The 65,247-nt window shown below is 47.3% G+C and overlaps 4 protein-coding genes across 8 annotated transcripts; 3 read left to right on the forward strand and 1 right to left on the reverse strand.

Annotated features, from left to right (window-relative positions):
• Positions 1–12,352: 12,352 nt before the first annotated feature.
• LOC122373828 (keratin-associated protein 19-2-like) lies at positions 12,353–19,662 on the forward strand. 2 transcript variants are annotated; one of them, XM_043352201.1, is made up of 3 exons: positions 12,353–12,405; positions 18,696–18,870; positions 19,089–19,662. In XM_043352201.1, exons 2-3 carry the CDS (start codon positions 18,722–18,724, stop codon positions 19,420–19,422), a joined length of 483 nt encoding a protein of 160 aa, XP_043208136.1. In that variant the 5' UTR covers positions 12,353–12,405; positions 18,696–18,721; the 3' UTR covers positions 19,423–19,662. The 2 variants fall into 2 exon arrangements, with proteins under 2 accessions (XP_043208136.1, XP_043208135.1); XM_043352200.1 differs by lacking the exon at positions 12,353–12,405 and having other exon boundaries at positions 18,438–18,870.
• A 2,585-nt stretch (positions 19,663–22,247) lies between these two features.
• Positions 22,248–27,069, reverse strand: LOC122373831 (keratin-associated protein 19-2-like). Of its 2 annotated transcripts, none has more exons than XR_006255116.1 (2): positions 26,919–27,069; positions 22,248–22,981 (listed from the first exon to the last, which is right to left on the reverse strand). XR_006255116.1 is itself a non-coding variant. In XM_043352206.1 (2 exons), the coding sequence occupies exons 1-2, from the start codon at positions 23,281–23,283 to the stop codon at positions 22,651–22,653; spliced, it is 480 nt and encodes a 159-aa protein (XP_043208141.1). In that variant the 5' UTR covers positions 23,284–23,329; the 3' UTR covers positions 22,248–22,650. The 2 variants fall into 2 exon arrangements, 1 of the variants encoding a protein (XP_043208141.1); XM_043352206.1 differs by lacking the exon at positions 26,919–27,069 and adding an exon at positions 23,135–23,329.
• Positions 24,165–25,870, forward strand: LOC122373830 (TATA-binding protein-associated factor 2N-like). The gene is made up of 3 exons (XM_043352205.1): positions 24,165–24,387; positions 24,997–25,173; positions 25,332–25,870. Exons 1-3 carry the CDS (start codon positions 24,377–24,379, stop codon positions 25,663–25,665), a joined length of 522 nt encoding a protein of 173 aa, XP_043208140.1. The 5' UTR covers positions 24,165–24,376; the 3' UTR covers positions 25,666–25,870.
• LOC122373829 lies at positions 25,963–50,695 on the forward strand. Of its 3 annotated transcripts, none has more exons than XM_043352203.1 (8): positions 25,963–26,443; positions 44,675–44,925; positions 45,251–45,398; positions 45,700–45,858; positions 46,361–46,463; positions 48,096–48,259; positions 48,619–48,706; positions 49,472–50,695. In XM_043352203.1, exons 2-8 carry the CDS (start codon positions 44,688–44,690, stop codon positions 49,646–49,648), a joined length of 1,077 nt encoding a protein of 358 aa, XP_043208138.1. In that variant the 5' UTR covers positions 25,963–26,443; positions 44,675–44,687; the 3' UTR covers positions 49,649–50,695. The 3 variants fall into 3 exon arrangements, with proteins under 3 accessions (XP_043208138.1, XP_043208139.1, XP_043208137.1); XM_043352204.1 differs by having other exon boundaries at positions 26,279–26,439; XM_043352202.1 differs by lacking the exon at positions 25,963–26,443 and adding an exon at positions 38,993–39,290.
• The last annotated feature ends 14,552 nt before the right edge of the window (positions 50,696–65,247 follow it).

Consider the following 65,247-nt stretch of genomic DNA (forward strand, 5'->3'; position numbering starts at 1 on the left):
CGATGCCGGCCTCTAAGGGTCGGCATCGGCTTCTGAGGGCCCATATTGGCCTTTGAGGGCCTTCTGTTGGCCTCTGGAGACCAACGCCGGCCCATGCCGATCTTTTAGGGCCCCACACTGACTTCTGAGGGCCCGTGCTGTCATGTAAGGACCCACCTTAGCCTCTGAGGGCCCCGCACGGGCTTCTGAAGACCTGATGCCGGCCTTTAAGGGCCCGCATCGGCCTCTGAGGGCCCATCTTGGCCTTTGAGGGCCCTCTACTAGCCTCTGGGGTCCAACGCCGGCCCATGTCGATCTTTTGTGGCCCCACGCTAACCTCTGAGGGCTCCATGCTGGCCTGTAAAGACCCACATTAGATTAGCCTTTGAGTGCCCAATTCGGTCTCTGATGGTCTCAAACTGCCCTTTGGAGGCCCTGTACTGGTCTCTGAGGGCCCTAAAAACTGGCCCCTAAGGACCCAAACCAGCCTCTAAAGGTCCCACACCGGCCTCTGATGGTCCCATTTCTGTCTCTGGGACCCAAACTGACCCTTATGTGCCTCTGAGGGCCCCGTACTGGCTTCTGAAGGATCGATGCCGGTTTCTGAGGACCCATAACGGTCTTTAAGTGCCTCATACCGACACCTGAGGCCCCACACTAGCCTCTGAGGGGGCCCAAAACTGGCCTATGAGGTCTCTACACCGGCCACTGATGGCCCTACTATGTTCTCTGGGGGCTCAAGCCTTACCTTTGGACGTCACGCACTTGCCTTTGAAGGCCCACATCAGCCTCTGGGGCCCTACCTGGGGCCTTTGAGGCCCTTCGCTGACCCTTGGATCCAACGCCGGCCTCTGGGGGTCTGACACCGTACTGTAAGGGCCCCATTGCAGCCTCTAGGCGATAGGTATCGCTGAAGCGCTATCGATGGGCCGAAGTAAGTGTATGAACCATGGGTGCAGTGGGCGCAGTTGCACCAACAATAATTCTGCATAGGGTGCAGACAATGTATTCTGCATCCACAATAATCTGGAACAACCCCCTTTTCTCAGCAACACTACTTTCCATGCAGCACGACAAATTTAGGATATTTTGCCCACTATCCATCTTTCGAAGCATTTGCTACTGTTGTAATGGTCTTCAAAACTTACATTTGTGCTCAAGTAGGGGAGAGTGGGGTAAGATGCCCAGGGTGGGAAAGACGCCCCAACCCCTCTAGCGGCGAAACAAAGAATCGAGCCTGAAAATTAATGTTCTTAGCGTAAAGCGGAAGCCTGCCTTGTTAACTGCACAAAAATTTGCGAAGCTCAGCTGGGCAACGGCTTGCTGGTGATTGCATGTTTTTTATTTGCTGCTTTCAAAAAAAAATATTTTGGTGTCAAAACATTGTAAATATCAAAGAAGGCAGATAATTTTTGCGTCCCTTGCTATGTCGTGATACATTAACATGCGTGTACTGTGTCCCAAACAGTTTGTTTCAGGGTGTAGTTTTATGGCTAACAAATTGTACTGATTTAATGTTACTTCGGTATCTTGGGGTAAGATGCCCCCTGTCCTGATGGGGAAAGACGCCCCCCTAAATCCGTAGGCTGTCCTTCAAGCAGCCCGTCAAATCTTGTATTACATACTTGTGATGAGAGGCAAAAGCCGATCTGGGACTATTGAGAGTCCAGTACGGCCGGGTGCTCCCCATGCCGGTCTCTCGGCCCACACAGCGACTTTTTGGGCGGCATCTGACTCTGAGAGCCCTCACGACGGCCTTTGTGGGCCCCATTATTGGCTCCAGGGCCCCTCACGACATCCTTTGAGGGCTCCCACGTTGGCTCCACAGGCCGAGCTGGCATCTGAGGTCCCCACGATTGGCTCGAGGGCCCTCAAGCATCATGAAGACCTATAAGGGCCCCACAGTGGTCTCCGAACGCCACCACGGAGGCTTGTTTGGCCGCGCTGGACTATGATGGCCCTAACGATGACCTCTGAAGCCCCTTATGACTACTTTTGAGGGCCCTTACGATCATGGGTGGAGAATGTTTGAAAAAGTTACCCCGGCCGACGACCAATAGTTGGGAAGACAATATGCTCACATTGTTGTCAACGGTCATCATAAGCAAACCGCTTACGCAGCCTTTTTCAATGTTGGGCAGCTCAACCTCCTATAAAACAAACAGGGAGTCGATCCAGGAATATCGACCGGTCCCGGTCTCGCAGCTCAGTCGGTAGAGCGTTGGACTCCGCGTGGCAAGAGTACGCGTCCCGGTTACAACAGTCCGATTTCGAAGCGTGCAACGGACGCTCGGTGTTTATGAGCATCCTGACGACTACGCTTATAAACAGGTATGGTTGCGGTCTTTGGCACTGGCAGGCCAGTCAAAGGCAGCGAGGTCAAGCATTGTTTCAGAATTGTTTTGCATTGCAGAATTGTCAAGCATTGTTTGTCAAGCATTGTGCGCCGAAAACTCGCCAAATTTTCGAAACTGAACCCGATTTGAGAGCAGCATTGGCGACCACACGCGGGTCCTGGGGTTGGAGATTATGGTATGTTAAGCAAATAGTTACCTGATTTGCAATATTACGCCCATCGGCCCATGGCAGTGAACATTTGAAGAACGAGTTTTCTTTTCTCGTTTGGAGACAGCTTCTAGGATTTACAAGAGTGGAAAAGTTACCCCGGCCGCGCCGGGGTAGGCTGAAAGTTACCCCGGCCACGGCCGGGGTGGCCGGGGCAGGTTCTCCACCCATGCTTACGATGACGTTTGGTGTCTACTGCAGGCTCGAAGGGACTACTGATTCGTTCAGGCGATTCACGTGCCCATCTATGTCACTTATAGTGCAGGGGGCATCTTCCCCAACGCCAGGGGGCGTCTTTCCCACCCTGTGGGGTAAGATGCCCCCTTTCACTTTTTCAGGAAAATGTTTAATAGCAAAAAAGTTATCATATTTCAGGCACGAAAGTGTGATATTTTTGGAGAAAAATGATGTCGGATTCCGTTGCAACTCCAAGTTTTTGCTTTCCGATCGTCATTTTCGAATAATATATGACATAGCAAAACCCTGGGCATCTTTCCCCACTCTCTACCTAAAAAACAAAAATGAAACGGAACACGTGTGATTGAACAGTGAACAGATACCGATGACCCCCTGTCAAAAGTTTTAGCACGATGATCTCAGAAAATGGCAAAGTTAGCCGTCTTTACTTTTGCGGTAGTCCATTCACATTTGCGTGAGTTATTGGCATTATCAATGCTTTAAAATGCACTTATCGGTACCTTTTCGACATGGAACATCCTCAAAGCTCGCAATGAGCCTCCGCTCGGGTGCCGCTCCCTACCCCCCCCCCCCCCCCGCTTCACCGGCCATGGCCTGGATTTCTGCACCCGTGCACTACGCCCGTGGGCCCCTTCTAGCACCGGGCCCCCCGGGTCAGCGCAGGGGCCCCTTTGCCAAGTTGGCCCCCCCCCCCAAACTCCAAGTCTGCGACCGCCCCTGTACAGGCTTACAGTTTAAGGCTCGACATTGTGTTTAGAGCACTTCATGGGCCGGATAAATCCGTTATCCACGGATAAATCCGCGGACCGGATAGGATTGGATTCTAAATTTGTTAAAAAAGAACGGATATGGGCGGGCCGGATTTGGGAATTGAAGGTTGAACCCGGATCAAAACGGATCAAAATTTTAACATTCAACATTGAAGTTAAAAATTAACCTAATGTGTTAAGCGGCAGCAGAGGTTTGATTAAAGTAATAGGCATCATTTTATGACACTCACTTGTCACAAGACTTGTATGGCTGTCTGGTCCCTTAGATTGAATTTGTTAGTCCAGTTTTGGGTGAAACCAGTTATTGGTGAAACGGATTATTACGGATATTTTTTGGAAGTTTGGCTGCAATACGGGCCATGGGTGGGCCGGATTCTGATATTCAAAGAAAGGCGGATAATGGGCGGATCTGGATATGACTTGCCGGATATGGGCCGGGCCGGATCCTAAAAAGCCTATCCGTGAAGTGCTCTAATTGTGTTGTCTACGATTAGACAGCTGATAACTCATTCCCGTACGTCGTAACTCTATAATGACCTTTGCTTATTGTCACATGTGCGCCGCACTCGCGATTGTTGCCGACGCCTGTTTGCAGGTCAGCCCACTACAGTTGTTATACATATCGAAAAACCGATAAACTTTTAGGCGAAAAAGGCACTTTTCCAGGCCCATTTTTGATTTTTTTTGCGAAATTAGGTAAAAACAGAAGCTTCTTATCCTAGGAAAAATGAAATGGGAAATCTTTCAAAGGTGGCACACTACCTTTAAAAGGAGATGGCAACAATCCATGACGATTCGAAATGAAGCCGAAGGTGGAATATTGCCAGGAGTCCCACGTCAGTATCCCGCCTCAAACCTCTGTCCTCCCTTTTGAGTGACGAGGTTCCAGTGCACCGAATTGCTGGTGGGCGGTGCTGAGTTATTAGTGGCAGTGGCGCGTCAAAGTCACCTCGGCTATTAAGTATTACCGGACCAACTTTTCACAGGAATTATGTCGTTTGTCTTCTTTGTACTGACACACGCTGAGTATTCTCTTTTGGATGCTAATCCTGGCGCTAATTTCCTTTTCATTCGCTTCCGCTGTTCATATGCATGGGAAACATTCTAACAGTGTAGGCGTGGTACGTGCAGTCGGTCAGAGGTGTCGCTTTAGTGGTCTCATATTCCCACCGGCCCCAGATTTAATTTCACCTTCTGCATTATACGCATCACACGATAAAATTATCACCACCGCAAACGGACTACTGTTTCGGCAGACGGTGCGCCAGCCGTCTGGTCCTGTAGGTTTCAAAACGGCCCCGCCCTGCCGTGACACCCAAACCGCCGTGACCTTGGCCCCTGCTGACGTGGGGCCGTGTCACCTGCGCGGTAGACACTACCAATGGCCCACAGACATGCGCGTCCCACAGTAAATAATAATGACATGACCCGGCAATGCCTTTTATGGACTTGGGAGCTGTGGTTCAACAGTCGGCAATCCTCAAGTGCCGCATATGATCTCGTTTGGTGACCATGGTGAACACGCAACGAGCAAAAGACGCTTTTTGAGGAGGTAACGTCACCTATACGACATGAAGCGTACTGTGTACTGTGAAGAACTGTTCTGTTATGCTGCTTATGCTCCCCGATTCCACACTCTTTAATTATTAGATTAATTAGAGTCTTAGATCACAGTCTTTAGCTAAGATATTCATAAAACATTCCGTTGAGACTAGAGTCGACTGAACTGACTATCGGAATCTAACGAAATCGTCGAAGCTCGCGACCGCGTTATTGAATAATTTTTGCGGAGAAACTTACCAATACGTATCGATCCCAAATTGTGTATTATTCCAGTTGCATTGCACACAGGCTGCTAATGCTTACGCTGACACCTTAATTAATTTTTAACCGCTCCATGCGGCGGTGCCGCGCCGAACAAATTACATCGAGACTGGAGGTGGGTGGTCGGCGGTCGCTCTCACCCTCCCTCCTATTCGGTTCTATGGGACAGTGGTGGCGGAACACCTTCAATCAAGTTCCGTCTTACACACTGCCGACTTTTGGTCCCATTCTTTCCATGCAACGCTCATAGTGCTAATTTTAAAATGGCAAATCAAAAGGGGGCACGGTGCCCCGGTGCCCCCCCCCCCCCCGTTCCGCCGCCTATGCCTTGGGATGCACGCGACAAACGAACGGCGCCCGGAATGGCGAAATGTAAAAAATCCCTAGACAGTATTTCGGTCAGCAATGTCAAAAGGTCAGATAAAGATTAATCCTAGGTGAGATCTTCACTTGTCACATTTTTGGACGAATAAACTAAATAATTAAGATTTAAGTGCTTAACCCTATTCCTGGCGGGCTCCGCCGGGACAAGAAACTGGCGGGGGGGGGGGGCCGATTCGGCCCCCCTTCAGATCTCAAAAACTACACATCGCAGCGACAAACGGTAAACGGCATCGGATACGCACGGTCAAGATCTACAATTTTTACTAAGGTCATTTTCAGGTCAGGTCAAAGATGACGTCACAGGGGTCGAAAAAGTCAAAATGGCGGCGCTAGATATGGAGAGAGTTTTTGTCGAATAACTTTCGAATTAGTCAAGATAGGAACAAACTAAGGGCATCATCATGATCCTCTCGTCAATCCGCATCGAATGATGTATATGTTGACCTCGAAAGGTCAAGGTCAAAGGTTGACCTCAGGTCACGTGACCTCGAGGTCATCATGTATATCATTCGATGCGTCTTGACGAGCTGAACACAATGAGACCATCCACGCGTCTGTATCTTGTTCCTGTACGGAGTTATTGGCCAAAAACCTTTGGTGACCTTTGATGACGTCACATGACCTCACAGCTGCCCAACAGCAAAACAGACCTCAAGGTAGTGAAGGTTGATCGTATATGAAGTCATGTATGGTATATGGGGCCATTCCGACCCGTTTTAGTGGTAAAAACAGGGAGTTGATTTTTCCCCCATTGACTTATAATGGGGAGGTCGCGAAACTGACCTGACCTTAGGTCACCGATATCAAAATTCCGAGATATACAAATTGCACATACTGGTACCCTAACTAAAGCCTGAAGAGAAGAAATTGATCGGTCAAAAACTCTAGCTCTGGCTGATTGCAAACTTTTCTGAGGTAGGGTCACCAAACCGCCTCTGGTGACCTGACCTGAGGTCAGATCAACTCAAAATTTTCAGACATGTTGCGTAGAAGCCTTTTAGGAAAAGTCAGAAAATTTGAGCTTCCTAGCTCAACGCGTTTGGGAGAAATAACCAAAAAACCTCAGGTGGGGGGGGGGGGCTCCTGAGGCCCCCCCCCCGCCAGGAATAGGGTTAACACGTGCAGTGGAAGGGGGGAGAATTTCGCCCACCTCTCCTATTCTTCGCAAATAACTCACTCCGTAAACATTCTATTTAGGTGTCAAATTTTCAGTACCTTCCTAAAATTGAATTGCACATTGTGCCGTGAAAGCTATACCTACCTATGCAAATCGGTCCCTAGCTTTTCTCGTAAGTCGTAACAGGGGTGTAGTCAACCATCCCGCAGGAGCGGCGGCCGGCGCCGGCCGATAGGCACTCGCCGCCTGACTGGTAGACTGTGCCGGCGCTGGACGGTTCCGTCTTTACGCTGCGCTGCTTACTGCTGCTAATGATCGATTTAGGGTAAGTACATACGTCAAAATCTCTGTAAAGACAAAAAAAAAATTACTGGAAATCTGAGGGTCAAAGAAATACGAAACTTCGCCAATGACAATTTGAGTTACGAGGTTGTAAAACATGTGACTGAAACACTTTTCGTGTCTGCTGATCCCTGCACCTCACCCGGACGACATCTTATTCTTAGCAAAGTTCTAATTTTCATTCTATGGTTGGATTAATTAGAGATTCTAAAAATATGCTCAAAATATATGTGACGTCATGTAGTGAAAGAGATAAGCAAATCGTCCGGTAATTTTTTGGGTTATGAGGGTGTAAACACAAAATAGTTCCTCATGTGGCAAATTTGACACCGTTTGACCTCATTTGACCTTGAAGACATTGACCTTAAGTCATTAATAGTCGTTTTCACGACGGGCGATCTGGCGAATGCACCTAATTCTCACCAAATCTGCACTGAAAAAACTTACTCCCCATTTTCTAATTTTAGAATGCCAAAAAGCACTCCTGCAATCGAATAATTTTATGACCTGGCATAAGCGCCTAATATGGGGAGTTTTGGGGAATAAAACTAGCGTATAGAATATATTTAGTATCCGAACGCTTATATTATTCGTGCTAGGGAGTAATTTTATGACGGAGGATAAAAGTATGCTATCTTTGGATAAAATTACAGCAGATGATAATTTTATTAACTTAATACTAAAATTACTCCCATTCGGGGAATAATATTGCCATGCCAAAAAGCACTCCTTTTTTCGATAATTTTACCCCGGAGTAACTCCCCGGTAAAATCAAGCCCCGGTGTAAAAGTACCACCCCTGATAATGCGGGGTGATGTGATAATATTATGACCCAGTGTAAAATAAGGAATGCATTTAAACAATGTATTGAAACACCAACAATTGATTAACGAATGGTACCTGAGCATCAGCAGGCACATCTTAATTTGGACGCACTTCCAGTGATGGCGCATTGCGGCCGACAGGGACGTAATTTTGCTTCCTAGTTGAGAAGCGGCGTCTCAACTGGGAGGCAAAACTTCGTCTCTGCCGGCCGCAATGCGAAATCACTGGAAGGACGTTCAAGGTCACAACTCACAAGGGCGTTATGGTTAACACTGAGGCTAACGAATAACATCTGCGCACAGAACCACCGCCACGGATGGCAGATAAAACGAGCGTGTATGGTTAACACTGAGGCTAACGAATAACATCTGCGCACAGAACCACCGCCACGGATGGCAGATAAAACGAGCGTGTATGGTTAACACTGAGGCTAACGAATAACATCTGCGCACAGAACCACCGCCACGGATGGCATATAAAACGAGCGTGATCTGGGCTATGAAAGACGTACTGAGACGCATTGGCGTACTGAGACCGCCGCAGCTGAATTAGTCATAATACAGAGGCTCCAGTAGTGTGAGCCACACGTTGCGAGTCACTTGAGCCACAGGTGAGCCACAAGTCACGAGTCACTTGAACCACAGGTGAGCCACAGGTCGCCAGTCATTCGAAGTGGGCATCTCCGATGCTGGTTCTACACTACCTGGGTAACCTCCCACACCTTCTGTGATAAGCCAGATAGGTTTACTTTACATCGAATCCCACACTCCGGTAAAGAATCTCGAACAGTGCCCTGCAGGGCCCCGTGAACTTTGTGTAGAAGACAGCGTGGGCGGCCGTCATTAGGGCCACGGTCTCCAACCTGGTGGCCGGCAGTTGGCGGACCACCACACCGTCCACCGATAGTTCCTCACCTGCCTGACGAACCCCGTTTCTCGGATCCGCCAAGGTGCCAATGGTTGTTCCACAACCATAGGTAAGTAGAGCTAGCAGCTCGTCGTCTGCCGTGAAAAAGAATATTGCAGTCAGTTGGCATCAATGCATATCGTACAAATAAACGTAAAGGAAACCTAGGAGAGAAACAAGGAACCGCGTTCGTACAGTAGCTGGCTATGCCATCTACAGTATCTGCCGCAGGGCCTCGGCTAACATGTTAACTGGTGGGCCAAGTGGCCCACCAGTGACCCGAAATGGCCCACCAGCCTCAAAGATTTGGCCCACCAGTAATTTTCCGAAAAATCAAAGTTTCACATTTTTCACATTTCAAATTGAATTAGCAGATCTTATCGTACATTTTCAGGCTGTAAAGTACCCATAGGTGAAACATATTCTTGTGAAAAAAAAAAAAATCAACCTATTGTTTGCAATATCCTCTTGGGGTAAAAAGTGAACTATAGTGGACTAAGTGGACTAAGCCTCGGTCACACTTCACCGGATTGGACCAATGGACGAGAAACGGACGGCGTCCGGTGATGTCCGGGGGATGTCCGTTCGTTTCCGTTGGACGTCCGTTTCTCATCCGTTCATATCCGTTCCATGTCCGGTGGTGTCCGGTGTGCTCAACCGGACACCACCGGACATGGAACGGATATTAACGGATGACAAACGGACGTCCAACGGAAACAAACGGACATCACCGGACGCTGACAGTTCTCGTCCGTTTCTCGTCCGTTGGTCCAATCCGGTGAAGTGTGACCGATGCTTTAAATTTTATGCAATAATCGCGAAAGACGTCTGCCTCTGTCAATTACAGATAGTGTCTGCGGCTTCCAGCCGATCGAGGTCTGCGAGAGTTCTTGCAAGCTTTCCGATCGATCGAGTGGTTGCAGTCACATAAGCATCTGCCGCAGACCAGTCGGTTACAAGAAAAACTACGAATAAAGAACAGACCAGTTCAGACGGTCGGGGATAAGCCTGCGAGCGATCTCAGACGGCTCGCCGATAGACACGATATAAGCCAGAGTCAAACTAGAGGTAGTGTCGGCGACTTCCAGCCGATTGAAGTCTGCAAGCGATATTATGCGTCTTTACGACCGGTATGATGCTTGCAGTCACACATCTGACCAGTTGGACGAATTTCGAACCGTTCACAGTCAGCGTTCCAAAAATTTCTCATTTGGGCTGAAGATGACACTCAAGAATAAGAATGGATAATTTTCCACTCTCACATTTTGGAGGCTCGAACTTTCCACTCAGACACCCCAGAGAAATCTGAAGTTTGGGAAACTGTTCACCAGAAGTGAACGTGTACATAACTTAGTTTTTTTTAAAAGAAAATATCAGGGTTGCGCTCCGCAGTGCGCTTGGGCTTTTGAGTCAATTATTTTCCATGCGACACCAATAGGCTAAATGATCATTTTCAGAGATGTTGGGGTTGCTGCTACAACCCCCTTTTGGGGTTCCTGCTACAACCCACTTTATATATAAAGTTGCACTCGTGCTGTTCACAATTCCTCCCGATCCATGCCCAACAACGCCCGATCCCGTCCGACCGCTTCCGAATCTCCGACTAGTCGGCGAGCGATCCACTCACGGCCGTAAGTTATCGTCCAAAGTTTTATAATCTGCGTCAATATTGTGTGCATACTTGTGCCACGGAATATATAGTCTACGACATGTCGATATGTCGATATGTACTACGATATGTCGTAGACTATATATCCCGTGCTTGTGCGATTTTATGTGCACCGCGGGAGTATCACCACTGAGAGGGTTGTGGGTCCCTACTCTCTCCTCTCTCTTTCTCTCTGAAGATTCGGGGGGGGGGTCGAGCCCCGTTTTTATACATTTTTTGAATGCCATCCTGACGTTTTTTGCAGAATAAAGTGGCCGAAATCTGGGGAGAAATCGAAAATTGGGGGGGGGCTATGGCTACGAAGGTCAGTCCATGTCGCTGCCCAAGTGGCCCACCAGTCAAAATTCCTTAGCCGAGGCCCTACTATCTGGAGACGATTCTTCGCTTCTTCCTGATTTCTTTTCACTCTCAAAATCGTAGCACGATGCGTAGTACGTTTGCGTAGTGCGATACACTCTTACAACTAAACGTGGTGCATAATTACAAAATAATTATACGTCGTTAAAATATTTCAGTGAAATAAGAAATTAGTACCGTAAAGTGGGGCTATTTGAGACAGTGGGGCTATTTGAGACAGTATTTAACATCGCTATAAAATGAAGAGCGTTTGATTTTTGTGTGATATTTTTGCTCAGGAAGGTGTGAAATCGAGCGGTCAATCGCCTGAGCAGAAATTAAGCATAAATTTCAAACGGTTTTTATTTTATAACAATTTTAAATACTGTCTCAAATAGCCCCACTGTCTCAAATAGCCCCACCTTACGGTACCCGATGTTCCGCTGTCATGGTTAACACGCGCAGTGGAAGGGTTGCGAGTACTACGCCCAGTGGAAGGGGGGGGGGCGGATGTCGCCCCCCCCTAAGATCTCAGCTGCCACTGGAGCTAGAAAGACGAAATTTGGAGGGTAGGTGGGGGCCATGGGGAACTCTGTTGTGTGTGAATTTCATGACCCTAGGTCAATATCTTCAAGGTCAAATGAGGTCAAATGTGGTCAAATCTGCCATATTAGCGACTTTTTTGCGTTTACACGCCGATAACTCAAAAAGTTACCGGCCGATTTTTTTAAATCTTTCACTATACGAAAGAGCAAACATTTGTGAGTATGTATGGTGAATTTCTAGATAATCCAACAATAAATATGGCAGTTAGAAGCCTGCGAAGGGTAAGATGTCGCCGGCTGAAGCGGCACCGGCCGACGCGGGAAACGCGGCAATCCCAATTTTGTGTTTACACACTCATAACTCAAGTTTTTACCGGCCGATTTTCAAAATTCTTTGACCATATGATTGCCTGTACAATTCTCAGTCTTCTTGCCGAATTTGACGCGAATCTAATATAATCAGCGGTAAGGAGCGCGATGTAAAGACGGAACCGTCCCGCCCCGGCACAGTCTACAATTCAGGCGGCGCGTAACGGCTAGCGCCGGCCGCCGCGCCGCCGCGCCGCCGCGGCGGCAGGATGTTTGACTTTACACCGCTATTACTAGAAAAGTTGTGAACCGATTTTCTTACTTCTTGCACGAGAAGATCCGCAGTTCAATTCTGGACAGGTAGCCGAAATTTCACATTGATATTATGCTTGCGGCGCGAGTTATTGGCGAAAAACAGGAGGGGTGGGCGAAATCCGCCCCCCCTTCCACTGCGCGTGTTAAGTATGGAGTGCAATAGGTATCAAACTGCATGTAACTGTGGTATATTTGGAGACAATAAAGACAACCATGAATGGAGACAGCCTGAATGGAGACAACCATGACTTTTCAATATCACTAGAGTTAAACAACACTTTTTGACTAATAGCAAAACCAACGACGATTGGCTGTCCAAAGGTGAGGTACAACATGTTGTCCCGCCCGTCGTTAAATTGCCACCTTTTACGGTTTTCGGTTTAACCCTATTAGTGGCAGGGGGGGGGGGGGTTGTTTTTATCCACCCCTCAGGTTTTTCGGGAATATCTCCGAAACCGCTGTAGCTACGATGCTGAAATTTTCTGACTTTTCCTAAAACTAAATTGGGCACATTCCCTGGAAATTTCAAGTTCATAACTTTACCAGGGGCGGCTCCAGAGCACTAGGAATTGGGGGGTCCTATTCGTGAAGCGAGTCATTTGGGCGAAGATCACGATGCTGCACCAGTTTTACGAACAGTGAATGAAAGGTATCATGTGATAACATATACAAAGTTATTGTGCATCCTCTTTTGACACGTTTTTGCTATAATAGGCGGATCCAGGCGTCCAAAAAGGGGGGTTATGTTTTACCTCCCAACATAGGTGCCCTGACACCGCCTATGCATGACCAATACAATTTTAGTCGTTCTCTCATAAGACAATTGTAACATAACAAGACCATTGCCACCCTTTTTAGAAACAGTACCAACAAAAACCTTATTTACTATACTTTTTGTGTACCCCCAATCTCAATGATCTGTATCTGCCTATGATTTTTGAAAATGCATATTTTTAGGATCCCTGTGAATTCCTGGTTCATTCTCTATCGATCGGCAAAAGTTGCGTTAAGATTGGTTCAGAAACCTGGCCGTGATAAACAGTCTAAAATGTATCTGCAATTTGCCCGTTTTTACCCCCCTCTACCCCCCCAATTGACATTTTTTTATTTTATTTTTTTTAGAAATGTAGATCTCGTTGAGCGAAATCGAATGCCGTTTGAATTTTGAAAATCGGCCCGTTAGATCTCAAGATATCAAGGGGGGGTCGTAAACAGCCCCCCCCCCCCTGCCACTAATAGGGGGTAGCCAGGAGCCTGCCACTAATAGGGTTAAAACGGTTTTCAGTAGACCTGACCCACCTATGACCTACCCTGAAGTTCGTTTCCCGAAATTCGTCCTAGTTTTCGAGATATCCGCATTCGAACTTCACATTGATGCCATCACAAAAAGTGTGGGAGATGGGATTTTAACATGGTAATGTTGCATTCCCATATTCCACACATTTGTGATGACTTTAATCTGAAGTCCAATCGCGAATATCTTGAAAACTAGGCCGAATTTCGGGAAACAGACTTCAGGGTAGGTCATAGGTGGGTTAGGTCTAGTGAAAACCGTTTTGTGTAAAAAAGGTGGCAGTCTTCCTTTAAGCCAAAAAAAATCATCAAGAAAATAAACAGTTGTCCTGCCCTCTGCTATTAATGTATTACGCCATTGGGATATGTGAAACGTCATTTCTCCATCGTGCAGGAAGAAGCATGCGTGGGAAATACCTTCCTACACTTGGCCTTGGCTAATGTTTTGGCCTGACCTCGTATTTATCGAAAATACCTCGGGCCTAACTTTACATTCGCTAAAAAAATCAGTCAGATCTAAACATTATTCCAGCCCTGGCCAGGAATATATTGTCTACGATGATCGGCTCGAGCCCAGTTATATAGAAGAAGAGTATCCCCCCCCCCCCGGCACGATGTGTTGCTAGCGGAACACCTCATCCGAAAAGGTGTGCTTGTGATCGTTCAAAACTCACCGTCTTTGTCGGCCGACTCCACGTTTATCATCGTCTGGGCATACGAGTACTTCTTCGCGGTATGTCTGATTTTGTGCACGACATGCTCCTTCACGTCCTCCTCGAGCCCCATGATCATTCCCAAGTCAGTCCACACCTGGAAACATCGCAAAATCACATTGATGAATGGAATTAACATCAAGCAGCATCAAGTGAACATTATATCATTGTGGAAGGTCAGGTCAGGTAAGGTCAGGTCAGGTCAGACAAGGGAGCCCAGTTCTGACTCTCGGGCGGGCGCAGACTCAGAGCCGACTGCAGCGCGTGGGGTAACCGGTCAGATGACCCCGCGGGCGGCGACGGCGGCGACGGCAGGAGGCAGAAAGTTGCGCTATCATGCCATACCTAGGTATTTGGAGCATTTCCATACAGTGTCCCTGAGTGAGGTGCTTATATTGTTGCTTACACTGTGAGTTGCATGGTTTAAAAAATATCACAAAATCTATAACTTATTAGCTCTACATAACAATCTTGATCAAAACTTGACCTAAATCAGGGTAATTGACATGGCTATTTCCCCTGGTTTCAATGGCCTTGAGCATGTCATGGGTGACAATTTGTCTTCCAGAATTTCATCATCGCGGAAATCTTCGTCCGCAAATCTACGTCAACGCATTTCTTGGATTGTATGGTCATACTACGGATTACTGTAAAGTCATACTAACAAAACACAAAGTATACAGTAATTTCAGCTTACCTTCGAGGACTGGGACGCTTGCTCGGTTCTCTGACAGAAGGTCTTGGTTCTGACGACTTGAGCACAATGGCGGTCGCGAATGGTCGCGAACTGCAGAGACATTCCGAAAATATTATTCTTGGAATAATACTGTGCTGGACGAATAGATTAATCACTTTTAGATTAGTTATGTCACAACGGAATAGGATTATCAAGAAAGTGATACAGTATTGCTTGAAATACGCTCCCGAATACTCCCGAAGAATAATGTTAGTAATGCTACCACATAATATTACTCCATGGTTATAAAATTATTGTCCGGACATGATAGTTTTATCACGAAGGACGTAATTTTTACACCTACATGAGAATAGTTTTATTCTGTCGCGTCAATTTATCAGCCGTAAAGGAGTATAAAAATTACCCGAAATACTCCACAGCGGTTTATTTTTATGCAGTTTTGATAAAAGTACACTAGCTGTCAATTTTATTACCATCTAATGGGAGTTCAGCACAAATATATTCCAATGACCTTGTTTATCACTGTGAAATAAGCTAAAATTACCCCATGCCTCTTTGAGACTGATATAAATTTATAACCCGAAAGAATAAAAAGGACACGTGATAAAATTAGAAGATAAAATTAGCACTTGCTAAAACACAAAAGAGATGATCATAGTACCAGGTTTAAGAATAACTTTCAAAAACGCCCTTAATGCAATGCAGAGAGTAAGAATACGCTACAAAACATAATCATTATATGCCATTGGTGCGTGATTATTCGCCAAACTGGAGTGGAAAAACTCCAAAAATAACTCTCTAGGTGTAAGTTTTTTTCAGTGTGCACCTAATCTCTTTGATAACAAATATTTTGATACAATGAATTTATTTCAGTGTTATAATCGATGATAATGTCTGATGATATGACAAGGCAGGTAGTATAAGCAATTAGTGAAACCCTAGCTGCGAACATTTTTTTCTTATTTCGACATTAACCCGGTTTACATAGCATATTTGACGAGGTTCTAGCTCGTTAATTTGGCGATAATTTCGATGCAGTGGTCTTCAAATATTTAGAGGGGATCATTTTGTAAATTGTTCAGCACCATTGGCATCTTTTGCAACATCACGGACGGAGATATAAGCTTGCAACAAACCCTATGTAAACGCATCTATTGTAGACAAAGCGGCTCTTAGGCCGTGAACTAAAACTAAATCTAACTAAAAATTAACTAAAACTTAAACATAACTAACATTAAACTACACAACTAATGGAACTAAAACATCACAGAACACATATTGAAACTCGAAAATTTTTATGCTCAAGCACAATTGTTCTAATCTAAACGATTCGACTAAATTATATGCTGGGTCAGCGTCTTTGACGCGCGTTATACCTATCTAAAAAAGACGTTATGGCAGCAAGGAGGAAAGCGCTTTAACCCTCGCCGGCTGAGGGGGGCGGCGGGTGCCGCCCCCCCATAGGGTTTTTTCGCGATAGCTCCGAACACGCTGGCGATAGAGAGCTGAAACTTGGCATACCTGACCTTTGATCCAAGCCGGATCTTTTGACACCAACCGCATTTTTGGGTCAGGTCAGGTCACTGACCTATGACGTCATAAGTGAACCTCTGCACGGTCTTCAGATGTCGCAACTTCGCAACGCCCTCACTGCCAGAGGAGATGTCACAGGGAAATGAAACTTGCAGGATCTAGTATCCATTATGAGTCCCACAACTTGTATATCTCGGATTTTTTCTAAAGGTCATATGAGGTCAGGTCATTTTCGTGACCTCACCATTAGTCAGTCAATGGGGAAAAATGAAAACTGCTATTCTGGCGCCGGGAACGATCTCCAACTATCTCAAGCACACAGAATCGTGATTTGATGCACTCCTTGCAAGGTTAGATGCGTCACTTTTGCAATGTTGACCTTGCGTGACGTCATTTATGACGTCATCAAGGTCATATTAGTTTTTCGTCAATAACTCTTGATCAAATTGAGCTAGCGAGTCGGGAAAGCCACCAATGGACTCAGGAAGACCTGCCGAATCGAATGATATGCGACATGACCTCTTTCGACCAACTTCGAGACCTGGGGGTGCTGACCTGACCTTGACCTGAGGTCAACACCCAAAGTTGACCTGACCCGGGCAAAAAGTATATCATTCGACGCGCCTGAGCGAGACGAACACGATGCTGCCAAAATCGGCGCTCTGCGGCCGTTTTTTGCGAAGTTATTCACCAAAAACTGAACCGTACCTTGGGGCACTTGACCTGACCTCAGAGGTCACCGGTTGACCTAGGACCTTAAAATCGGGTACCAATCTCTGCGTCTCGTAACGGCGCACACGCTCGTTTTTTCCGCGACGCGCTAGCTCCACCAGGGGCGAAACGGCGAGGGGGGTCGTACCCGCCCCCCCCCCCTCGGCCGGCGCGTATGTAGAAAACCAATAGGTCCGGCGAGGGTTAACCCACGCCCCAGTGGCGGTCTTCGCCAACTTCGCCCTAGTGAGGGGGGGGCATATGTTACCACCCACCTCTAACTCAAAAACTAAGAGGGCTAGAAAGACGCGGTGAAAAGCAGTCGATAGCTCTTGATGCGTACGTTTGAAAGTATTTCGGTCATTTTTCATCTTAGAGCAATATTGGGGTCACCAGAGGTCATCAAAGGTCAAAATTTGCGAATTGTCATTATATTTTTCAGAAAACATGCCATTATCTCAGGAACTATGATAGCTAGAAAAACGCTGGGAAAAGCAATCGATAGCTTTTGAACTCTTCTTTTGATAATGTCATCATCAAAAATGACCTCAGGTCAACGGTTTAGCCTCCAGAGGGCAAAAACTCCAAAAATATTTATTTTTAAGAAGTGTTTTTCGACAATAACTTTTGACTAAAAAAAGCTAGGTCATTTCTAATGCCAGAATCGTGTTCCTCTCGCCGAGACGCGTCGAATGAACTATAAGTTGACCTTGAAAGGTCAACTTCAAAATTTGACCTCAGGTCAAGGTCATGACCTGACCGAAAAAGGTCATGTTGCATATCAGTCGATGCGTCTCGGCAAGACAAACACAATGAGGCCAACCCCAGCGTTCTATCTCTTTCCAATCGAGAGTTATTGGCAAAAAACTGTTTGTAGCCTCAAATGACCTCGGATGACCTTTCAAGAGGCTATCAGCAAAAAAGACACCTTGGTCGTCACGGGTGGTCCAAATCATTGTTATCCTGAAATATTTGGACTGTTCCTATGCATACACACGGATCTAGAGGCATTTTCGTTTTTCTCCATTGACTTATAATGGAAAGGTCACGCCACTGACCTGACCTTAGGTCACGCATATAAAAAATCCGAGATGTACAAATTGTAGGCACCCATAACATCATGTAATCCACCAAGTTTGAAACCTCTCTGACAAACACTGCAGGCTGGACATGATTGCAAACGTTTTTTAGGCTTGGTCAGTTAACTTGACCATAGTGACCTGACCTGACATGACCTGGGGTTAAAAATTTCACACATTGTCCAAAATTGATGTACCAAAAGCTACCCCAAGCGGCGCGGCGCTACGCGCCGCGGTTTTTTATTTATATGAAAAAAACGCGACAGGGTGGTAACATTTGCCCCCCCCCCCCACTGGGGCGAAGGTTAACGTACCTATATGTATAGTGTACTCGTATACCTACATATGCGCCTACATACCCTCCTTCAGCATTAATTCCTAATTGCGCAATGCGCGTCCTTCTCAGGCAATTAACTCACACGCAAGACGCTTCGGGCTCTGCGTAGTTACAGTTCCATGTCTACTGAAAACTAAATGTGCTCGTAATTACCAGGTCAAAGCTCAGTCTGCGGTTAGGCTGCGCCCACCTCCTTGGGGTATAAGAGCCGCCGATCAGCACAGAGTGGCATCAGTATCTCTTCCCAGTTCCGAGCTACCTGCAGCAGAGAACCATGAGGCTGATTGTGGTTCTGGCTGTGACGCTGGCCCTGGCGGCTGCCGCTGAGGACAAGGAGGACCACGACACCGCTCCATTGGCAGTCAGTGGGGACCAGGATACAGAGGCCAACAGATACTATTCACAGGGAGCCAGCTTCGGACGGTGAGTTGATGTGCACTTTGTCTCGACTTTCATGTCTTTTTTATTTTTGTTTGCACTTTCGGAGGCGAAATGAACGCATGTAATATCGTAATTTTCTGATAACATTCGGTCATTGGCTATGAAAGCTGGAATCTCGATATCGTAGCTTGTAGCCAATGATTTGGCTAAAATTGAAAATGGTATTGTAACATCAAATAACTATATCGCTTTTATTGCAGTGGTTATCCGGGCCAGTACGGTGGACGTCGAGGTTACTATGGCAACAGCCGTGGCGGCCGTGGCTTCGGGTACGGTCTGAACGGGTACAACGACTATGGCTTCGGTAACGGCGCCTACCGCGGCTACGGAAACCGTGGGATGTACGGCGGCTACGACCGGTCTCCCTACGGCTACGGCAGCCGCGGCTACGGCAGCCGCGGCTACGGCGGTCTCGGCAGGCGCGGTGGAGCCTACGGCGGCTACGGCGGCTACGGCCGGCAGTACGGCGGATTTGATGGTTTTGGAGCACGGGGAGGGAGATACGGCGGCAGATATAACGGCGGATACTTCTGAGCTATCCCACAGCGAACGTCAGAAGATCATGAGATGTGTTCACTTCATAGCACAGTGTCATACAGCAACAAATGTCTTTGTCTTTAGTTTTACGCGTTTATAACTTGACGGACGCTTTATCCTTTTGGCGACTAATGATTTCGTGTCTCATATTTGTGTGTTGTCATTTCTCTTTGTTTTTGTGCTGATAGGATGTTTGAAGAATGTCTCTTGACATAAATATACCAACATACAACAATGGCATATTATAAATCTCCCTAACCTATACAGTCTTCCTTGAGCAGCTTTAAACTTCGGACATGCGTGACGACACGGAGCCTACGGAGCATTTCGAAGTCATATACAGAAGACTACGGAGCAGGCATTTTTCTTTCAATATAATGGCAAACAACATAAATAATTAGGAACTTTGAACAAATGCTTGGAATAAAAACTTTAAACTATATAACCTCTTACACGGCCTTGACTATAACAGGACTAATTTTATTTTGCGGTGTCTTGCTCTCAATATAACCGTTTTCACGACGAAGTACGAACTGTATCTAGCAAAAGTACTGAATTTGGCCAATTTTATCCAAAGCTCTTTTAACCCGCGCCCCGTTGGGCTCTGCCGAGCAACGCGCCCGGTTGGGGGGGGCCATTTTGGCCCCCCCCCTAAAATCTCGAGAACCACGCAACATAGCGACAAGCGGTAAACGGCGTTGGATAGCCCCAACGGGGAACTACCTTGTGACCCAATTTTATTGACCTAGGTCAAACCGATGACGTCACAGGTCAGGTCAAAGGTCCAATTTTCACCGTTTACAGGCACTTCAAGAAATGCATTGTAAAATAGAGTAAAATGCATTTCATTGAAAATCATCGATGGGGAAATGTTCTTCAAACACATATTTTGCTATTTGAGGTCACTGATACCAGGTCAGGTCACAGAGGTCAGGTCACGGGGGGGGGTCACAATATGAAAGTGTCGTGTGATACATGTTTTATGGTCCATTTTACATGACAAATGCGATTATATGGGTCAGGCAGCCTTTGGGGCCAGCTTAGATCACGTTTTGGTCAAGGTCAGGTCAAGGTCAGGTCAAGGTCAGGTCAAATTAGGTCAAATTTCAAAATTAATATTTTTGCATAAAATGGGTATCGAATCGATGCAGCTCGTCACGGGGAGTTCAATGGTGGTCTTTGTTTTGCCGTACGTGGTCTAGAATCGCTAAAAATCGAGTTCAAAAATTTGACGTCATCATTTTTGAACAGTTTTTTTCGCTATAACTTGGCCAAAAAACGAGATATCGATCTGAAATTTGGTATGTATATAGAAGAGCGCTGGGACTATCACATATATTCCGGTTTTTTTCGAAATTCGGAAAAATTTTGGATTTTTTCAAAGTTTTTCTAAAAAATCAATTTTTTGATTTTTTTTTTGGTCCAAAACCAAAAATTTTGAAAATCCGAGATAGCAGTTTTGTAGCGCCGCTTTTTGTCTACTAAACCATATAAAGAACTTTGAAATTGCTTGATAACTGTAGATTTGGTGAGCGTTTCAAGATTGCATGTTTTTTGCTCATTTTTGCTCGAACATGACCTCAGTTTGACCTCAATAACTCCTGACCTAAGGTGACCTAAGACTTGAAATTTGGTGTGAAGGTGTCAAATTGATGCCCGGGAAGGTACTGAAAATTTGGCGGCGCTGCGCGCTGCCGTTTTCTTGCTATTCAGGAAAAACCACAGGGGGGCCAAAATGGCCCCCCCAACGGGGCGAGGGTTAAAGCAAATATTTTCAATAAATTCATGCATGAATTTATTCCAATGTTTCAATAGGTATATGAGGACCGTATGGGTTAGCGGGCAATAGTACAAAATATTGCCCGATTTGACGTCACGTAGCCCGAGGGTGACGACCGAAACATGCCTTATTGCCAAAGGCGTGACCGAGGACAATGCTGCTTGTCGAGGTCTTCACCCGAACTAGCGCAACCCAAGCTGAAAACTACTAAGAATCAATTATGGACCCAACTTCATTAAATCTCACCAAATGTGACCGAATGTGAGCCACATCATTTTCGTGAGAAGAGCTGATGTCGTCCTTTTTAGCTTAAATAATGTCCTCAAAGATGTTAACCCAATTTAGGCTGTTGGTATGATAAAATTGTTAATGATAAATTACGTTGCGCATTTTGAAGGGGCGTATATGCTAAAATACACATAAAAGTACCTACTTATGGCATGCAGCAGCGAGCCGAACTTTCATTTTTGACTTCATGTGCACATTTTAAGTCGTGAGCCAATACGTTAATACCATAAGTAACATTTACCGGTTGTGGATAACAGCACTTCATTTGTATAAATTATATAATAAATGTGGAGATTTCTGCAACTTTTTAGTATCACGTGGAAAAGACAAAGGACACAAAATATTGGGATCAACCACCAATAAATGACCTCTGAATTCTGAAATGGTTGCGTTAGCGGTGACTGCATGCTTTCCAGAGATTCGCACACAAAATGGTAGCGGTGTTTCTCGGAAAGCGTCATGTACCTGGGTTACAGGAGCAAGTAAATACGTATCAGGAGCGGATTTTCCTATTCACTGACCACTGTAGACCGTTTGTAATAGAGGTACGTACACATTTACTCAGCCCATATAATCCCGGTCATGGTCGCGTCACGCGCCTCGGCTGTGCTAAAAATATGAGTAAAAACATCTTGATAGTCTCGACTAACATTTTTTCAAAGCTTTAAAAATGTATAGTCACCATTCTTATGTTACCACCACTCTCAGTCGAATAATCGGTCACTCTAAATATTTAACAAAAAACATTCCGGTTCACCAGCTACGGATTAGCTACTGGTGTTACCATGGGCATTGGGCAGCCTGAGCCTTGAGCCTAGTCTCTCACGGGGCACTGCATGGTCACTCAGGAACTGATGCCCTTGGAAACGGGGTATATCATTCGCAGATGCTTGATAGTCGTATGAAATTCTTATTATATAAGTTTGTCACAGCATATATTCATACGGTGTGAGAAACACAGTTAGCGATAGACACCAAGATACACACAAATGGCGCATCATTCTACACCTCGCGATAGTCGCAGGACGCTTTTGCCCAAATGACCCAACAGAGGTAAAAAAATAAATTTCAAGCATATCCATCAGCGTGTGATTCCATTGTGACACGGTCAGTAGTCAGAAGAGCCAAAACATTCAAGAAATCGCAGCATGCGTATTTCAATAGTATCCACCACTGTAGCCGTCGCCGTACGCCCCAGCACGTCCCCCGAACGCACCCATCCCGCCGTACTGCCGACCGTAGCCGCCGTAGCCGCCGTAGGCTCCACCGCGCCTGCCGAACCCGCCGTAGCCGCGGCTGCCGTAGCCGCGACTGCCGTAGCCGTAGGGAGACCGGTCGTAGCCGCCGTACATTCCACGGTTTCCGTAGCCGCGGTAGGCGCCGTTACCGAAGCCATAGTCGTTGTATCCGTTCATACTGCGTCCGTAGCCTCGGCTGCCCCGACCGTTGCCATAGTAACCACGACGACTGCCGTACTGGCCAGAACCACTGAAAAAGTAGATACACAGATAATAATTATATGTATAGGCACTTTTCTCACAAGCAGTGTATTTTTGTCATAAACGGTTATGCCGATATAATATAAGAAAATAATCTGAAATGTGCCTGAAAAAAGCGCCTAATTTGTGCGGAACAACTCACCGTCCGAAGCCTGCTCCCTGTGAATAGTATCGGTTGGCCTCTGTATCCTGGTCCCCACTGACTGACGATGGAACGGTGTCGTGGTCCTCCTTGTCCTCAGCGGCAGCCGCCATGGCCAGCGTCACAGCCAGAACCACAATCAGCCTCATGGTTCTCTGCTGCAGGTAGCTCGGGACTGAGAGAAGAGATACTGATGCCACTCTGTGCTGATCGGCGGTTCTTATACTCCAAGAACGGTAACCACAGCCTGAGCTTTGAACCGACAGCCGCGAAATGGATGAACTTTATCATCATAATAAAGATGTAACTATGTTGATGTGAAGTTATCTACTGTTTGAGCTAATTGACCGTGCCTGGAAGGAGGATGCATAGGTGTAAACAAGCTTAGGAATGCGTATTCTGCCTACAAAAGTACATAGGTCTCTCATTAATTCGTTTGACGATATGTGTTTTTAGTTGTGAAATGGTTCTACTGTTATCTATGGATCAGTCAATTGAGCTCATCATATTTCCATCAGGAAAGCTTAGTCTCCGGTAACATATACAATAATCTATTGCATATTAACGATGTTTCCAGGAAAACTGCAAAGTATACGGTAACATAAGCACGAGACTGCACAGCTCACTACGGCAATGCGCTTGCAGTCGTTATTGGAAATTTCAATGATGACCTTCACAAACAGAAAGTTACTGCAACTAGCCCTGGAGTGCCTCAACTCCCGGAATGAGCACACTACACGAACAAACGAAGACACGCACGACCGGAGTGCATTTGCCATCGATTTTATTACACCGTTCCAATAACATTCGCAAAAATTGGATTGGTAATTACATTTAAACTGCTGTTGATGGAGTAATTGTGAGTTAATCACCGATATTAACTTAGCAGTTTGACTCTCTGCCAGGGTTGTTAGCAGGCTGTATGAGTCTTGACAAAGGCGGGGAAGCTACATGTGTCGTCTATTTACCCATGGGTAAATAGACGGGTAAATAGAATGCATTCTAACATGAAACACCGACCATATTCAAGGTTAAACGATATTCGTAGTCACCCGCTTCTGGAGTAATGTTTTCTAACTCTCAACATCTTGCTTGGTTTCCTTAAATACACAAGAAGACCTGTCGCGTAAAAGGTTCGAGTCAAATGAAGTGTTCAGAATACACAACAGATCACTCAAGTTCAAGAAAAAAATCAAAAGTCCGTGCCGACGCGCTGACGCATCAAATATTCGACTCTAAACTATGCCAGGAAGGTACTAACTACTAATCCAGACGTTCCCAATAGGATGAAAAATGAAGAAGGCCCGGTCCCTTGCAAAATGCCCTATTTAGGTATAGTCGACTACAGAATAATGTTCTTCTCCTCAGAAGCTATCAGTTGACCGGAGCGCTAAGTTGTGCCGTTTATCACGCAATTAAGCGTGTCGATTGTGGGCGTTGGGACAAAGCTATAATTTGTGAACTCAGCCCGTGTGATGCGGCACAGCCTACCACTCCAGGCAAATAATTGCATGTGAAAAGTGAAACATCATTCTGTGGTCGACTATACATAGTCTTTGACTCCGGGAAGCTCCTTATATAAAACATTCAAGCCAAAAATCAAAATTAGAGTGAAACAAAGACAGCAACGTAGGTAACCATCTTACAGCAGACAAGATCACCTTTTGGGGTCTGATCCTTTCCCAGATGATAAAGTCGGAGACGAGACACTTCAACCCTCCCATAGTTATAATTTCATGTATGTAGACCGGGAACATAGGATACATTTCGCGGCTGTCGGTTCAAAGCTCAGGCTGTGGTCACCGTTCTTGGAGTATAAGAACCGCCGATCAGCACAGAGTGGCATCAGTGTCTCTTCCCAGTCCCGAGCTATACCTGCAGCAGAGAACCATGAGGCTGATTGTGGTTCTGGCTGTGACGCTGGCCCTGGCGGCTGCCGCTGAGGACAAGGAGGACCACGACACCGCCCCATCGTCAGTCAGTGGGGACCAGGATACAGAGGCCAACAGATACTATTCGCAGGGAGCCGGCTTCGGACGGTGAGTTTTTTTCGCCCAAATTAGGTGCCTTTTTCTTTTTTTCAAGCACATGTCAGAATAATCATCAATGGTATTAGCCATTAGGCAGGTACTTTCATTTATAACAAAATGCACATTCTATAAAAATGCGTGTATGACAATGTATCCACTTTTTTCAGTGGTTATCCTGGCCAGTACGGCGGACGTCGTGGTTACTATGGCAACGGCCGTGGCAGCCGAGGATACGGACGCAGTATGAACGGATACAACGACTATGGCTTCGGTAACGGCGCCTACCGCGGCTACGGAAACCGTGGAATGTACGGCGGCTACGACCGGTCTCCCTACGGCTACGGCAACCGCGGCTACGGCAGCCGTGGCTACGGCGCGTTCGGCAGGCGCGGTGGAGCTTACGGCGGCTACGGCGGCTACGGCGGGCAGTACGGCGGGATGGGTGCGTTTGGGGGACGTGCTGGGGCGTACGGCGGCGGCTACAGTGGTGGATACTATTGAGGTTCCCATGTCTACAGCACGAATCACACGAACTACATCTTGAAAGGCATTGTTTAAGTCTATCCTGTTCTACCATTGGTTATCTCTTTGTGACAGCGTCATTGGCTGCACTTGCGTACGAAAGTGCAAACACGACTTAATGCCATTGCATGATTCGCGTTAGCATGATGCAAGTACGTATGGAAATACATTTCTAATGCACGAATGGTGGTGTAATGCAGACGGGATAATCAAAGACTGTGTCAGCTTGTTGCCTGTTGTCACAATCAAGGTCTTCTTTTGCGCTTCTTCATAAACAAGCAAAGTACGTTCGCTGTCCCTCTTAGCCTCTTTTCACATGCAACATATTCTTCAAAGTTTCTATCTTTTCTGCAATTTGTAGTGCACCTAATCATTTTTTCATAACCTATTCTCGGTCTTCTGTTCTTCCTGTCTACCGCCCCGCATGTTCCATCCCTTTAACAGCTCATGTTCGGGCCATCCCAGCCGTGCAAACTGCCATTATACCATACCACCCTACCCTACCGTCGCGGCGCCTCCGCAGCCCGCCGCTCTCCCTCGCTCCCCTCCTCTCTCCCAGCTCGCTCGCTCTCCTGTCGTTCCAGCCGTCAGTAGCCGACCTGACCCAGTGGTGAAGTGTGGTGCCAGCCGGCTCTCACGAGAGCTCCGTTCAGTGCAGTGAGGCGCGGGTCACAGCGGTCGGTCGGAGCCGCCAGCGAACTAGCCGAGCACGGGTCGCTAGATTTGCTACGCAAAGGATAAAACAGAAAACAGGCAGGTATGTTGACAGGGCATATGAGTACCCATGGATCCCCTCCCCCCCCCTGTTCATTTTCAATTTCAAACGAACATAAAAATTTGCATTTATACGAAGGGTAATCCTGCAGCCGAAGCAAGACTTCCTTGCTATTATGACCTGACATGACCGAGGATGTGACATTGGCTGCCGACCATCATTCAATTGCTGCATTCTTCACATTCACAATAGGCGTTTTCACGGTGGCCATCTAGTAAGCACGCATTTGGTGCAGATTAGGTGAAGATTCGGTGCAGATTTGGTCAACTTATGTTCAGTGTGTTTCTTAGAAGCTATGAAGCTGGGCTGCACCGATGCTTATATGCCTCATTTTTCACATTATCAGACATCATTTTCCATAATACACTTAAATAAATTCATGATACGAAGATATCTATTGTAAAAAAGATTTACTGTTAACGCCAGACCCCTTGAGACCCTAATTTTTCGCGATTACTTTTAAATGCGTGAAGGAATTTCAACCAAGCTCAGGACATGGCCGTTTCAAGACAGGCCGAAACTTTTACAATTTAGATATTTTATCGCCATTTCAATATTTCAGGCACTTGTCATTGACTCGTAATGTTAACTGTTTTTCCATCCTGGATAGAGGCTTTCTACGTCATATCAGTCCCACGCACAAGGGGGAAAAGCTCAAATTATTGAGCGCTCAAAATATTGAGCGTGTGACGTCAGAGGCTCCCATAGGCGTAATGCTGAGGGCTCAAAAAATTGAGCCGTTTCAGGAACACGTTTTGCAAAAGCAACTCGCAACACCTAGGGAGAAATGGCAACACCCTAGGAGAATCACTAATGATGCAAAACAGATTAGGCTTTCATATTTTTCACTGCTCAAGCTTCAATGATTGGGGGAACACCAATTTCTAGGTCGAAATCTTACGGCATACCAGGATGCCTTAAAAACAGGCCAATATTTATGTCGAAATAAAAGTTATTTTTTGTCCATTCACGTTTTTTACTAGGGTTCTGTTGGAAAGAGCATTTTTCATACTACCCAAAATGATTGCGACTCAATTTCACATCACCCATATCGGAGAATATTTTTCATTTGGCGGCGCCGTTTGTTTATTTCGTCGCGACGTCTCCGGTCGCGTGGTTGTTGTCGTCCTTGTGTTGAAGGTAAGTTTTTATCGTTTTAGTTATACTTAGATGTTAAAAGGTACACTGAAAAGTTTGAATATGCTGTGATTTTAAATTTGGAAACACGTAAACGTCAATCAACTCACGTTTTCCTCGATTTGCGTGCAGATAAGTAACTGTCGACGAAAGTGGCGCCATCCGATATGATGTTTTGAGGGAAAGAGACACAACATATTTACGTGAAAATTTTTGTTTTTTAGTGGTCTAAGTGCTTCAAAGAGGCTGTGAATGTTTTCTTCACACAATTTTTCATTAGGTATGATGAAGTAAAAGGTAGTTTCAGTCTTAACTTTAATATAATTGACATTAAAACATATGATAGTCCACTGCTATCAGTGATTGAGTACCTTGATATTTGGCATTTCTTATTAATTTGAATGTATTCTCTATCCATATGTCCTGATAGTAAGTGACAATACTCTGCCAATATGTTTCCATAGTTTTCACATTCATTTTCCAGTCCTCAACATAACATCACAATTTATAATCAACAAAACTCAACTCCTTCGTTACTTCGCAACACTGACAGCATGACAGACTGACAGTCAACTATTGTGTGTGTGAATGCTGAAACAGGATAGCCACTTTGCTGACTGGCTCATTTGAAATAAGATAAAAATGATCCTTTATATCATTTCCATCTGGAGGATCGGAGTCAACGGAAAAGGAAGGCCACTTTCAAGCCTGAAGGTCTAGGCTGCCAGACGCCAGTTGGCAGTCACCACCAAATTTATAATAGATTAATTCATTATTATACTTTGAGACCCTTAGGTCACTGGATCGACATCACATTTTCAGTTTCAATATAGTAAAGGTTTTTATTTGTATGATGTGAAATATTTTCCTGAATCAGAATTTAATTATCCCTAGGTACCTGGTAGAGGTTTCGGATTTAATGCTCATTGTTGGTGTGCAGTCAGGATTTTTTGACAGGTCCAGATAGGGAATCCTGAGCAATTTTATAGTAAAGTGGTCTCCTTATAATCACCACACATTTTATCAAAAGCATTTGTAGAATTCATTCAAGGAAGAATTTTATCAATGTTGCACCCATTTCTTAGACGACCTAGGCTGCATCTTTTTTTAGTTCCTGTTGTATGACATATTTTCCATTTTGTTCCACTGCATAAAGAAAAAAAATCGTTTGAGATCACCAAACAGCTTTTCTTTTTCTGGCAGGTCTGCACAACCAAGTGGTCGCTGGCGAGGACGTCGGCCGTCCCTGTGGGTAAGGTCATCTGCTCAGCCTTTGTGGAGATCAGCAAGACGTCACCAAGATGAAGACTTCGCTGGAGCAGAAGCCGCTGACCCGTGTCCGATCGGGCAGGTCATGCTCGACGGCACGAGCCACAACTTGAACGACTCGGTGACATCAACAACATGGTGGAGCAGGTGAATGAGTTTGGCGACGTGTTGTGCGACTGCAAGAAGGGTTGTCTGCGTGTTCTGGCCGGCGGAGCGGCGACGCTGCGCAGTCTGTGCTGGTGGTGAGCAGCTGGCCGTGGTGACCGCGCGCGCCCACATGCGCCGACAACCTGTGCGGCTTCGACGGCCCCGGGACAGCCCGATGCCGCCCACTATGCGACGCCGACCGCGCACTGTCCGCACGGCCACATGGAGGTGTGCCCGCGCCTTTTGCCCGCACGCCGCTACCTCGCAGCTGGTCTGCAACCACGCCGTCGCCGCCTGTAGCCCGATAACAAAACGGCTGTCTGATAATGCCGCGTGTTCTTTGTGATGTTGCTACTGTGATGGCTGCTACTGCTGGTCTGAGACTCGATGTTTCCATTCGTCTTTTACATGTTAAGGATTTGATAATGATAAGCTTAGTCCGAGCTTAGGTCGTTTATATAATTTGTTGTATAGCATATCTTGGATCAAAGCAGTACGACACTGCCTCCTGCTTTTGTGATGTATGCTGGCAAGACGCAGGTTCCGGTCGCAGGTCACCCGGTTCCAATGTGGTCGGGCTGGCATGCGATAATGTGATGTTGTTTTGCTCGTCTCTGTGTTCCACACTTGATGATGTTTGTGAATATAACCCACATTGTATAGTATTTTTGTTTGTTTGCGGCCGATGGCCTTGTAAGTTGTAACCGTGGCAATACAGTTTTTCCTGTGTAATTCTCCAATATTCAAGCGTGGGTGGATATCTTTCTGTAATCACGTATTCCCTTCTCCCAGTACAGTCAGAAAATATCAATACAGTATTCATACGGATTATTCAAGCCCTGTATGACTATTTGAGGTGTGCCGAATCCGAAAGGCGACCGATAAAACTACTAGCGGAAAATGTGACATGATGCCATGGGTTTGTGAAAAGTTTAGGTACCACGTAGCATTCAACTTCCTGCATTTCTGTTTCAACTCAGTTTAACGTATTTCAACGAACATAACATCAAAAATGGCAGCCAGTACCGGCTCCACCTGTCACGGAGAAGGCTCAATAAATTGAGTGTAGATGCTGGCCGGCACTCAATTTTTTGAGCGCCAGCTGACTGTCGTCTGTCGTGGCGCTCAATTTATTGAGTATCGCGGTCCCGAACGACAAGTGGCGCTCAAAAAGTTGAGCGTCTTTAGGGCATTTTCTTTCCAAAAACACCGATATAAATTATCACGGCGAGTGTTCGAGAAGAAACCTGGTTGCTCTCTCTTGCCATTGATACCTTATTTGGATACGATATTTGCCGTAGTGTGACGCTAGAGGCATTGTAAAATACCATCGTTTCGCCTATTCCTTCATAATGGGGCCCGCTCAATTTTTTGAGCGCTCAATTTTTTGAGCTTTTCCCCCTTGTGCGTGGGACTGATATGACATTAGGCTCCGCCCACGACTGCGGCATTGACCCGTGCCCATCAGCGACCTCTGTACAAACGACACCCCTGCCATCTGTGAAGGACTATGAATTTCGCTGACGCTTCACGTGCTATGAGTCAATTGCAGCAGACGGTCAAGTAAATGTTAGGCTCTTGTTGACTCTTGTATATAGGACCAAGAGGACCATCACTCCTCAACCTACTACTCAGTCGTGCTTCGAACAAACGTTAACGATTCCTAACAAATACGATTTTCGATGTAGGGTATCTGTTTGAAATACGAGCGAGCCGTATGATGTGAAGCTCAGGCAATTAACTTATTATTGCGTTGTTCGATGGTTGCATAGCGATGTACAAATCGGCAGCTACTTGGTGACATCCGACATCCCATTATCGCATTATCTGCAACGCCATAGGCTTTACATACAGGTGAATATTTCCTAACCTTATGTCAGTTATATCAGTCGGTGACACACCAGGGAAATAAGCTAAAATTAGAGCACTCTATTTATTGCTCCCGCTACTTCACCGTCTCCCATAGGGTCCTGTGTTGAGCTGGTGTCGAGGCTCTAAAAATGACGCCGATTTTTGCACCCTTCTCACGAAAACCGCTCGGACCGCCTGGAAACCAATTGTTCCGCTCTAAAAATTTCATGATCGACGGGAAAATGAATGAGGAAAAGATTGGTCCTGAAATAATTCTGAACTCCCTGTAGAACATATCGAAATATGGCTGCAAACTAGGAGCATGTCAAAATCGACAAAACAATACAAATAAACTTACAGGGATTTTTTTATTTTCCATGCATCTGTGTATGAAATCAGTCGGTTTTTCGGAAAGATCATCTTCTGTTTAATAAATAATTCCACAATTGCAATCGAGAAAAAAAAAAAACATTTCCGCTGTGACAACAGTTTTGGCATTGTGCCAGTAGTGTGGCGTGCGCGGTGCTGCGTGGTCGTCGGGACGGATTTGTGAGTATTTTCGGTGTTTTAAATGGTTGATGGCCATTTGAACCAGCTTCATATTATTTCCTACAAATTTTTGCATCAAATTATTGCTTTGAAAGACCATTGAAACCCCTTATCTCTTCATGAAACACGATCATATTCATCGTCGACGAAAATGGCGCGGGACTCCATGTGCATTCCGATCGAAATAAATCGTAAATTAGATAATATTCGATGATAAGTATCATATTCTAGTGACACATTTTCATAAAATAAGGCATAAACTTTGCAAGGAAGTCAACATTGGATAATTGGATTCTTATTTTGCTCACATATCCTTGTAGTAGTCAAATGGCTCAGTTGTTAGATAGATGTAAGCATATGTTTTGGCTTGATGTTTGCTGTGAAACCACCCAGCCACTTGCTGGTTGAGTGGTTTTCTGATAATTACCTGATAATCATTTCTCCTTTTCCTTAAAAGAAACTAAAATTCCTTTCAAAGTAATCCATTTTAAGGAAAGGCGGCTTGCTCATTGGCATTTCATGTTCTTGTTTTGTTATTGCTGGCAGTATTTTGATACAATATTGCAATATGAATTTTTTGCAATAATAAAACCTAAGACAAACTTAGTTAATGCGTCAAACACCCAACAGAAAGATTGTGAGTCCTTGTGACGTGAAGTAGAATATTCTATGAATGTGTTATATAGAATATGCCAAATATTAAATTAATAATTATTTGATACTGATACCTGAGCAGGTGAATTATGCCACAATATAATTTCATTTTCTGGTTTTGAAATAGCCGGCAGTATTTTACTTCAACAAATGTAATATACATAGAATACATGTTGTTATGTTACCTATGTTAAAAGTTTAATAACAGCCAACAGAAGGAGCTGTTTCAGCAGATAATGTTTGTACCTTATGCATTACCTTTCTTTTCTGCAGGACCATGCTTCCGCTGGGTGGTCGACATTTGCCTCCTGAAGAAGTTGAGCAACATGAAGACCACCAGATGAGGTGTCTGCAGTTCATGTGGAACTCTGCAGACTACAAGTGTTATGTCAACCACAACCAAAGTGCTGTGATCATGGAGGCATGAACCTCATGACAACACTTCAGATTTGCAGTTGAACCAAAGTGTGATTCAAAACACCTGTGGCATCTCACTCAATGTGTGAACAGTGTGATTATTGTGCAGTGTTCAGCTGCAACTAAGACATTTATTAGTGACTTGTTTTGCAATTAACCACCAAAAGCATTTTTTGGGCTGGCTGCTGTAATTTGGTTGTGCACTGCGCAATAGTGGTACTGTTTTGTCACTTGTCAAGTTGTCAGTTGTGCATGTTGCATGTTTCTCTTCCCTTGGCCCTCATTATCAGTTAAGTGGTGAATTGGCATCACTCAGTCTCCTCAGATCTCCATTGACTGTCTGTCAACCACCTAACTTGAGATGGTATTTGCTAATAGTGTCAGAAAAGAAGTGATTGTAGACATTTTTAGGAATATGAGCTCCGTTTCATGCGTGTTCCAGTGGTCATTTTGTCACATGTCCCATAGTGTAATAAATGGAAACCAGACTTGTGACAGCTCAAGAAAAAAGTGAGCTCGCTCAGCTCAACTCCGTTTTATCCGCTCCCGCTCAGCTCCCGCTCAGTTTAACACGGCTCAGCTCAGCTCACGCTCCGCTCAAACCGGCTGTGCTCCGCTCACGCTCAGCTCAGCTCAGCTCAGTTTCCGCTCAGCTCAGCTCAGCTCAGTTTCCGCTCAGCTCAGCTCAGCTCAGCTTCCGCTCAGCTCAGCTCAGCTCAGTTTCCGCTCAGCTCAGCTCAGCTCAGTTTCCGCTCAGCTCAGTTTCCGCTCAGCTCAGCTCAGTTTCCGCTCAGCTCAGCTCAGTTTCCGCTCAGCTCAGCTCAGTTTCCGCTCAGCTCAGCTCAGTTCCCGTTCAGCTCAGCTCAGTTTCCGCTCAATTCAGCTTAGCTCAGTTTACGCTCAGTTAAATTCACGCTTGGATCCTTCAGTCGTTCTTTTTAAATCGGACATGCTTAACCCTCGCCCGTATAGGGGGGGGGGTCGAACGGACCCCCCTCTGTTTTTCGCGAATAACTCGCGTAAAAAGCGGCCGATCGCGACGAAACTTTCAGTACCCTCGCGATAATCAATTTTACACCTATCCTGAAAATTTCATGACCCTGACCCTAATGACCTTTGACCTGTGACCTACTTTTCGAGACCATGTTTGGCCGGAATCGCGATTCGGCGTATGTCGGCTCGCATTAGCCGCGCGTTAGCAGTCTTTTTGTGGTTTCAAGTGTTCAAACATGGGATATGATGTTGCTCCCATGCATTAGGGTGGGTGTCAAGGTCACCGGAAGGTCAGGTCAGGTCATTGACCTTTGATGACCTCGGTTCACTTTTTCGAGTTTTACATGTTTCTAGGCTAGTTTTTGGAGCTGAATTCGAATTTAGCAACCATTTGAACATTTACGAAGCAGTTTTGGTGCCTTCGTAACATGTTACGAAGCTGTCAGAGGCTACTACGAATACCCGGCAAAATCCTTACTGGTTGACCTGACCTGACCCGACCTGGCCTCAATGCATAAAGACATCATCAGTGATCATAACTAACATGATATTCGTGATCAGCACCCCGAAAAACCCCATAGCAGCCACGTTTTACGACGTTCTAACAGGTCCCGATTTTCCCGACTTTTGGGTCATTGACCTGACCTGGAAGGTCAACCGATAACCTAGGACCTTAAAATTTGGTATCATCGGCTTCCTCTCGTCGCGGGCAGCACGCTCGTTTTTTCCGCGAAGCTCTAGCTCGATCAGGGACGAAACGGCAAGGGGGGTCCAACGGACCCCCGCCCCCTTATACGTTCGCGGCTGGAAAAACACCAATACGGGCGAGGGTTAAAAAACAGACCAACTCTTGGCGCATAAGTAAGTCTCCTCTAACAAGGAGCGAGGCAACTTACACAATGGGCAAAAGAGATAAGCTCATTAAGACCTTGAGACTTTGCGAGTCGTGCGTCTACTTGGACTCAGACTGTAGGGATCATCTATGCGATTTGTCATCTATGCGATTCGTCATCTATGCGATTTGTCATTTCATGTTGTCATTCTCATTTATATTGTCACCGCTTTATTAATCAATCTGTTATCTGTTGCCAATTGCGCGTCAAGTTTGTTTGTCATTTGTAAACCGGCCTGCCGCTGGCCTCAACCTTCCTGCTAACCGCTGTGCCATACGCTATAGAACGTGTCGTGCAAAGGTCACGGCGGCACCCCTGAGGCGGCCGCTGCCCGTACGTTTAGGAGCCCATTGTCGTGACGTCATGACTGTGGACAAAGGTCGCGGTAGGGGCTCTCCCGGCAGCCGGACGGTGACTCATACGTTGAGCTTGTCTCTCGCCGCGCCTGCGGGCATATTGGTAGTACTAGGGACGGCCAGCATGTGACCGCGGTTTTCGGCGACATTGTCAATTCGTTTCTCGACTCTGCTGTTCGCTACAAGACAAATACACATAGAAAACGGCTCGGGCATTTGGAGAAGAGCGGCTACTCTGAGGCGAGGGAAGAACACGGAGATTCACACAAACGACCTGACTAGGTTGCACTGGCCACAGTCGACCGAGGTGGGCTTCTGCGCCCTTAAAGACGCCTCTGACTGGCCATTGCGCTGACACCCTGGTCGGACCACGGTCATTGATCGGACCCTGCCACTGGTTCGTGCTCAGGCTGCCTTAGCGGGTAGACCTGCTCGACCAGACGCCCCACTGGTGGGCGAGTGCTCGGTTCCGACTTTCACCGCCGGTCCAACAGCGTTCTGCTGGTTCCCGCCGATCCGGTTACGACACCGCAAGTGCCGTACCGACTCGGGCGTCCCAGGTGGGCGTAACGGTTACCACACCAGTTCGCGACCCCCAGGCTCTGTCAGCCGTCGTACGGCTCTCGGACGGACACTCTAATAGATCAGCCACAGATCAATAGATTGTCACAGACCGTCCGTCCAGCCACGCGCTACCCACAACGCAGTACGACAATTGGTGACCCCGACGTGATCTCCGTCGTTCGACCTTAGCCTCTCGTCATGCCTGCGGACAGCGCACAGTCCGGCGCCGCAGCTCAAGACCCAGCCAGCGTTCCAGCTTCAGCCTCTGAGTCAACTCATCGGCCCATGGCTAGCTTCCGGCTACCACCATACTCTCCGGAAGAGCCCGACCTGTGGCTACTGCAGGTGCAGTGCGCTTTCGACGTCAGCGGGGTCGACTCCGACGAGCTGAGGTTTAAGCTCCTCGTCGCAAACCTCCCCGCCAACATCGCCGTCCAGGTCAAGGACGTCATCCGGTCATCTCGGTCTTTTGACGTGCTGTGTGCAGCGCTCCAAGCCCGCCTGGCACAGTCACGCGCCGACCGACTACAAGCCCTGCTCGGCCGCCAGCAGCTCGGCGATCAGAAGCCGACGGCGCTGTTGCGCTCAATGCGCAACGAGCTTGCCGCAGCCGGGGACGCCCCGGTTGATACGGAGCTCTTCCGTACCCTATTTCAACAACGGCTACCGCAGCCCGTCCGTGCTGCCCTCGCCCTCCTGCCAGCCGACAGCACGCTTGACGCACTGGCAGAAGCGGCCGACCGGTACCTGGAAGCTAGCGGACCCGACCCACGGCTATCAGCGATCGCGGCACAGCCGTACACACAGCCGGCACTGCCCATCGCTGCTGCAGTGACAGCCCCAGCGTCAGCTGCAACCCCTGCGCTGGACACCGTCATCGCCTCCCTGGTCGCTAAGATGGAGCGCCTGGAGGCCAGTAACCGACGACTCGAGGACGCCGTGCGACGCGACCGCAGCCGTTCCCGGCCGCGCCAGGCGTCTCGCCAGTCTCGCCGCCCGTCACCGGCTCGTCCTTCAACGCCGCCGCACGACGACACGCTGTGTTGGTACCACCAGCGATTCGGCGCCCAAGCGCGCCGATGCAAGTTGCCGTGCTCCTGGATCGCCTCGGAAAACTGAGGCGCCCCGTGCTAATGGCGCAAAGCACGGGCGCCCCTCCTGCCGCGCCACTACTCTTCGTGAGGGACACGGAGACGGACCGGCAATTTCTAGTCGACACCGGGGCGCAGGTCAGCGTGCTGCCTCGCCGCTGCCTGCCCAACGGGTCTACGCTGACCCCTGCTCCTGTCGGCCAGCAGCTCGTCGCGGCAAACGGCTCACCGATCGCGGTGCACGGCACCTGCCTGCTGAACGTCACCTTGAGTCAGCAGCACCGCCTAAAACATCGATTCTTCGTCACTGACGTCACCACACCCATCTTGGGCACCGACTTCCTGGCCGCACATCACCTCGTCGTGGACGTTGCCAACCAGCGTCTCCTGCGGGACGGCACCGTCTGCGCCAGCGCCGAGCGGTCACGGCTGTGCTCCATCGGAGTGCGTCTCGTTCGGGAGCAGGCTGCTGCTCGCTTCGCAGCTGTCCTCGCCCGGTATCCGGATGTGACCTCACCAAAACCTGTACCAACACCGGTGAAGCACAACGTGACGCACCACATCGTCACCAAGGGTCCACCGGTGTACCAGCGGCCACGACGCCTCCCGCCGGAGCGCCTTCAAATCGCACGTGCCGAGTTCAACAAGATGCTCCAGCAAGGCACCATTCGACCGTCCAGCAGCAACAGCAGCAGCAGCAGCAGCAGCAGCAGCAGCAGCAGCAACAGCAGCAACAGCAGCAGCAGCAGCAGCAGCAGAGGCAACAGCAGCAATACCGGCTCCTCACTGCGGCTTCCCGGCGAGTTCTTCATCAGCAGCCAAGCCTCAGCAGCATCACCGGCCGGTTTCGTACAAGACCTGAAGCGCGCCATGTCTCAGGTGCGGCCGACACTCCCACGTCCGGTCCAGCGCGCCACGTACGTCCCGACGGCACTCCAGACGGCGACACACGTCTTCGTGCGCAGGGACTGTCACCGCTACCCGCTGGACGCTCCATACGACGGACCGTTCCCGGTTACCGAAAGGACCACCAAAACCATCACCATCGACCGTCGACAGAAAAAGGAAGTCATCAGCATCGACCGGTGTAAGGCCGCCTTCCTGGAGACGCCAGATGAATCCGGTCATCGACAGCCTGACCTGCCGACTGTGCAGCCGCACGGTACTCAGTCCAGCGGCCCGCCGGCCGCGCCACCGCTCAGCAATGAGCCCAGCGGCCCGGAGCTTCTGATCTACGGTGACGCACCAAATCGCCATGCAGCCGTCGCTCGGGCTGACGCTGCACCATTGCAGCCTCGGCCGATACTACGGACGACCCGCTCCGGCCGCGTCATACGACCTCCGGTAAGATATCGCCATGTCACTTTTGTCCGCGACATGTCTGGCGAGGGGGTACTGTAGGGATCATCTATGCGATTTGTCATCTATGCGATTCGTCATCTATGCGATTTGTCATTTCATGTTGTCATTCTCATTTATATTGTCACCGCTTTATTAATCAATCTGTTATCTGTTGCCAATTGCGCGTCAAGTTTGTTTGTCATTTGTAAACCGGCCTGCCGCTGGCCTCAACCTTCCTGCTAACCGCTGTGCCATACGCTATAGAACGTGTCGTGCAAAGGTCACGGCGGCACCCCTGAGGCGGCCGCTGCCCGTACGTTTAGGAGCCCATTGTCGTGACGTCATGACTGTGGACAAAGGTCGCGGTAGGGGCTCTCCCGGCAGCCGGACGGTGACTCATACGTTGAGCTTGTCTCTCGCCGCGCCTGCGGGCATATTGGTAGTACTAGGGACGGCCAGCATGTGACCGCGGTTTTCGGCGACATTGTCAATTCGTTTCTCGACTCTGCTGTTCGCTACAAGACAAATACACATAGAAAACGGCTCGGGCATTTGGAGAAGAGCGGCTACTCTGAGGCGAGGGAAGAACACGGAGATTCACACAAACGACCTGACTAGGTTGCACTGGCCACAGTCGACCGAGGTGGGCTTCTGCGCCCTTAAAGACGCCTCTGACTGGCCATTGCGCTGACACCCTGGTCGGACCACGGTCATTGATCGGACCCTGCCACTGGTTCGTGCTCAGGCTGCCTTAGCGGGTAGACCTGCTCGACCAGACGCCCCACTGGTGGGCGAGTGCTCGGTTCCGACTTTCACCGCCGGTCCAACAGCGTTCTGCTGGTTCCCGCCGATCCGGTTACGACACCGCAAGTGCCGTACCGACTCGGGCGTCCCAGGTGGGCGTAACGGTTACCACACCAGTTCGCGACCCCCAGGCTCTGTCAGCCGTCGTACGGCTCTCGGACGGACACTCTAATAGATCAGCCACAGATCAATAGATTGTCACAGACCGTCCGTCCAGCCACGCGCTACCCACAACGCAGTACGACAAGACTATAGTTACATGAAATGGACTGTTCTTGGCAGTGTTATCACATGTTATCAGAGTGTGCACCCGCGATGTTAACATAACATATAAGTTCAAAATATACGAACGAAAAAAGTCTGGACGAAAAAGTTTACAGACGAAAAAAAATGTACAGACGAAAAAATGCCAGACGAAGAAAAGTCGGACGAAAATCTGCTAGACGAAAAAAACGCCATGGAATCATCTCAACTAGGCGGTGTTTCACGGCCGAGAGCTGCGCCCACGCCGCCATCCGCTCTTGGCACCCTGCCAGGTGCTGACGTTACATTTTGGGGTAGTGTTGGAACTTGGAGATAAGAGTTTGTTTATATCTCCATGGAAACCCCATTTGACACGTGTGATAGCAGCGTGCTGTTATCAGTGAAACCTTGAGTGAAACCAAACACCACCCTGATCTCAACCAAGGCAATGTCAACACAATTAGAATTCATAGTCGGCGTGTGAATAAGGGAGCTTTTCCCATATTATGGACATCAGAAGGTGAGAGTTCCAGTTAGCGCCTCTGCCCCCAGCCCCACCCCACTTTCAATAGGATATGGTTGCTTAGCCCACATTCAACCAACGAAGAGGAACATTATTTGCTAATTCCTAATTTTAAATATTTTATGCAGAGGTAAGAACCCTTATCGATAAAATTAATTTAAATAACTGCTTAAATAACAAAGTGAAGAATGCTGAATTGTACATTGCGGAGCAGAGTGTCAAGGCGAAGCATCAAAGCCTGACAGTAGGTATTCATCTTGCAGTCAGACTTGAAACTTGAGACTGGCTGTATTAGCCTGTAAATTGGCCAAGACCCTGGTCTTCCAATTTCCATGCAATATGGATGAAATAAATTAAGCTTGATTAGTGATTAATATTGATTTCTTTAGAGTTTTGATATTTTTAAGTGCGATCACGAAGGCAGTGTAATTGCTCACTCCATAGCTAGCTCATAGCTGAAGCATCAAATCCTGAGTTAATTTCCAAGCATGAACTGAAAAGAATTAGAACAAGATCAGCTCAGCTCAGCTAAATCAGCTCAGCTCAATCAGCTCAGCTCAGCTCGCTCAGCTCAGCTCAGCTCAGCTCAATCAGCTCAGCTCAGCTCAGCTCAATCAGCTCAGCTCAGCTCAATCAGCTCAGCTCAATCAGCTCAGCTCAGCTCAGCTCAGCTCAGCTCGCTCAGCTCAATCAGCTCAGCTCAGCTCAGCTCAGCTCAGCTCAGCTCAGCTCAGCTCAGCTCAGCTCAAGCTCATTCAGCTCAGCTCAGCTCAAGCTCATTCAGCTCAGCTCAGACAGCAGCTCAGCTCAATGCATTACTGAGCCGGCTCAGCTCACAGCTCAACAATTTGGCAAAATGTTGAGCCGGCTCATGAGCTGAGCTGATTTTTGAGCCGGCTCAACTGAGCTGATCACAAGTCTGATGGAAACTGTTGTTCCCTTTTGAAGATACCCACTCGCGGATGCAGAAAGCGTTGGGCCTAATTATTAAACGCACCCTCCTATCAGCGACGCACGAAATCGACAAATATCATCCTTTTTTAGAACAGGAGGAAACGAAAACTTGTGAACATAGCTGTACCTACAACAGTGCATAAGGAATTGAAATTCTGGGAGTTTTTGAAATTCGGAGAAACTCAAGTTGTCGACAGGTATGCCCCCTTGCACGTCAAAGACCGCCTAAAAAACAAACGTCTACAAATGAAGGCAGTATTCGTATGTTCGTTGTAATTGCAGCAGCCTAGCAACATGTATTGCGGTCCGATGGCGAATTGCACTCGTGCTCAAAAACTATGCCGGTAACTGCCAATGCACTTAGGTCATAGGTGAGGAGAGGAAGGGTTATGTCATATGTCAACATCATAGAAATGGCTTCATCTGAGCTGTGCCTATTGTACATAATTCAACCAATCTATGCATTTTGTTTCTTGCAATCTACTCATGCTTTCACTCCAGCTTCAGAGTAATCATCCCATATTGTACGTCTTAAGATATTGATTTCTATGGCGGTTTGCAATTACTAGCCACGTCTCACCTCAGTTTGGTGGCCCCGCATCGGCCCACTCGGCCGCTCTAAAATTGACTTGCGGAGGAGGATGGTGGCTTTTATTTTAGCTTCTCCGCCGACTGCGGGGAGCGCCGTCGCCGAGGTAGGAGCAATAATTAGCTTATGTTTGGGACTAATTTCCACGCTTAATTAACATTTTAATGTTATTTTAATTAATTCATGTTAATCCTTGACGCATTCTCTTTCTATTGATACCATCCACCGGTCTGAGAATTACTGCCTTGCTGCGTAAGGGCCGATAAAAGATCACGCTTTTAGGGGTATCTCTTCAACATGGGGCAGGAGCAATAAATAGAGTGCTCTAATTTTAGCTTATTTCCCTGGTATGTCACCAACTGATATGCCATCTGCCCGTCAATATGCAGCTTATAAAAAAAAAATATCAGCGAACATATCAGCATTGTAGAAGCAATGCGCATTGAGCATTTATGACTCCTTAGTCATCATGTCGCTCTCTGGGCACTGTCAGCCAAGACGCTACGCACAACTCCGCCGGCTTTCGGCACCGCTCGACCGTCGCCCGTCCCCGCTCCCGGCCACAGCGAGAGTGACCGCGCGCCGGCCCGAAACCGCCGCAGGCCAAGACCACAGAGGCGGGGCTTAGCTGTGACGTCATAACGTATCACAGACTGACTGGTGATAGCCTCTACACACCGGATGAAAATCTTGCTCGAAATTTAACATTACGAGTCAATGACAAGTGCCTGAAATATTGAAATGGCGATAAAATATCTAAATTGTAAAAGCTTCGGCCTGTCTTGAAACGGCCATGTCCTGAGCTTGGTTGAAATTCCTTAACGCATTTAAAAGTAATCGCGAAAAATTAGGGTCTCAAGGGGTCTGGCGTTAACAGTAGTGCAGATTTGGTCAAAATAGGTGCATTCACCAGATAGCCCGTCGTAAAAACGGCTATTATTACATGCATACAACACTCAAAGTTGTACATACACATGTGCAGATGAGATGCGTGAAATGAACGCCACCATCATGTCTACGAAAGTGACGAAAGAGCCGAGCGTGGCGTAGCGAGGGTGGCGGAGGCTTCCGCACAAACTCCCTTTGGTATAGGAGCGTGAGAACGGTTCTTTACTTTGACAAATCGTGGACGCCTCAAAGCAAGATCGAACCAAATATCTCCGCGCATTGCCCACTAACCCAGTTTTGACCGCCCTCAACACTCTCCATCGCTGACTGTCGTTCGTTTCGGCCGACCTGCCACACGGTCACGACTTGTCGCGTCGACCCGGACCTCCGTCCCAAATTGCCGCAAATCCGCGCAGAAATGGGCAGCCTGGGCTCCAACTAGTGCGTCACGATGGGGCACACATAGGTGACAGACCGTAACGCGATCGCGTCACACACCGTCGCACAGACGCATGCGCGTGAGAACTGTGTGTAAATATGTGTCACCCTTTTATATGTAGCATGAAAAAATATATATTGTAGGTATGTAGGGAAAGGTGGGGTAAGACGGCCCAGCGGGGCAAGACGGACCACCAGCCCTCCCGGCTGAACCGCTGCTGGTATCTACTGCTTTATGCACTCACTATGTTTGTTTTCCTTCGTATAGCAATGGCCACCTTGAGCTCATGCTGCTAGGATGCATAGCCTTTGAGTTATTGAGAAAAATGTTGTTTTTCGTCAAACCGATCTAATATAAGAGGTCTACGGGTGATTCAATTACGGCGCCTTTCTTGCATGATTAGTTTCTATTTTGCACTTAACTGTGAAGAACAAAGTTATAAACTTAGTTATAGTCACACTTTAGGAAAGGCAAGGTTTTGCAATGTTGGGCTATTTGACATATACGTCATGATAATGACAGAATTTAGATTTGGGGCAAGACGGACGGTCCATCTTACCCTGTGGTGGTCCATTGTACCCTGCATATGGAAAGTTCTTTTCCAAAACATTGACACAAGTTTAAGTAAGCTAATTTTTCAGGAAGGAGTCTTTGTTGCATGTGAGCCATGCATGCAAGTGCTCAGTTAGCATGCATTCATGCCAAACGACAATAAACACACATGTTCCCAGCTTTTAGCTGCACTTCCATCACACATGAGTAAAGGATAAAGGCTCATTTTGTTATTTTACCATTCTGGTTACTTTTTCTTACAAGAGTAGAGAGCAGAAGTGTAACACACATGAACGGATAGCAGGCACTGCTGGGTGGTCCGTCTTACCCCACGTTTTTTCTTGTCTGAGTTTTTGACATGTCCCTCTTTAAGAGCATCCACCACCTAGATGTCTTTAATTTGAAATTTAGTCTTTACACATATCAACAGAGGAAGGATTGAGCATTCCGAAGACTATAAATAATATGAATTACGAGAGCAGTGTAGCAAGATATGCGGCCTCAAACCTTAGCTGGTCCGTCTTACCCCACCTTCCCCTATTATTGTTTGGCGATACATTTACACTCGTCACGGAAATGACGACGGAGCGATTCGGGAGCTGACGTAGCTTCAGTGGTGACTTCTACGCCCGCCCATTGATCGTCGAGTAAACTCGTGGTGCGAAGAAGATCACAGGAACTGACTCGATGGGCGGCGGAGACACAAGTCACGGACTGTCGTGTCACCAGGTCACAGACCGGCCCACAGCGGTGACTGAGCAAATCGTCCGGGCCGCCCCGGCGTGACAGGGCCGTCTCGCCTACCGGTGACACACTTCCCGACAGAGAGGCAGTTGGGGAGGATTGAGGTGGCGTTTGGTGACCTGTGAGGCGGCTGGTGGGGATTCCAGGAGAGATGGCAGCCTTCCGATAAAATGGCCCACAAGCAGCGATGACTGATAATTGTGGCGGCTGAAACAAAGTTCCACAGACAGGGCAATGTACAGGGAACACGAACCATTCCAGACCTCGTCAGTGTTTTGTTTAAGGTTTATGTTTATATCAGAAAAAGTAGGTGATCAGATATTGCATCATTGTCGCTGGCACTACCAAATTCATGACGATCACAAAAAGGCTTAAACAGCGGTTTTAGTGCCGTTAGGACCATGTATGCCATTAATCATTTATCTGTAAATTATCGAAACGGATCACAGTGGGCTTGTTTAGTACGAGCACCTATCTGTCTAGATAGCCACCTTTCTACGCTCCGCTAACTCCAGCCCACCCACTGAATTACCGATGCAGATTTCTTCCGACGCGTATGCAAATCGGCAGCCGACCGACCGACGTGGAGAGGCAGCGAGGGTAGCCATGCGTGTCGAATGTAACTCTGACCCTTGCTACAGAGTGTGGGGAGAGCACCAGCCCGTTACACTTCCGAGTTCGTGAGGGCATGGGCCGGGCGGCGGGGCGGAGGGGGCGACACGAGGGTCCACGGCGGCGACTGCAGCTGGTGTTAGTGGCGTGTGCGAGACTGCAGTCGCCGGCGGGTGGGAGGATAGCCACACAGCCGGCGCTGCAGTCTCCCGTGGCCGGGCTTTTCGCCTGCTGATTTATTGAATCACTTGCTGTAAATTGCTAGAATAGGGACAGGATCACGTTGTACATGATAATGTTTTTCACACATAGTAATCATGAAGTTGTCTCAATATAATAAATGTTCAACTGGTTTAGTGACACTGACCAACAAATATTTATTTAATGCTAAGTTTCCATGTCGATAGCAAATCTCTATTGTTTATTCAAGACTTGAAGTTTTCAAATTGGCAAATGCCTACAATTAGCTGCTGTTCAGTGAGTTCACTGTTCAGTCATTAGCGTTGGTAATAAAAGTATTTATTAGATCAATAAGTACCTATTGCATGCTCGCACCTAATAACTATCACTGAATCTGTTGCTATCTCCCTCATCTGTTCACAGAGCGATTGCCGTCATGCACCTGGTGCCGAGAGTGAGGACGCTGCTGCTGGCAATTCTGGTGCTCCTAGTATCGGCTGCCACAGCTGATGTTAGTGACTTTCAGGTGGAGTCGTTAGAAGAAGCGCTGCGTCTGAGTAGAGAGGAGAGATTGGACGAAACCACACAGGAGACACATCACCGAGACAAGAGACAACTGTTTGGGGGCAACCGGCGAAGGAACAGAAATCAGAACCTCTATCCAGGCAGAAATGGTGAGCGTTTCACGCGGCATGTAAATTCATGCAATAAATTCATGAAAATTCATGCAGCAAAAAAGTGATCTCTTCTATCAGTAGAAGTAAAACAATCTTGTTTGACTCATTCCTAAATGATTTTTTTTTAAATCTAAGTAAGGTTTTTCACAATATTTCAGCAATCGATTTGGTCACAAGTTATATCGGTGACCATACGCTTCGGTGCTATGTTCTTATTTGTATAAACGGCACAATCTTACAATATCATACCGATGGGCGATGGCCATACACGGACAACACAGTTGTCCGTCCAGTTTAAGCTGTAACCCAAACCCTGTTTCAGGTCCTAGCATCATCTACCAGGGTCTGTACATCCCGGACGCGCGTTTCAACACGTTCGCTGACGGCATCATCACCAACATGGTGGCCGAGCTGCGCGCCGATAACCTCGACCCCGTCTACTTCCGCGTCAACGGCCGAGGATCAGTCACGTGGGTTTTAGGCAATGAGTAGTTCTCAGTCACGTGGGTTATAGGCGAAGGGCTCCGTGCAGTCACGTGGGTTATGGTTCACAGGCGTGGCGGAGTCACGTGGGCTTACAGTAAATGAATGTGTTGTATTCACATGATTCACAGATAAACCATATTGGCTTACATTGCAATAACATAGCTTGATGTTAGCTCTGTCAACTTTTTCTGATTGCTTTGCTAATAAATATCAACATTGTTCTTAAAGTACCTTTGAATCATCGATATCGAATTGCATCACGACTCAATTTTGTTTTTTCCCCAGAGCCCATGAGAACGTGCACGGCCGGGACAACTCCAATAACGGGGTGGGTATCACGGCCGTGACGGACCCGCTGGCCCGTCTGATGGGTGCAGAGAGTGACGGAGTGGTGGCCAGAGGTCGGCGGGACGCGTCTACGGGCCGGCACAGGAACAAACGACAGTGAGTTACGCACGAAAGAGAACGAGAGAGAGAGAGAGAGAGAGAGAGAGAGAGAGAGAGAGAGAGAGAGAGAGAGAGAGAGAGAGAGAGAGAGAGAGAGAGAGGAGAGAGAGAGAGAGAGAGAGAGAGAGAGAGAGAGAGAGAGAGAGAGAGAGAGAGAGAGAGAGAGAGAGAGAGAGAGAGAGAGAGAGAGAGACATGGGACGAAATTACCACTGAAGCTTGAACAGTGACTTGAAGCTGCGGTAGGTCAAGTACAGTTGGCTGAGTGTAACGATAGAAAGACAGCATGCATTATTTGAATGCCACTAAACTGAGCTTTATTATGACTGTTGGTATGACGAGCTTGTGAGCTGATATGGTGGTTAGACTGAAATGATCGTTGTGCTGATGTCATCTTGAACAAGAAACGTCAGCGATAGGGATATCACCATTAATTCTCTGAAATCTGAGCTGTATTTAGAGGCATTTGCTGTCATTTGCTCTATCTCTGTCGCCCCCAGGCTGGCGCCGACGCGTGCCTACTCCACCGCTCTACTGGAGGGTCTGACCAACATCAACAGGAGGGGAGACGTCGAGGTCCAGGTAGCCTCCAACATCACATTGGTAAGCCTCACTCTCACTGTGTTCATCTGAACTCTTTGCAAAACACTTTGAGGCACACTCAAACCCTGAGAGTAAACGTCCCGTCATCATCGTTGAACCGTAATGACTTATTCGTAACAATAGAGCCATCAGGAAATAGCTCTTTTCAGGTCACGTTTTCGTTCAAGTGCAGCACTCAAACGTGCAGCAGCTAATTTTCCAGTCCATTTCTCCGGTATATCGTCCGTGCCGAGCCGAAACTTTCTCGGAGTGAAAGACGACGTGACTCCGTGAGTGATTTATCATCCAAAGCCTCCGAGCTATTTCTGCCTCGTTTCAGTAGTTGCAAACTGCAGAACCCGTACGTTTGACGTCACTCAGGGTTTCCCCAGACCTTTGAGAGATCACTGACACCTAAGACCATAAAACATATCGTCTATCTGGAGTGGCATGCTTAACCCATTGCGGACATCTGCACCACCTAATTATGCTCGGTGCACCTGTACCTCTATATCATACCCGCACGTGTGTTGGCCGACTCCGCCGTCGTGCACAGATGCACCTAGCTGGGCCGCCAAACCAACATCGGCACCGTTTAACCACCGGCCCCGGCGCGGCGGTGGCCAGCCAACCGTGCAGTGTGAGCCACGTGACCGCGTGGGCCGGCCACGGAGCTGACCACGTGACCCGCCGAGGTCAGCCCGGCTCAGTGGCAGCGTGTCCCGGTGCAGGACAGGAGATATGACTGGTATATGTGTCACGCTCTGGTGCCTGACCTGGCCACGGGTCGGTCTGACCCGTATTGACAGGTCGGGATGTCCCGTAATATGAAACGGATACGGAGAAAAGAGGGCACGTGAACGATGAAAGGCACATGTTTGAAAAAAAATACAATGTGCTCATTGAGCCCGTGTGCTTCTCCAAAATTCGTTTTTTAACAGCTCTAGTGTTAAAAAAACTTACCTTCTTCGACTTGCAAGGTAGATTATGAGCCACAAAAGCGACATGCATATAAATATCAGTCGTCTTTCTCCGCCACCGCTGTATCTCCGGGGCCGTCAGAGTCAGAGATGTCAGAGCTCTATCTCGCGTTGACCGCCAGCTGAGGTTTGGCGGATGTAGCGGTTCTGGCAGACCTCTGTCAGAGCCGCGCAGAGCCGCGCAGAGCCGCGCATTCTCCCATCCCGGTCACACCTCACAGCAGGCCTGTGCATACAAACGGTCACCGTGTGTAGCCGTTTCTCAGGCGGAGATAATTTATGATGTAACGGACGTTATCCGCGGTTGACGGAGCGAGACGTTATGCTGTGGTGAGATGACCAGTGCAAATGTATGCACGTGCCAGATCGCTGCTTTTCAGCGGCCCACACAGTTGTCTCACCTTTACCGCTTTGCGCATTGACTCGATCAAGCCTTTAATTGTGACACTTTTAACAGGTGCGATAAGAGTATGTAGGTTTCAGGATGTGCGATAGCTAAACAGAGTTGGCCTCTGGAATGAACTATCCCATCTCCAGGGTCACTGACCTCAGGTGACCTGATGAGCTCTGAACTGACCTGTCTATCTCCAGGTACCTATGTAGTATGTACTCGGCCGTCGGCCACTGACCTCAAGTGATCTGCTGACCTCTGAACTGACCTGTTCACTTCCAGGTACGCGGTCGGTGGCTGCTGGGACCTCTGATATACCGTGTCAACTTCTACGAGAGCCGGTTCGCGGTCCGATCGCTGGCCACGGAGATTCCTCCGATTCAGATGGACACCGTCACACAAATCTCCTACATCGGGGCAGACATGGCCGACTTCGTCCTCGGATGGTCTGTATGCTGTGAAAGAGTTCACTTGGTTTCGTTTTTCTCACAGACAATGACAATACAAATGAAATTTGACAATGAAAAACGAAATGTCTGACTCTTCTAATCTTCACTTGGTTTACTGGCAATGATCCGATATTGTGAAGAAAGAATATTACTCTTGATGTTGCTCTTGATTCAGAGGTGCACAGAGCCTTGAACAACGAAACAAATCTAATAACTTTATTATGATTCTCTAGCTCTATTCTAATCTACCGCGCAAGCGTTCTGAAATTTAGGCAATGTTCGCATCTCCCACCGATATTGTTCTGTCCCTGACCTGACAGTTCTATTAACCAAACACTATCTGTTCTTGTCTTCAGTCCTCTGATGGCGTCGCTGCGTTACCGTGGAAACGTTACCACCTCTGACACGGACCGGGCAAACACAGCGCTACATAACCTGTTCCAGGTCAGTTTGTTTGTTTGTTTCAGATTTCAGATTTATTTGGCGAAAGATCCACATTATCACACATGGTTTTTCACAATCGCACGTCAGCAATTCAAACGTTAAAAAACAGGAAGAGGTCGGCCAAAGTGGCCACACGGATGCACGTGACGATGTTTTAAACACTCCTTATATTAAAAATATGCTGCTTTAGCTGGTGTTTGAAGGACACACCTGACTCGGTAACTGGGAGCTGGTTGAAAGCTTGTACAGCCCCATGTTTGTTTTGTTGGGTTAGGCTCTTTCGGTCCAGTAAGACCATTTCAGAGCCGGGAGGATGATAGGATATAGGGGGAGACATTGGTCTGGGCAGGCACGCTAGTGAGTCGCCGGGGCTGAGCCCGTCCAGAGGACAGGCCACCCAGCCCCAAGGCACTCACTGCACCCGGCTACGGGGTGCGCTCCCTCGGGAGCAGCGGTGCCGCTCCAAGGGAGCAGCCCGCATGAGATAAAGTTGCCTGTCCAGCCCGGAGGGGGGTGGCGGTGTGGAGGAGAAGGATTTCAGTATCCTGAGGATAGAAGCATGGAACGGTGTTCCAGGACCCAGGTCAGTGTTCACACTCCGGTAGACCCAGCTACAGCCTGCACTTTGATGAAAGCTGGGTTCCACCCGACGTGGGGTAGTCATATTTACATGTCAATTAATCCCTAAAGGATTTTTAACGGTGCCATTTTCCTATCCTTGCTTGTTTTTTTCTTCTCATTTTAAGCCTCCTCGTTTCGTTTCAGTTTGACTCGTTCCTGTATGACGCGGCCCGGGACAAGTTCAAGTCATCCAGTCACGCTCGCCTGCCTCTGTACAGCACCACTCGCTCCGACGACGGCCACAACCGGAACAATAACGGGGCGCTGGGTCTGCTGGGACGGAGGCGCCGCGCAGCGGACGAAAGTGAAACTACAGCTTAGAGGGCGCTCTGGTCGAGAGTCAGAGACTCGTGAGGTGGTGTGCTGTGGGGCTATGATAGCTCGCGATACCGTAGAAAACGGGATGCATATAAAGAAAACGGTAAAATAACTTCATTGGAAGACACTTAACATGCTGACTAAGCAAAGATTTTGACGGCAAATGCTATAAAATTGGCGTTATTTTATGACATTACGAACTGTTTTTGCTTACCCGATCGAGGTGAATGCTCTTTTAGTTATACCTAATCGTGGTGATTTTACTAACGTACCTGTTACTTTTGTTTCAAGCTTTGCAAATTAGGTCTTCAATGTTGATCAATTTTTAGGCACTTGCATGAACTTGGTAAGCGTCCCTCTACTCGATGCTATGTGTCACATTAATGTTATTGGTTGGATACGTTATTTATTCAGTCGCCGAATTATCGTTTTTATTGTGACTGTTTATTTATGTGAGTGTGTAATTTTGCCTATGCCGGACAACTGTCGCGAGATAAATACTTAAACTCGTCATTGCAGGTAGTGCGTATAAAAAAGAACTTCGGCAAATTTATTACGTTTAAAGTCAATTTCAGGTCATAAGCGATAGATAAAGCTGTTTTCCATACTTAAAATGCAGTAGCTATAGGTGCAGTAGTTCGTTTTGCATTTGTACTACAATAAGAAGTTCGTTTGCATGGCTGTAAAAAACATGGTGCATGTGTTGACATGATATGATAACATGATTCATGTTATCTATACCTATGGTTGTATGTACCTACATTTATTTTCACTTATGTGTGCAGCACGCAAACATAAGTTTGCATAATATATACACATATGTTATTGCTTCATTCGCATGTTCTCTTCATGAATATCGCATTGTTATAACTTGCAGTGACTTTTGCAAGCAACGCATAAATACGTAGCATTGCTTATTTGCAGTATTAAAGATGCATTTAAAAACGTTAGCTTAAATACTTCTTGTTTGATATGAACGCATCTATTTAAATGTAACCCGCGTTGTTTATCGATGTTTTCGGTTTTGTAATATATAAGACGTTCACTGTTTGGGTCAATTTTTGTGTTCCTTTCCATAACTTCCCGTTTACTTTTGCCCTATCAAAGGTTTGGTTTTGACCATGGGTTATTCTGAAGACCCTATATAGTTTTATTTTTTATTGTTTTTTTTTTTTGTACGTATAGAAAAAGCAGTACCGCGTAGCTTTCCTGAACACATATTAATTTTGGACGCCATGTCCAAAGTTTGCATTGGCGCAGCGCTCTTATTTACTTTATACTTCCCATACTCTTTGTTTGTTTCAACATTACCTATTTCCTTTTTAACCCTCCGTGCGCCTTTCTGGCTCGACGCCAAGACGGACCGGGAGCCCGAACAGGCGTGATTGCGAGTTACCTCAGCAGATGTCGCTATAGCTTGGTGACCTGTTAGAAAATAGAGCCTGTGAAGGTGTTAACCCGGCACCGCCTGGGCTATTTCCGTACCCACATCAGCCTGGGGGGGGGGTCGGATCCGACCCCCCCCCCCCCCTGTTATCTCGAGAACCAATGGTCGTATCGAGCCCCGCGAGGCGGCGTTCGAAAGGTCTCTACGAGACCTTCCCAAAGCGCTCTTAAGATTTTAAGATTGAGGTCAACATTCGGGTCAAGGTCAGGTCAAAGGTCAAATTCAGGGGTTTTGCATGATTAGGCTTACGGACAGCGGAATCGATAGCTGCTGCTCGAAACTCACCACAAATGACCTCAAAGACCTAGTGAAGGTACCATGTGCGTATAGGGGTCATACTAAGTACGGATCAAGGTCAGGTCAGGTCACGAAAGGTCACGGTTTTCACTTTCTGATACATGGGCGTGCGACACATGTTTTATGGCTTATTTTTCACGCCAAATCCGATGGTAATGGTTATATGTGACCCCAAGTCACTGTGCTGGTGATAAGTGTGCATTGAAAGCATAAAAAATCGTTTATTCCATACATAACTAAACGAGGGCTAAGAAAAAAATGTCAATTTTTCAACTTTTTATTTTTGACATAAAAATGCACTTTTCTAGACGAGCTTTGTCTCAGGAATCTAGTGGTGCCATTTGTTTTCACATGCGATGTTCAGAAGTGCCTCTAATTCGCGAAAATGCTTATGACGTCACCATGCCCTATGCATGTTGGAGCTATTTTTTACAATTTGGGGGTCAAAAATCAAGATAGAAAGTTGAAATTTGGGACATCTAATGTTCTAATAGATCTCTATAACATATATTCCGGTTTTTTGGAAATTCTCAAAATTTTGGATTTTATTAGCTGTTTTCCAAAAAATACAGTTTTTTTGAATTTTTAGGGGTGAAAAACGCATTTTATGGAAAATCCGAGATTGCCATTTTAAAGGTAGTGTGCCACCTTTGAAAGATTTCCCGTTTTATTTTTCCTAGGATAAGAAGCTTCTGTTTTTACCTAATATCGCAAAAAAAATCAAAAATGGGCCTGGAATAGTGCCTTTTTCGCCTAAAAGTTTATCGGTTTTTAGATATGTATAACAACTGTAGTGGGCTCACCTGCAAACAGGCGTCGGGCAACAATCGCGAATGCGGCGCACTTGTGACAATAAGCAAAGGTCATTATAGTGTTACGACCATACGACGTACGGGAATGAGTTATCAGCTGTCTAATCGTAGACAACACAATGTCGAGCCTTAAACTGTAAACGTCTGTCAAGACAGCCTCAGATTCAGATTCACTTTCAGAATCACATTCGGACCCCCTTAGATTTTCATAAAAACTGGTCCATGGGTACAGTTTTGGACGCTGATTCCAATGGTGAAGTCTGTTTTTCGCCACATATTATACTTTGGCCCCTAGAGGCATTCAAAGTTTTTTGGGGCGAAGGAGGACCCCCTTAGATTTTCATAAAAACTGGTCCATGGGTACAGTTTTGGACGCTGATTCCAACGGAGAAGTCTGTTTTTCGCCACATATTATACTTTGGCCCCTAGAGGCATTCAAAGTTTTTTGGGGCGAAGGGGGACCCCCTTAGATTTTCATAAAAACTGGTCCATGGATACAGTTTTGGACGCTGATTCCAATGGTGAAGTCTGTTTTTCGCCACATATTATACTTTGGCCCCTAGAGACATTCAAAGTTTTTGGGGCGAAGGGGGACCCCCTTAGATTTTCATAAAAACTGGTCCATGTGTACAGTTTTGGACGCTGATCCCAACGGTGAAGTCTGTTTTTCGCCACATATTATACTTTGGCCCCTAGAGGCATTCAGATTCACTTTCAGAATCACATTCGGACCCCCTTAGATTTTCATAAAAACTGGTCCATGGGTACAGTTTTGGACGCTGATTCCAATGGTGAAGTCTGTTTTTCGCCACATATTATACTTTGGCCCCTAGAGGCATTCAAAGTTTTTTTTGGGGCGAAGGGGGACCCCGTTAGATTTTCATAAAAACTGGTCCATGGGTACAGTTTTGGACGCTGATTCCAACGGAGAAGTCTGTTTTTCGCCACATATTATACTTTGGCCCCTAGAGGCATTCAAAGTTTTTTGGGGCGAAGGGGGACCCCCTTAAATTTTCATAAAAACTGGTCCATGGGTACAGTTTTGGACGCTGATTCCAATGGTGAAGTCTGTTTTTCGCCACATATTATACTTTGGCCCCTAGAGACATTCAAAGTTTTTTTGGGCGTAGGGGGACCCCCTTAGATTTTCATAAAAACTGGTCCATGTGTACAGTTTTGGACGCTGATTCCAATGGTGAAGTCTGTTTTTCGCCACATATAATACTTTGGCCCCTAGAGGCATTCAAAGTTTTTTTGGGCGAAGGGGGATCCCCTTAGATTTTCATAAAAACTGGTCCATGGGTACAGTTTTGGACGCTGATTCCAATGGTGAAGTCTGTTTTTCGCCACATATTATACTTTGGCCCCTAGAGGCATTCAAAGTTTTTGGGGCGAAGGGGGACCCCCTTAGATTTTCATAAAAACTGGTCCATGGGTACAGTTTTGGACGCTGATTCCAATGGTGAAGTCTGTTTTTCGCCACATATTATACTTTGGCCCCTAGAGGCATTCAAAGTTTTTTGGGGCGAAGGGGGACCCCCTTAGATTTTCATAAAAACTGGTCCATGGGTACAGTTTTGGACGCTGATTCCAATGGTGAAGTCTGTTTTTCGCCACATATTATACTTTGGCCCCTAGAGGCATTCAATTTTTTGGGAGCGAAGGGGGACCCCCTTAGATTTTCATAAAAACTGGTCCATGGGTACAGTTTTGGACGCTGATTCCAATGGTGAAGTCTGTTTTTCGCCACATATTATACTTTGGCCCCTAGAGGCATTCAAAGTTTTTTTGGGCGAAGGGGGACCCCCTTAGATTTTCATAAAAACTGGTCCATGGGTACAGTTTTGGACGCTGATTCCAATGGTGAAGTCTGTTTTTCGCCACATATTATACTTTGGCCCCTAGAGGCATTCAAAGTTTTTTTGGGCGAAGGGGGACCCCCTTAGATTTTCATAAAAACTGGTCCATGGGTACAGTTTTGGACGCTGATTCCAATGGTGAAGTCTGTTTTTCGCCACATATTATACTTTGGCCCCTAGAGGCATTCAAAGTTTTTGGGGCGAAGGGGGACCCCCTTAGATTTTCATAAAAACTGGTCCATTGGTACAGTTTTGGACGCTGATTCCAATGGTGAAGTCTGTTTTTCGCCACATATTATACTTTGGCCCCTAGAGGCATTCAAAGTTTTTTGGGGCGAAGGGGAATCCCCTTAGATTTTCATAAAAACTGGTCCATGGGTACAGTTTTGGACGCTGATTCCAATGGTGAAGTCTGTTTTTCGCCACATATTATACTTTGGCCCCTAGAGGCATTCAAAGTTTTTTGGGGCGAAGGGGGACCCCGTTAGATTTTCATAAAAACTGGTCCATGTGTACAGTTTTGGACGCTGATTCCAACGGTGAAGTCTGTTTTTCGCCACATATTATACTTTGGCCCCTAGAGGCATTCAAATTTTTTTGGGGCGAAGGGGGACCCCCTTAGATTTTCATAAAAACTGGTCCATGGGTACAGTTTTGGTCCATGGGTACAAACCGTACCCATGGACCAGTTTTTATGAAAATCTAATGGGGTCCCCCTTCGCCCCCAAAAAATTGAATGCCTCTAGGGGCCAAAGTATAATATGTGGCGAAAAACAGACTTCACCATTGGAATCAGCGTCCAAAACTGTACCCATGGACCAGTTTTTATGAAAATCTAAGGGGGTCCCCCTAAGCCCCCCCAAAAAAAAAATTGAATGCCTCTAGGGGTCAAAGTATAATATGTGGCGAAAAACAGACTTCACCGTTGGAATCAGCGTCCAAAACTGTACACATGGACCAGTTTGTATGAAAATCTAAGGGGGTCCCCCTTCGCCCCAAAAAAAACTTTGAATGCCTCTAGGGGCCAAAGTATAATATGTGGCGAAAAACAGACTTCACCATTGGAATCAGCGTCCAAAACTGTACCCATGGACCAGTTTTTATGAAAATCTAAGGGGGTCCCTCTTCGCCCCAAAAAACTTTGAATGCCTCTAGGGGCCAAAGTATAATATGTGGCGAAAAACAGACTTCACCATTGGAATCAGCGTCCATAACTGTACCCATGGACCAGTTTTTATGAAAATCTAAGGGGGTCCCCCTTCGCCCCAAAAAAACTTTGAATGCCTCTAGGGGCCAAAGTATAATATGTGGCGAAAAACAGACTTCACCATTGGAATCAGCGTCCAAAACTGTACCCATGGACCAGTTTTTATGAAAATCTAATGGGGTCCCCCTTCGCCCCAAAAAACTTTGAATGCCTCTAGGGGCCAAAGTATAATATGTGTCGAAAAACAGACTTCACCATTGGAATCAGCGTCCAAAACTGTACCCGTGGACCAGTTTTTATGAAAATCTAAGGGGGTCCGAATGTGATTCTGAAAGTGAATCTGAATGCCTCTAGGAGCCAAAGTATAATATGTGGCGAAAAACAGACTTCACCGTCGGAATCAGCGTCCAAAACTGTACACATGGACCAGTTTTTATGAAAATCTAAGGGGGTCCCCCTTCGCCCCAAAAAACTTTGAATGCCTCTAGGGGCCAAAGTATAATATGTGGCGAAAAACAGACTTCACCATTGGAATCAGCGTCCATAACTGTACCCATGGACCAGTTTTTATGAAAATCTAAGGGGTCCCCCTTCGCCCCAAAAAACTTTGAATGCCTCTAGGGGCCAAAGTATAATATGTGGCGAAAAACAGACTTCACCATTGGAATCAGCGTCCAAAACTGTACCCATGGATCAGTTTTTATGAAAATCTAAGGGGGTCCCCCTTCGCCCCAAAAAAACTTTGAATGCCTCTAGGGGCCAAAGTATAATATGTGGAGAAAAGCAGACTTCACCATTGGAATCAGCGTCCAAAACTGTACCCATGGACCAGTTTTTATGAAAATCTAAGGGGGTCCCCCTTCACCCCAAAAAAACTTTGAATGCCTCTAGGGGCCAAAGTATAATATGTGGCGAAAAACAGACTTCACCATTGGAATCAGCGTCCAAAACTGTACCCATGGAACAGTTTTTATGAAAATCTAAGGGGGTCCGAATGTGATTCTGAAAGTGAATCTGAATCTGAGGCTGTCTTGACAGACGTAAACTGTAAGCCTGTATTGGTATTGTTTCTTAAATTTGGCTGTCGAACATTAATTTGTGGTTTGAAATATGATTTTATGTAAAATAATTGATATGAAACAGCCGTCTCTTAAGTTATGACCCCATTACACCACACGCAAGTGGCAGAAATGACAATGATCAGCTGACGCATTTTTCTTGGCCGAAGTCAGAGCGCGCGGCCCGACACACCACGCGTATTTGGAAATTCCGACCTCGACGAGCATCAGAAGCCACCTAACAGGCGTGTTCGAAACCGCAGGAGATGATGATGAACGGGTTTATCGAAACTTGATTGGATGAGCCTATCGGTAATAGCGATTTTAGTGTGTGCATTTATTGTTCATAGTGGTGTGAAACGTGGTTGGGGTACGACCGACAACCCGTCGGGGCGAATTTCGCACTGGGGTACTCAAAATTTGAAGAATTTAAGACGTTTCCATAAGTTTTGAAGGTATGGATAAGTTCTAAAAATCCGGTTCTCCTTATCCGGGTCATTAACTCCATATGGTCCAGGAAAGCTGGCACACTACCTTTAAAGAACTCGTTGAGCTGCGTCTTTTCATGTCCTTAATTTGCAATTTGCTTAACATCTCGATTTTTGGCGATTTTTTAAACATTTACCATTTTTTGACTGAAAACGCCATGTAGTTACATCACTAAAATCGATATATCTCAAAATTTTTTGAAATTTTTTTCTTAAAAATTGCACAGGAGACGTCAAATTGATGGGGGAGAAGGTATGCGAAGTTTCAAGTTGATAGCGCAAGCGATTCATGAGTTATTCAAGAAAAACGGAGGGGGGGGGTCGGATCCGACCCCCCCCCCCCAGGCGGTCGCGGGTTAACTAGTGTTTTTACAGCCGGAATAGCCGAATTGCTTGTACAGTTTGTGAAGGAAAACTCAGGGCATTTAACCAGTATAGCGCCTTTTGGGGCGACTAACGGAGGGAGCGAGGGGGTGAGTCTTGCACGTGCGAAATTTCGAGAGGTACCTCCAACTGACTTGTGCACGGCACCCTACTGACCGGTTTCTAGCGATGTGCCAAATTTGAAATCGGCCCAGCCGTTCTCAAGATCTGGGAGCGGCACCCTGCACGTGCGCACGTGCAAAATGGGTCCCAACTGACTTGTGCACGGCACCCTACTAACTGGTCCCTAACCGTGTACCAAATCTGAGCGCCATCGGTCCAGCCGTTCTCGAGATCTGGAAACGACCCCTGCACGTGCGCACGTGCAGCAGCACCCCAACTCTGGCACATGGATATGCAGTGCCTAGTGAGTGCCTACCTACATGCCAACTTTCAGCGCAATCGGCCAAGTAGTTACCGAGATATTGCAACAATTACAAAACTGACACCTCTTCGTTTTGCACGTGGCACGTGCATAAGGGGTCACCCACATGCATCGGGAATAGTCCAATACTTGGTAGAAGGAATGAAGCTACCCTACAAAAATTACCGTATGTAAATCGGTCAAGTGGTTGCTGAGATATAAGCCTCGCAAAAGCGTCCGCACGGCCGGCCGGCCGGCCGGCCGCTCATACTCAGAAATTTCCGTTAATCTAAGGAAAGACTCCGCTCGCTTCGCTCGCTCCGTAATAAACGTTCGTTTGGCAGTTTCGCGCATGCTGAGCGCTGCACGTTATGCGACACAGCATGTGTTCATGCGCGGGTTGGGTCACGGTGATCGGCGACTCGGGTCAACTCGGGTCGCGCAGATGGCGCAGATAATCCTGGACGAGCCTGTTGTGCAAGTGGCGTGTATGGCTTTGTGCTGGAGTGCTCCGCCATGCCGCCGGTGAGCCAAACGTGAAACGGTAACGAACGCAGTGCAGATTTGATACCGAACTTACTACGTCTTGATGTGTCATTTGGTTGCCAATCGGTTATGAACCGATGCTCATGTTTTAGCCTTCAATGGCATATCGCCTGCTTCAGGTACGGCCGAGTGACAATAATGTGGTATGGAACGGGTCTTGGATGACGTGCGAGGGATGCTGCTTGTTGGAAGGTAATATGACTCAATTAGTCTGTTTATTGTCATTCGTTATGTCGAAACTGTTTGAATTTTGAACCCCACGTGTTGCCTAACGTGAAACTGGAATATAGTGATGTTCCGATAAGCTGATTGGCGTTAAAAAAGTGCACGATGTCTCTTGTTTCTCTGTTTTGATAAAAATCGGTTTCTGTGCTTCTTTCAATCCCCATTAATATCTATGCTCTGCTCCTCAGTATCAACGCTAAGGACCTGTTACGTCTGCGACTCTGGACATCCTATGCTTAACGTCATCCTGGAGCGGGTGGTCGTAGCTACAGTTGAAACCTCCACGTCATTTCAGGTGAGGTCATCAGTTCATCGTATATTGCCCTAGACGCAAACTGAAACAGTTGTTATAAACTTTACGTCTAGGAACCAATAAGCTTTCTGAGCTCAGGTAGGTACTGCACTCACTCAACAGAGGGCGCTGCCTACGGCACAGAGCGAGCCACTGCTGTGGTGTGAGGGCCCGAGCTGCAGCGGGTGTGGGATACGGGCGCCACTGGAGGGACCTCAGAAACGACCATACCCTCGTCTGGTATCGTTCAGATGGTAAGCGTGTGGACATCTGAAGGCGAGTTTAGCGTAGTATTTTATGTGCTAGTTGTTTCACCACTGGATTATTATAAGAGCGCACGCAAGGAGGGGCGGCAAACGGGCCCGTGGGTGGCTCCACCCGCCACCGTATATGTAAGATTCAGGTGCCCACTGGAGTCGGCCGTAGCGTGGGCCCGCGACGTTGGCCCAGTGCCGTCTCCAGTGCAGTTGAAATTTCAAGATGTCCAAAACCGCTTTAGAATTAGCTGAAGTGATGATTGAGGACCGTGAACCGTCAGGTTACATTTGGACCCCAATGGGCCATATGAATTCAAACAAGGCCTACATCGTGCTGGTGAGGAGTCAAACATACGCACGCACGAAGTCTTTCGAGGGCCTATAGCGTAGGCTTTAAAATATGGAGTCTGACGCTACGCGCGTCAGACCCAGGACTGGACTGATGATGCCATTTATCTAGGTAAGTACCTACGAGTATGTATTTCGCGGGTGCCAGTCTTGAAATGCCTATTTAGTCTAAGTACATAGAGCCCACACCAAGCCTTAAAGGCAACTCACAGGTCGCAGGTCACAGGGACTGGGCCCATGGTAAGCAGACCCGAGCGCCGTATGGAGCAAAGTGATGATGCGTTGTGTCGGGAGCCCTGGTTGACCGGGACCCGTCGAAGTGTGGGTCCAGTCAGAATGTTGTGTCCCTTACATTTAAAAGCCCTGCGTGCTTGTCTAGGTTGCCGGAGAAAGACGGCTCTCAGTCAAATATGTATTCGTATCTTATGTTTATGATTATCCTTACACGTCCTAGCATATGCTTCACCCCACTAATATTTATTACATTTATTTGTTGGTTCGATTTCTTAAAACGTTTACGATAAATTATCCATCCAATGCTAAAAAATGCTACAGCAATAACCTATTGATATTAAAAGCTTTTGTTGAACAGAAGCTCCCACACACTCATTACGTCGGTCAAACTACATTCAAAGACGACAGTGAACGACAGTGAGAGTCAGTGATGATTACAGCTTTGTCTCACGGGAAGTTCCACGTCTAACGTGCATATGTTAAAGTGCTTCGCCAATTAAGGCCTCACCTATACCGTCCTTAATGTAGTGGTCGGCCGGGGCGGGTCCTTAGCCGAATCTAGGGCAGTGCAGATACGCTGCACAGTAGAAACCCGTGCACTGAGTGAGAGTGAGTGCCTGATAAGCGGCGCACGGGCTGGCCAGTCCGCCCTGCCCCGTGTCGGCGCCGGGTTTTGCGCGAAAGTCCAGCGGCGCACTACGGCTGACCTGACCGGTCCCTCGGCAGCGCGGTGAAAGCCGCCGATTTCTGGATTCATATAGACACGCCTGCGCCCACCTTCTGCACGGCAACTGATAGTGACCTGCTGATCGGTCACCGCTGTCGTGATACCGCTGCTCTCCTCACGATTGTCCTCTGATGAGCTCTGAGAGCTATTCTGGAGTGGGAGCAGCTAGCAGGCCGGGCAGCCGCGCGGTCCCGTGGCGCACCTCGCCGAGTGCGCGCCACCACCGCCGCCGCTGCGCCGGCCGCTCCGTCGAAGGAGAAACTCGCGGCGGTCGGCCGGCTCGGCGGGACAAAAACACGCCCGAGGCGGGCGGCGCGCGCAGCTCGGTTTCACTTGTCTCCGAGCGTGGTCGAAAGCAAAAGTAATGACGCTGCCTGTGGGCAGGTTTCGCTTTTCATATAGGAGCCGCGCGCCGAGGCGGGCTGGCGAGCCATGAGGGAGCTGCTGGAGTGGACGGGACTGAGTGAGGAGCTGCTGGGGTGGAGGGGAATGAGTGGGGAGCTGCTGGGGTGGCCGGGGTTGGGTTCTGGAGTTGCTCGGGTGGACGGGGATGCGTGGGAGGCTACACTGGAGTGCATGAGACGAGTGCTGGAGCAACTTGGAAAGATGGGACATATGGGGATCTGAATAGACTATATACCGCAAACACGGGAAAAATGCGTGAGATTTTATTTGGCTTATGTTTATATCGGACTGTGAATATCTGACAACGAAGAAACCTCGAAAATGCCCTTAAAAGTTTCCCTTAACTTTTCCATCCCACGCTTGCTCGAAAACAAAACGACCTATATATTCGGAACGAGTATGACGCCGAAAGTACATACCGAGGGATAAAGATAACGCACGGCCGTCTCTCATCTCACTCGCAACTGACGAGTCTTTCATGCTGGCATTATCGGTGAAGTTTTTGCGGGGACAACTGGCCCTTCGCCCGCTCCCCGGAGACCTCTGGACAGGAGGGCCATGAGCTGGAGACCTTTAACCTTTGACCTATGGTCGGTCATAAGTGAACTGTGACCTGTCAGAGGGGTCACAGCTGAGGGGCTGTCGGTGCCCATCAGCACTCAGCAGTGGTCCGTGACTTCGCCAGCAGACGAGCCGTTACCTGTCTTCGTTAATGACGGATCAGTCATAGCTGACTGTTTAAGATGACGTATCCCTTTGTCTGGCATTTGATGTCTGTCGGTTAGTTGGCCATCTTCACAAGCGCGGTCAGGGTCGATAAGTAAGACGTCGTAAATAAGACGTAAGAAGTAAGACGTCGCGATGATACGGGGTTGCATGGGTGGTAAGAAAGTCTTGACCTATGCAGTTCCACATCAGCGGACGGTCGAGGGGAAAAGTCAGCGGGTCACCCCCCCCCCCCCCCCCCTCCCCTCCTTGCCTGGAGCCCAGACGGCACCGTTATACAGCGGATGATGCAACAGCGGGTCCGCGAGACGCCGGTGGCCGGCCCCAGCCGACTGACCCACACCGCCGTCGGTCCACCCCCGCCGAGACGGCACAACTGGGACACTGACGTCACACACAGACCGTGCTGACGTCACTGCGCGTCTCGGAGCGGTGCGAACCGACCTTACGGCGCCGTGTAAAATACTTACCGGCGGGGTGTCGCCATACGCGTCCATCAGGCGTGTAGAAGCGGATCGACGGCCGCTAATCCTATCCGACGCAGAGCGAGTGTTTGAGCGAGGCTTTTGGTATGGAAACCGTTTTCTCTATCAAGAAGCGGGAGAGAGATTCTGAGGGTGTGGGCTAGGCTTACTACGGCGTTGACAAGGGTGTTAACCCGCGCACCGACGGGGGTCTGCGCCAACTTTGTACCGACGGGGGGGGGGCGGATGACCGCCCCCCCCCCTTGAGATCTCGAGAACGAAGCAAGATAGCGACAAGCGGTAAACGGCATCGGATACGCACGGTCAAGATCTACAATTTTTACTAAGGTCATTTTCAGGTCAGGTCAAAGATGACGTCACAGGGGTCGAAAAAGTCAAAATGGCGGCGCTAAATATGGAGAGAGTTTTTCTCGAATAACTTTCGAATTAGTCAAGATAGGAACAAACTAAGGGCATCATCGTGATCCTCTCGTCAATCTGCATCGAATGATATATATATTGACCTCGAAAGGTCAAGGTCAAAGGTTGACCTCAGGTCACGTGACCTCGAGGTCATCATGTATATCATTCGATGCGTCTTGACGAGCTGAACGCAATGAGACCATCCACGCGTCTGTATCTTGTTCCTGTACGGAGTTATTGGCCAAAAACCTTTGGTGACCTTTGATGACGTCACATGACCTCACAGCTGCCCAACAGCAAAACAGACCTCAAGGTAGTGAAGGTTGATCGTATATGAAGTCATGTACCGTAAACCGGGGTGAGTTGATATGGGGTGGTGAGTTGATATAAATTGCTCGAAAAATGTTAAAATGTGTGCTGCTCATCCATTTGTTAACCAATTTTTAGTTTTATTTTTCTGTGAAGTGAAGCAACCAATAAGTGATGCATATAGCTGAGAAAGGCATGCATGTGGTGCAGTGCCTTCTTAACACATTACTTTTTTCAAAGTCCTTTTTTTCTTCTGATTTTGAAACTAAGGAAAAGTCCCCACCCTACAGCAAAAACGGTGGATATTCATGGAACAACATGCACTGGGAAAGAAACTACCATCAATTTACTGTTGATACCAGGTAGTTTTGGGTTTCACCTATAACAACGCTTTTTTATAATTTTAAGAAAAGTGACAGGTGGTGAGTTGATATGCCATCAAGTGGTGAGTTGATATGCATGATAAAAGCTGATACCAGGCTGGTATGCATGCAAATTAGCATGAAATATGGGTCTGCAAGTAAGACAAAGTCAATTAGACCAACTCTTCTCTTTTTCTCTCCCCACATCATTCCATTAACCCCCAAAAGCTTTAGTTTTTTTTTCTGAATGCTTGAGACGAGGCCTGTTAGTATCACTGATGTTAGTTGTCGGACTTTCGTCCCCGTCTTGAGTTGAGATGTTAGTTTCACAACGTTTCAGCAAGTAACTTCTCCGGCCATAGTCAAATCTGCCTCGATAGTGGAGTGGTTAGAACCGTGGACCATCACCGGGGAAACCCGAGTTCGCTTCCCGCTGACTTCAGGACCTTTCGAACGGTTGGACGCGTACGGCGCAACGCCACCAACATCCAGGTCCTTCTGAGGGTCAAAAAACACCTGACGAGTGACGACGGCCGGATCGTAACTGGCCGAAACGTTTGAAACTAACATCTCAATTCTCAACTCAAGACGGGGACGAAGGTCCGACAGCTAACATCAGTGACCCCAAAGTTTTTTTTCTTTGGACATACCTAACATGCAAAAGGCACAGCACAACTCCCTGTCAAGTCTCAAGATGGCTCCCTACAAGCTACAAAGAACACTATAGAACACCTATATACATACAGATTAAAAAAATGTTATAATTATTCGTGGTTTCGAAACTGTCGTTTCTGTATGGCTAACAGCGCGGGAATTCTGATCTCGTGAAACTGATTAGTTTTCCTGCTTGGCAGTTGCCAACCGAGAATGAGTGACAAAATGAAATGGAACAAACAATATAAAGAAATTGACTGGTGTTTTGGCCCTCGCCCGTATTCGTGTTTTGCCAGCGTTTAACGTATAGGGGGGGGGGGGGGGTCCGTTGGAATCCCATTGTCATTTGGCCCCTGGTGGAGCTAGAGCTTCGAGGAAAAAACGAGCGTGTTGCCCGAGACGCGAGGAAGCCGGTGATAACCAACTTTAGGGTCCTAGGTCATTGGTTAACCTTCCAGGCCAGGTCAATTACCCAGAAGTCTGGAAAATAAGGGGTTATTTGAAGTTCGTAAAGCGAGGTTATTATTTTTTGGCTGTTGCTGATCACGAATGTCATGTTTGTTTTGATCACATGTGTCTTTGTACATTTAGGCCAGGTCAGGTCAGGTCAGGTCAACCAGTAGGTGTCCTGCCGGCTATCCATAGGGAGTGTCAAGTGTCAACCACCACTGACGGTGTTGTAACATGTTACGAAGGCACTACAACTACTTCGTAAATGATCAAATGCATGTTAAATTCGACATCGGCCCAAAAAGACCACCCTAGAAACATGTAAAACTCCAAAAGTGAGCCGAGGTCACCAAAGGTCAATGACCTGACCTGACCTTCAGGTGACCTTGACAGTTGACACCCACAATACTGCATGGGACCAACATCATTTACATGTTTGGACGTTACAATCACAAAAAGACTGGAAATGCGCGGATAATGTGACTGTGAGCCGACTGCGCCAAATCGCGATTCCGGCCAAGCATGGTCTCGAGAATCAGGTCACAAGTCAAAAACCATTTGAGTCAGGGTCATGAAATCTTTAGAACATGTGTAAAATTGATAAACTCGAGAGGCACTGAAAGTTTCGTCGCGATCGGCCGCTTTTTGCGCGAGTTATGTGCGAAAAGCCGAGGTGGTCCGTTCGCCCGCCTATAAGTGCGAGGGTTAATTTTGGCTTTTGATGCCGAATTCTGTTTTATGTCGCTTATTTCACCTGATAAAATACAGTCCGAATTAGATTCGCTTCACTTCACTTCATAAATATTTTGTTGACTACCAGTCCACAAAAGCTCAGAAGCATATGTATTCTTTCATTTCAATCCATTATTTCTGTCAGAGGCATATCAACCTTGACCCGCAACTGACAATGTGTTTTAATTACAAGAAAATACACTTGCAATTCCAAAATATATTGCCAGTTTTGATACCGTTGGCCTGAGGACACGTGACTAGCCAAGTTCAGAATGTTCTAAGTAAAACTAAGTATCATAAAGCGAAAAAATGATGCTGCTAAAAATCAAGCCATTTTGATAGCGCTGTGTTGGACATGATTGCGTTTTCATGAATGTGAGGTCTGCTGCCAAACTACTATCATTATTCTAATGGTTTCTTTCAGGATGTGTTCTATCATCCTTTTTTTAAACACTGGCATTTTATCAACTCACCTCTGAGCTTCTTAAGCCGA

This window comes from Amphibalanus amphitrite, unplaced genomic scaffold, assembly GCF_019059575.1.
Source record: "Amphibalanus amphitrite isolate SeventyFive unplaced genomic scaffold, NRLGWU_Aamphi_draft 001558F_arrow, whole genome shotgun sequence".
Taxonomy (NCBI): domain Eukaryota; kingdom Metazoa; phylum Arthropoda; class Thecostraca; order Balanomorpha; family Balanidae; genus Amphibalanus; species Amphibalanus amphitrite.

Excerpts from the sequence above, each read along its gene's own strand:
- LOC122373828 (XM_043352201.1), top strand. The coding sequence starts at position 18,722 with ATGAGGCTGATTGTGGTTCTGGCTGTGACGCTGGCCCTGGCGGCTGCC. Across the intron at positions 18,871-19,088 it reads CAGGGAGCCAGCTTCGGACG|TGGTTATCCGGGCCAGTACG; the intron begins GTGAGTTGATGT and ends CTTTTATTGCAG.
- LOC122373831 (XM_043352206.1), bottom strand. The coding sequence starts at position 23,283 with ATGAGGCTGATTGTGGTTCTGGCTGTGACGCTGGCCATGGCGGCTGCC. Across the intron at positions 22,982-23,134 it reads CAGGGAGCAGGCTTCGGACG|TGGTTCTGGCCAGTACGGCA; the intron begins GTGAGTTGTTCC and ends CTACTTTTTCAG.
- LOC122373830 (XM_043352205.1), top strand. Across the intron at positions 25,174-25,331 it reads CAGGGAGCCGGCTTCGGACG|TGGTTATCCTGGCCAGTACG; the intron begins GTGAGTTTTTTT and ends CACTTTTTTCAG.
- LOC122373829 (XM_043352202.1), top strand. Across the intron at positions 44,926-45,250 it reads CCTCTATCCAGGCAGAAATG|GTCCTAGCATCATCTACCAG; the intron begins GTGAGCGTTTCA and ends ACCCTGTTTCAG. Across the intron at positions 48,707-49,471 it reads CGCTACATAACCTGTTCCAG|TTTGACTCGTTCCTGTATGA; the intron begins GTCAGTTTGTTT and ends GTTTCGTTTCAG.